The 72089-nt window shown below is 43.4% G+C and overlaps 3 protein-coding genes across 5 annotated transcripts; 2 read left to right on the forward strand and 1 right to left on the reverse strand.

The window, feature by feature from the left end:
* Nucleotides 1–6988: 6988 nt before the first annotated feature.
* On the forward strand, nt 6989–26384 carry LOC306932678 (angiotensin-converting enzyme-like; the record flags this gene model as incomplete). Its single annotated transcript, XM_079514569.1, has 11 exons — nt 6989–7136; nt 8448–8629; nt 10738–10908; nt 11931–12072; nt 12267–12458; nt 12561–12658; nt 17732–17904; nt 18523–18746; nt 22695–22839; nt 24390–24512; nt 26180–26384. 11 exons carry the CDS (start codon nt 6989–6991, stop codon nt 26382–26384), a joined length of 1803 nt encoding a protein of 600 aa, XP_079370695.1.
* Nucleotides 26385–27971: 1587 nt separating this feature from the next.
* LOC306941191 (uncharacterized protein) lies at nt 27972–39553 on the reverse strand. 3 transcript variants are annotated; one of them, XM_079526507.1, is made up of 7 exons: nt 39421–39553; nt 38417–38592; nt 35208–35349; nt 34087–34440; nt 30820–31164; nt 28813–28889; nt 27972–28468 (listed from the first exon to the last, which is right to left on the reverse strand). In XM_079526507.1, exons 2-7 carry the CDS (start codon nt 38534–38536, stop codon nt 28310–28312), a joined length of 1197 nt encoding a protein of 398 aa, XP_079382633.1. In that variant the 5' UTR covers nt 38537–38592; nt 39421–39553; the 3' UTR covers nt 27972–28309. The 3 variants fall into 3 exon arrangements, with proteins under 3 accessions (XP_079382633.1, XP_079382632.1, XP_079382634.1); XM_079526506.1 differs by having other exon boundaries at nt 35142–35349; XM_079526508.1 differs by lacking the exon at nt 38417–38592 and having other exon boundaries at nt 35142–35349; nt 39421–39538.
* Nucleotides 39554–67263: 27710 nt separating this feature from the next.
* LOC306942933 (angiotensin-converting enzyme-like) lies at nt 67264–70566 on the forward strand (the record flags this gene model as incomplete). Its single annotated transcript, XM_079529121.1, has 4 exons — nt 67264–67382; nt 67531–67629; nt 68219–68341; nt 69956–70566. The coding sequence occupies 4 exons, from the start codon at nt 67264–67266 to the stop codon at nt 70158–70160; spliced, it is 546 nt and encodes a 181-aa protein (XP_079385247.1). The 3' UTR covers nt 70161–70566.
* Nucleotides 70567–72089: the final 1523 nt, after the last annotated feature.

Below are 72089 nucleotides of genomic sequence, written 5' to 3' on the forward strand. Positions count from 1 at the left end.
ACCGGGGTGAGTTGTCTGGACTTTCGGGGTGAGCTGTCCGTACTTTCTCGCCCAACTCGCCCCAGCGGAAAGTACAGACAACTCACCCCGACATGTCAGAAAGTGAAGTCAACTCACCGGGGTGAGTTGTCCAGTATTCGAACTAACAATACAGGGGATAATGATCAGTGTCATTTGTTATTGAGAGTGCTAAGCGATACAAGTGTGTGATGGCCTTATTGTTCATATAAGGAAGTGTGGGTGTGGGAAGTCTGATAATTTTGGAAGCAATACAGGTAATAGTGAAAAGTTTCTTTCCGTTGTAGTAGGTTATAGTGTAAAAACATGCAGAACAGTAGGCTACAACAGAACAGGTTGAATAATGCTTTTGCAACAGAAGATGCACCACTGTGTATGAGAGATGACATAGTGTTCCGGTACAGTGTTAATTTTGTTGACTAAGACAAAGACTAAGATTTAGATATTTAGTCGACTAAGACTAGACTAAGATTAAACTAAAACTAATGGTGTGTTATTCTTTTTGATTGGGGGCCAGTTTCGAATTGCAGCCGTCCGTAGGTGCCCTTTGAGAGCGGTTTTGAAGGAGTCAAGGGATTCGCATGTCTTAATGACTGTTGGTAGGGCGTTCCACATTTTGGTGGCATAGGAACGAAAATAATTTAGTCCCTTGTTTGTGCCGAATCTGGGTTGTACATGGTTCGTTGCACTCCCTCTGGTGTTGTGGGGTTAAGGAAGTATCTAGACAGGTACATGGGTATTAAGGACTAAATATTACATTAACCCATTTAGGACTGAGGCTGATTCTAAAAAAATCCTTCTAAATACTGAACTTTTTCAGTATTCTGAATTTTTTCAAACCCCAAAAGGGGTTCCCGTCCTGAAGGGGTAAAACACCAAAAGGGGTTCCCGTCCTGAATGAGACTAAGACTAAAAGTATGTTATTCAAAAGACTAAGATTTGGTGTCAAAATTGTAACACTGTTCTGGTAGTCCATAATAGAGTTGTTGTCATGAAGCATAGTATTTAAATGGCCTGTGATGCTTGTGGGTGAAGGGCTAATAGAGGGTATGCACATGACATCATCATCATACACAGAAGATATGCGGGAACGCCTACTGAGTGGCAAAAATACTACTTTGACAGCCCATACATCCAAACAGAAAGGTCCTATCTGCAGATTGCATTAAACAACGTTAAAGTCACTTTGCCACTCGATTTGCCACTCACTTTATGCATGCGCATACACTCTATACAATCATTTGTGTATAGTGTGTAGAGGAAGGGACGGAGGACACAACCCTATAGCCTAATACAGTGATGGAAGAAGTACTTGCTTACTTGTAGCAATACTGCAATGAAGAACAAGTAGAAGTCCGTATTCAAAATGTACATGTACATTTTTTTTTTTAAATAGGCCCCTCCCACTAACTTTGGCAGACAGACAGACAGACAGTCACTTGTGATGCACACTGCTCCCCCCTCACCCCCCCACCCCCCGTGCCCACTTGTCTTTTCATTGAGTCACAACTCGCTCAAATCTCGCCCATTTTAAAAAATTCAAAGTTCTATGTAAACTACGAAATGCGTCTCTACGGAACAGTATGAAGCGAAAAGGAAAGTTCGCCGCACAATGCCTGGCACAAATAACTTCTTTGACTATAATTATATAAATTCAATTCGATTCAATAGGAGAATAAGGAGAGATGTACCAAACAAATTTGGCACGGCTTACGGGTGCTTTTAAACTCCACTATCGCCTTCCCAAATGTATGTGACCAAAATAGCAATTTTTGGGGAAAGCGTGCCAACACGCCCATGACCATACCTCTAGGCGCAAATACCGGTGTCAGCTAAATAGATAGCGGGTGATGCTGGACCAAAATATCATTAAGGGACAGAGCAAGCTCCTATACTTGTAATTTTCGGGCAGCGGCTGCATTGCGGGCCGCGTCGCGGGAAACGGCGGCGACAAAAATTGAGCCCTTAAAACTCTTATTATCTAGATCTTGTGACAATGTACAATACATGTCTATGTCTGTTCTTGTTTATGCATGTTTACTGTGTTTTTAGAGTTTTTATTATCTACTGTAAAATGAATTTCCCAGTTTGGGACATACTAATAAACTTAACCTAAACTTGAGTTATTGTAGCAATACCACAATGTAGAAATATTGTTAAAGCCCTATAGTTTTACTTGTGTAACGTACAGTACAAAGGTATTGGCATTAAAATACAGTATTCTCACAATACCAAAAAAGTACTTCCTCGAAAATAGCGGGACTATAAGCTCTCAAAAACTTTGCATCACATTGTGTTGTGAGGTTGTACATTGTATATCGTCTATTTTACAATACAGTAGCTGCAAATTTTTTTTTGCAAGTTCCTGACAGTGTTCATGTGCTTTTCTTTGATGCCATTCATAGATCCCCCTTTGAAGTATAAAATGCTCTATGCTTCTATCAAAGGGAGGAGGGTCAAGACTTTCAGCAACACATCCAGAACTTCTCAAGTAACTGTTTCATACATGATGTGGTAAACTACCGTTTCTATGAGATAACCTTTAGTCTTTGCTGAGGAGAAAGTTTGGGTCCAGGCAATTGTCAATCATCCACAAGTCAATGTATTGGAGAGACAGCCAGGTGTTACGTCAAGACATGACATTCATTCATGTGACATGCAGGCTGTCTTTTAGTAATGCTTTATATAGAATCTAGTAATGCTTTATATGCACTTGGCCTATGTACATCTCCGTATTTCTTGGTCTCCTTATTTGGACCTATTCGATTGTGTGTTTGCATCATGTATGTATCATATTCAATTCAATTCAATTCTTGGTCCATGGGGCGGAACACATAAAACATAAAAACACAAAAGTAAACAAACTATAAATAAACAAAGCATAAACAAACAAACAGGGGGGACTTATCTCTGTACATACAGGCTAGAACGCCAGTGGCTCAACAGCTTAGATGACAGCCTGACAGAGCTCTTAGCAGGGTTAGAAAGTGATGCAATGATTCTGTTCTCAGAGTCTGTTAACCTGCACATATCTATATGTATGGTGTGCATGTGTGTTATGCTGTGCATGTGTATTATGTAAGTAGGCAAATGTATATCAAATGTGGTGTCGTATCGTGTCGTGTCGTGTCTGTGTCTGTGTGTGTGTGTCAGTGTGTGTGTGTGTGTGTGTGTGTGTGTGTGTGCGCGTGCATGTGTAGCTCCTGCTCAGACTTCTTGACTCCGTCAGAACAGTAACGCTGGGTGAATTTAACCCAAACATTAATGCAATTATGTGATATTCATAATGTTGCTGATGTCTGAGGAGGGCGGATCCTTCAGGATCCAATGTAGGTTTGTTTCCCTGACCCCATCGACCTTTTGTGTTTTCTTTCTTATCTACAGGAAGGTCCTTGGGTGATTTTCAATAGAGAGGGTAAAAAAAATCCCATACTCTCACAATGGGCAGCTGATGCAATTAATTAGACTGTGCCTTGCCCTTCACTGGACAAGGCCCACATGTCCCAGGAATGGGTGGACCAGTTTCCAGCTCCATTATTTCTTTTTAGGAATATATATATATTTTTTCACAGATTTTGTTGCTTTTTATAGGGTCTCCCCATTATGATATCCGTTTTCCTTTTATTCTTTTTCTTTTTTTTCTTCTTTTTCATGTTGAAATAGGCCTATACTGTAGTATATTAATACATTTGCCATGTAGTGTTGTAATTTAATATATTTTGATCAGAAATATATTTTATCGGGTAAAATATGCCCAGTGATGGTGTGACAATTTTCAACGTTAGTGTAGACAAATTGTAGGCCTAGTTCACAACCAGGCCTATAGAGGCCCAACATCTGTTGCCTCGTGTTCTTTCTCAATACCTCAAACTCTCAGAGTGACCACAGGATGACAGGGGATACATTTTAAACAAAGGGCAGAGATTAAAAATAGGCTGAAGACAAACCCCCTGAGAGCTGTGATAAGATCTGGGCCTGACAGCTGTTCACAGACATTAGGTTAGGAATGTCCATTTGGTTGGTTGGTCCACAATTCAGTTACAATTTAGAGAGATCATACATGTCACTATAGTTAATGTAAAAATGGTAATATCCAATAACAAAATACATTGCATGGATGCACCTGGGACGTATCCTCAGTGATGTATCCCAAGGTCATCGGGGTTTCGGGTCTCTCGAACATCATACCCCTCACTCAGGTGACCCAGCCGGGGTGATCAAGTCCCGACTTACGTCCCAGTAGCTACTCTCGATCAGTCCCATTAGGGAAAAACCAGGGCCACACAATCCGTTGCTCCGGAACTACTCTGCCAGGACTGGGAGAACCAGATTCTGGCACGTGGAAGGATTAGGCTCTGTGGGTTGACTCCTGTCCGGGCCCCTCCTACGTCTCATCAGGTCCACACCTGCTCTCACCAGGCCCAGGACCTGTGCGTTGCACCAGACTCCCAGCACCATGCCCTTCATTCAGGAGTGGTGGATTATAATGGGCCTCCTAAAGGCCAGAGGGTTTTTTGGGCTTCATCCTCACGGAGGACACAGGCTGGGGCGCTAACCCATACTGCTCACCCGGGTGCCGTCTACATTCCGGCTGTCACCCGTCTCTCCGGTGGTCACCAGACTATACCTGGTTGTCACATAGTCTATGTATATAAATAGAATAACTATAACTATAACTACAAAATAACAAAAAAAATATTGCATGGATGCACCTGGGACGTATCCTCAGTGATGTATATTGCACCGTAATAAAAGCATCGGTCACATTGGAGCCCTCGTGCGTTTTCTTCATTTTATTCTACTGTTTGTCGCTCAGCACCTGCCCAAATTTGGGTTGGGGATAAATGGTGCATTTATATAGCGCCTTTATCCAAGGCGCTTTACATAGATTGTGCATCAATTCACCCATTCACACACACATTCATACACTGATGGCGGGAGAAACCATGCAAGGCACTAGCCAGCACATCAGGAGCAATTAGGGGTTCAGTGTCTTGCTCAAGGCCACTTTGACACTAACTCTGGGGGAGCCCTAACCTGACTCCGCCAGATGGGGCAGCAGAGAGCAGCAGCTAGAGGCGGGATCAAGGCAGCACTGCATGTGTATGCCTTGATCCCGCCTCTAGCTGCCGCTGATTGGCCAGGCCGTTTTGTGGCCGGAGCATCAAGTCTGCCTGAGAGTTCCGAGATGGGAGCAGGAGGGGGGAACCCAGTGTACTCTCTGCTGCCCAATCTGGTGGAGTCAGGTTAGGGGAGCCCAGGTTCGAACTGCTTGCGGTTTCCATCCAGCCACTCTACCCCTGAGCCACCGCCGCCCCGGGATGTGCATGTAATTGCTCTCTTTTCCAATATCAAATGATATGACATATTGAGAAAGCCTGTTGAAAATATACCATGCACATGGTGGGATGGGATGTCCGATATTATCGGCCGATAATAGCATAACAATGTAAATCGGAAAATATTTGGTATCGGTTTTGGGAGAAATATATAAGGGCTAGTGAAAGTTACAGGAGTTCCTACTGTATGGTGTGTTATATGAAATGTGAGCTTACCATAATCACAGTAATGCTTAATCTTATTCCATCAAGGGCTTTTGGAGAAAAATGAGAGACAGACAGATCACAGACAGATCACATTCCAGTCACTTTCAGTAAATGTGTTGCACAACACACATTGCTACATTCTAACACAAATCACTACAATCTAAGACGCATGGTCCATGGATGGACACAGCCTGTGTCCAGAATATAAGCATAAAACCATTTAAAGGTGCTCTCTAAAGTGCTCTAAACAAGCATTCAAGACTTGGCTGGCTCTAAAGTGCTCTCTAAAGTGCTCTTAACAAACATTGTAATATCCTCAAAGTCCATAGACCTGTGCTCCAAGGAGCACAGGTCAGGTCTAGTTATTATTATTGAAAGTGTTTGCTGCCCATCAATTTGACCCAACATAAAACAGAAAATGTTTAATGCTATCATTTAAATCAAGTGTATTATTTTGGAGGCCCACTTCAAATTATCCTCTGCAGTCCACAGTATTGCTGGCATATTGGTAAATCAATATTGCTCAAGGACACTTCGACACTAATTCTGGGAGAGCCCGCGTTCGAACTGGCAATCTTGCAGTTTCCATCCAGCCACTCTACTCCCTGAGCCATTTCAATAGCATTTTACATAAAGCATTACTGGTACAATCAACAAAGTTTGTACAGGATATGCTCTAAATGGGCAGATGGCTCTGGTTTGTCGCTTGTGTAATTTAATCTTAACATTAGTAACTAGGTGGCAGTGTGAGACCGGAGACTGCATGGGCCAAAAGCACATGTTGCACTGTTGCTTTGAGTTTGTGTCAGTCTATAACAATAAGAACCATAGCAATTGTATAGCAATTGTATATGAGTTATATTAAATAACTACAAGAAATAAAGGTCCTGTACCTGCATATGTCACAGTGCGAGGCAGGAGAGATAGGACCCAAGTGCAAGACGGACAGGCGGAGGCAAAGGAGCTCAAATGCAAGAGAGTTTAATGACCAAAACTCACAAAAGTCCAGGACCAAACACGAAGAAAATACACTAGGAACAAGACTAAGCGCTTCAAAACTTGGAAATACACTAGGAACTGAACACTGGTGACTTACAACATATGATCTGACAAAGAACTGAAAAAAACAGGAGAGTATAAATACACAGGGAAAACAGGGCACAGGTGAACATAACTAATAATCAACACTGGGATAAAAAGGACAAGGTGGAAACACTAGGCTAATCATGGTGAGACAACACAGGCAACAAAAACAGAGGAAACCAAGAGACTAAACGTACTACAAAATAACAGTACACAAGTGCAAAGGAAACTCCAACTGGAACTAAGACACAAGGAAAACAAAATAACCTCAGGGGGGGCGGCCCGGACGATGGACCGATGCAGGGGTGACCTCAGGGGGACGGCCAGGAGGCCGAGACGAGATGGCGGTGTCGTCTGGCGGGCGACCTGGGGGCCGCGACGAGCCACAGGAGGTGTCTGGAGGTCGGCCTGGAGGCCGAGACGAGGCACAGGAGGTGTCTGGAGGTCGGCCTGGAGGCCGAGACGAGGCACAAGAGGTGTCGTCTGGTGGTCGGCCAGGAGGACCAGACGAGGCAGAGGTGTTGTGGTTGGCCAGGAGGACCAGACGAGGCAGAGGACACTGGAGGCGATGACAGGGAAGCCGTAGGCTCTGGAGGCCGGGTCGGTTCCGGCGTGCCGCCCCGTGTCCGAAACGGTTGAGAAATGACAGAGTTACCGTGTGCCTGTCCCTCTACTGTACCCTCTACTGTACTGTACTGTACTGTCACTGTACTGTACTGGCACACCTGAAATATATACAGTTATTATGTGCGTGTGTGTTTGTGTGTGTGTTAGGTTGCGCACAGGTGGTGAAAACAACCATGCTGTTTTCATGCTCATACCCAGCCATTTCCACCTGAAATGGAACGCCTGGCCGCCTCACTTCCTGTACTACACTACACTTCCTGGAACTATTGCTAACATGCTTTTTAACCACAGCTCCCCCTATGTATGTGGAAAGCTTGGTGACGCATGAATGCATGGCCATTCAGGGGCTCCGTACAAAAAAAAAATCTGTTAAATATTCATCCATATTTTAACCAATATATTCCCGTGTTATCACCCAGGTTATGTTTCATTTTCTTTCAATACTCATTCCAGAGCAGGACATATTCAAGTGTCAAGTGGCAGTGTCAAAGATACAAAACATTGTGTAAACTTTGTGCAGGCAACAAATTGATTCCAATCGCGGTCCCAAAAGTATTGAACACAAAACCATTGACTTAGGCCAAAAATTTCCTATATGACCTAAGTCACACTCTTATAAGGGGCAGGAAACATTATTGGTCAGAATGAATTATAGACATGGTATAGCCCCTTGAGATGCAGCATCTCATCCTATGCTGTTGTGAATTGAAGTTTGCCTGCTCAGAGCGGTGTGATGTGGTGTTTACTTAAGAGGAGCGCTAGACCGGTTCCTTCTGATTGCAAACACATGCATGCAGTCAGGAGTTTCTGCAGAGAGTTGGGCCTCTGCTTGACTTGGAGCTCACTGCTATTCATCCCCATCTACAATTACATGACCAGCTACGGAGCTACCTCACAAAAACAGACAGCAACTCATCAGGTTGAACCGTCTTTGATGAATGAATCACCATGCAGGGCTGGGAGGCTGGGAGGGGGACAGTGAAATAAGTCTGTGAGACAACAGCCCCGGGGGAAAGTGGTCTCTCACCTGATCTCTCACCTCACTGGAGAAAACTAAAACTACACTTTGTTTTAGCCTCTTATTCAACAGAGAGAGAGAGAGAGAGAGAGAGAGAGAGAGAGAGAGTATTATAATGGTCAGGTTTGTGTGGTCAGCTGTGCTCCTGTTGCCAGTCCTGGAACTGTGCCAGGCTCTGCCAGCCCACTGGCTTCCTGGGGATTACACCAACACCACGGTGGACGCTGCCAGGTTCCTAGATGACTACAACACCACTTATGAGCAGGTCCTCTACCACTCCACCTTGGCCTTATGGAATTATAAAACCAACTTGACGGACTTCAACTCTCAACTCCAGGTGGGTACAACAACAGAGATCCACCTCTGCAGATCTCTCTTCAGAGATAGCTTTAGGGTCACATATGTGCCTACAGACGTTCAGAGCAGTTAGCAGCGTGCTTGCCTGAACCGGTTCCTTATTTCCTTCTGATTGCAAACATGCACACGGTCGGGAGCTTCCCTGTTTGAATTGGGGCTCACCACTATTCAGCCCAATCCAGAAATATATGCCCAGCTTCCTCCCGAAAGCTGACTCAGCCTGAGTGTGTCTAGCAATATGTCATGTTCTGGTGAGGTGAGAACACAAAAGCAGGACAAAGTTTGTCGACAAACCCATGGTTGGGTGTTTTAATATAGGTGAACAATAAATAGGCAACAAAGTCTTATGCATACCTGATCCTTATCAACGAGGGTGATTGTGATTGGATGCTTTGGAGCTGCAGCTGTGTGGCTGTATACCTACTGTTCAGCAGATGCCTGAAGAAGGTCTTTGACTGAAACATTGCCTAACTAGAAAAAGTGCCCTTCTGGGCACAGGTCTCCACCAGGAGGATAGGAGTGTGTGTGATGTTTGTCAAAATGTTTAGGAGTAATTTAAGTGTGTGTGTGTGTGTGTGTGTGTGTGTGTGTGTGTGTGTGTGTGTGTGTGTGTGTGTGTGTGTGTGTGTGTGTGTGTGTGTGACACGGCTTGGCCTGTTGTAGCGCCACCATGAGGCTGATTTGAAAACTGTGGCATTTCTTCCTCAGCCTAGTGGGAATATGCATGCACAGTTTCACCACAATCGGACACTGTGTCGAGTAGTTGTGGCGATTTGTACAAAACGGGTACAAAGCGGGCTACTCCTGAAAAGTTTAGAAGCCAATCGTAGGCAATGAAGGTGGATTATGAGAAATCAAACAAACCCGTCTTGATCACATGACTATGGAGAGCATGTGTACCGATTTGCGTGAAATTTGGATAACATCTGAAGGAGTAATATTAGAAAATGTGTTTTACATATGTCGGCCTCCTGGTGGCGCTATAAAGAGCAGATGTGAAAAATTCCAGGCAAAGGTTTTTCCTTGGCCTCTAGGGAGTTGGCATACAAAGTTATCCACAAATCCGTGCAGTTGGAGGTAAAAACACTTTTCGGCCAGTTATAGCGCCACCATGAGGCTGAGTTGAAAATGTTCACGTGGCATTTCTTCCTCGGCCTAGTGGGAATGTGCGTGCGCAATGTCACGGAAATCCGACGATGTGTTCATGATTTGCAGCATTTTGTTTGAAACTGAGCACTCCTGCAAACTTTGGAAGCCAATCTTAGCCAATCAGGATGGAGTCTGAGAAATCTGAAAGACCCGTTTCGTTGAATGGCTCTAGAGAGACTGTGTACCAATTTGCGTGATGTTTGGACAAAATCTGTAGGTGTACTGTCCAAAAACTTGTTTTGCACAAAGCAGCCTCCTGGTGGCGCTATAATAGGCCGTTCTGGAATTTTTGGGGCAGAGGTTCATCGTTGGCATCCAGGGAGTGTGTGTGCAAAATTTGGCATCGACCGGGTTAACGGTGCCGGAGATTAGCTGTTCACAGACGGACGGACACACGGACGGACGGACACACGGACACACACACGGACGGACGGACGGAGTGCAAAACATACTCTCTCCCCATGCCTTCGGCCTGGTGGAGACAATAAAAGTGTTCATATTGCAAGTGCAGACGGTACGGTTCTTTGTGCACTTTATGTGCAATTTCTTTGAATAATAGGTGGACAGATAATACATACTCAAACAAACATGAACTGACACCAAACAGTGACTCGACAAGGACTGACTGGGGAACAAGACTAATATACACATGAGGACTGATTACACATTAGATACAGACACAGCTGGTAAAGACAACATAGAACCATGAAAACTAGAACAAGTAACAATACATAGAAATACTAGACCTAATTGATTATACAGACAAGCTCAAGCTTGTAGATCAGCTGTATTATCGCTATTCTGAAAGTGGTCATGTGTGTCTGTGGGTTGTGTAAACATTTAACCAATGAAGACTAAATAACTACAGTGGATGGAAGCCAGGATATTAGTTCAATTTCCTGAAAAGTAAAGGTTTTGGACATTATTGTCTTTGTGCAGGTGAAGGCCTCCATGGAGGAACAGGCCTGCGACGAGGCCTGGGGAAAGAAGGCCAAGACTGTGTTTCCTCAAGCCTTCCTTCAAACCCTGACTGACCTCCAAGCCAAGAAGCTGATACGCAAGATCAGCCTGTTGGGTGCTGCAAACCTGCCAGAGAAAGAGAGACAGCAGGTACCTTATCGATGCTGTCGGGCAGAAACCTCTCATGTTTTAACTTTGTGTGTGTTTTAATTAATTCATGGCCTATTTGATCAACTACAGTGTCACACAAAAACATTAAAAGTAGCGGATCTGCAAGTTGAGCTTGTAGATCTGCTAATTTTTTTTATTTGAATCCTGAAAAGTAACAGTTTTGGACATAATGAGGTTTCCACCCAACATATATACATGACTGGATATACTGGATATACAATTTTGTTTTGTTATGTGTGTATGATACAGTACATGTAGCCAGATTTCCAGAATGCCAGATTTCCATAAAATTACATTTATTATTAGACATTAGATGTACTGTATAGACTGCAATTAAACAATGATTGCTCCTCTTTTCTGTCTTGCTTTACAGTATGACACAATTCATAGCACCATGACCAAACTGTATTCAACAGCCAAGGTTTGTCCAAATCCACATGAGTGCTGGAATATGGAGCCTGGTAGGTTTGTCAAACTATAATGTTCAGATTTAGATTCCAATTTAGATAGAATTCAATTAGTCTTTTATTGAATATATGTAGTCACAGGTGTCCAATGTCAAGTGATAGTAATCTCTATATCAACTCTGATCTACTTCGCTGTACATGGTGCTGAAGATGGTGATGCAAAGCATAGACTTATGGAAGTTACAAAGTCACACAGACATGTTACAATTTTAGTTGAATTTTGCACAATTAAAATAACTTATAACTTAATGTGTCTGTTTAGCGTCTGCGTAGTTCTGAGCATTGTGTTCCTCATTGTTAAAGGGACATCTCTTTAATAGAATAAACACCCAGTTGATGAGTAGAGACTTGAATATTGTATGTCTTCACTATTCTGCACTGTAGTGTACTGAATCAGTTTTGTCAAGCTTGTGGTCCGAATGCAGCACTGTACTGTACTGTATGTTATAAAATATGAATTATATTACTGTACTGTGTATAGGCTACTGTAGTTTGTGTGTTTGATGGATGGGTTTGTTGTCCCTCTCTCCAGAGATGACAGACATCATGGCCTCCTCCAGGAGTTACAACAAACTGCTGTATGTGTGGGAGGGTTGGCACAACGCAGCAGGAGTTCCTCTACGGAAGCTTTACCCCACATTTGTGAAACTCTTCAACAAGGCCGAGGTGGCCGATGGTAAGAACCATTACTATCATCTCTGTTCCTGAAAGTACATCTTTCTATATGAAAGGTTTTATTCATGCATTTTCCGATATCTTTACGATAGGAAAAATCTGACAGAAAAATTATTCCTTCCATTTTAATTGTTTCTGCAGCGGGAATCAATACAAAGAGAAAGTCATAAATGTTACCATTGTATCTTGTCAAAGGTTTTGAAGATGCGGGTGATTACTGGAGATCTAAGTATGAGACGAACACCTTTAAGGAGGACTTGGAGAAGATCTACAAGACCATAGAGCCCCTCTACCAGAACCTGCATGCATATGTCCGCCGCAAACTCTACAATCACTATGGACCCAAATACATCAACCTTAAAGGACCCATCCCTGCCCATCTGTTGGGTATGCACAGTATAGAGCTGATCGATATGACTTCAAATTAGGCATGTAACGAAAACTGGTGACAATTTAACGCAAACATGTCTCTCCTCACTCTTCCTTTAGGGAACATGTGGGCGCAGGAGTGGAGCAATATTTATGGCCTGATGATCCCCTATCCTGGCAAAGCCCATATAGATGTGACTGAGGCCATGGTCAAAAAGGTAAGAGACCATGAATTGTATTTGTGCCGATGCAACAGACTGGAAAATTACTCCCATTTGCAATGAATCTGTTGACTGCAGACTGCTTATTTAAATTAACAAAAATCCATCAGACTTCAGACCGTGTGTAGGACTATTAGTCTAGTCACTGCAGGGGGGTATCATGCACCCCCCGGAATTATACTTCTAATCAGGTTTTTCTTATTGAAAAAAATGTGCTGAAAATGTTGAGCTGACAAAAAGTTGTCAAAATGTCCCACCTACCTCAAAACCCCCTTTTTGGTATATGGCTCTGGCGAAATTGTGTAAAGGCAAATATGAATTCACTAAAATTACATAATAGACATGGTAGTCTGAAATTGGTGATGGAGTATCTTGACACATAGGGGTAAGTAGCAGAACAGGATTTGGGAGGTTGCTACCATTATATTCTTAAATATGACCCACATCATCCTCAGAAACACAAAAGTTCTGAACACATTTCTCTTACTTACTTTTATTCTTAATAAAGTTGGTTCCTTCCTTTTCTGAGCTATTATTATTATTATTATTATTATTATTATTATTATTATTATTCAGTCAGACAACTCACAAATAGATTTACCAACATTTATTGTAGAATGAGAATACAAGTGTGCATATGATATTAATCTTGGCGTTCGGCTCTGCTGCATTTTCTCCCTGCTCGGCATGATTAAACACCATCATAAAACATTAAGAGCAGGGAGATAGATACACAATAAAACCCCCATGGGGGACATAAATAACAGAGCCCACCGGTGGTGCTGGGGTGGTGGTTGGAGCAAACATCACATAACAACCTAGGACAAATAAAGAGGATAGAGCACGGAGGTGCGACCCGGTCTCCTGCGGGAGGTTTGCACATGCTCAGTGTAAACAGGAACTGCGATGATGGAGTGTTCCAGCAGAGGTGCTAGATTATGATGTATATTTTGTGCACCAAGTGACCCATGTGTCTGGTAGCAGCGATGGTCGAGTGGAATAAATCGGAGGCTGGCAACAGGTTCTAGTCGATGAACTCATGATCAGTTTTATTGAACAGAAGGCCCCGTGAGAATCAGGAGTCACATCGTAAGCCGATCTCAATGTGAACACACAGCAGTTCACAACATCACAGGTTTTTACTAACTTCAAAGTCCCTCCTCCGTGGACACAAACAGGCTACCTCCGCTTTATGGGAGCCAGAATGTTCACTTCACAGGATGTTCCTGTGAGGAGGAGGGTTCACATGGCACTAGCTCATGTGACATGTTTTATACCAATAGGACTCATTAAATATCTATACTATATATGAAGTATGCTGAACATTGTTTAACACATGTAATGAAATCGTTAGAATGTATTCTTAACAGGTCTAAATGATTAGGCACAACTACACTGTAGAATCATGTCATGTCGAATCTAGAGCAGAGAGCAGAAAGCCCCCTGAAGACACACAGCTGTTGGTTTGCCGTTTGAGATTATAGGAACAGCACCCCGACCCCTGGGGTGCGCCTGGCAGCATTCTAACAAAGACTTCGTTTTTACAGGCCTAATGTAAATAACTCTAAGCAGTTTACTCTTCTATGTAAGTCACCACAGTATCGCCTGTCTCAACTTCCTCCTGAGTGTCAGGGAACCAACTGTCTATAAAGTAACAGCTGACTGATATATACATGTGTCCATGTTCATATCAGATTCATCAATAGAAAGCTCATAACTTGTGATGTAAATAATGAGATCCAGAACAGTTGAGAATTAAACAGCAGTCACCCTTCCCTTTTCAAATTTGTTATATCATCCACAGCACTTGAATGAACAGTATCCATGTTCCTTTGTCATTTCACAAAAATAAAAGTTTGACACATGTACTAAAGAACATGGAATATCCACAAAAGAAAATATACAAAAACATTAACATTTAGTAAATGTACTTGTCCTTTATCTTTCAGTCTGTTATACACAACATTTTTTCCACAGTTATGAAATTGATATACTTTTTAAAATAAAAACAAAATCAACTTTGTACTATTCTCTTTTTTTGATATCCTTTTTAATATTTCAGTTCAGGGTCAGCAACTCTCATGCACCTCTAGCACCTCTGCTGGAACACTCCATCATCGCAGTTCCTGTTTACACTGCAATGTGCAAACCTCCCGCAGGAGACCGGGCCGCACCTCCGTGCTCTTTCCTCTTTATTTGTCCTAGCTAACAACCAGGAACCATATGCAGAGGAAGGCTAGGACAAATAAAGAGGATGGTGCACGGAGGTGCGGCCCACTCTCCTGCGGGAGGTTTGCACATGCTCAGTGTAAACAGGAACTGCGATGATGGAGTGTTCCAGCAGAGGTGCTAGAGGTGCATGAGAGTTGCTGACCCTGAACTGAAATAATAAAAAGGATATCACAAAAAGAGAATAGTACAAAGTTGATTTTGTTTTTATTTTAAAAAGTATATCAATTTCATAACTGTGGAATTTTTTTTGTGTATAACAGACTGAAAGATAAAGGACAAGTACATTTACTAAATGTTAATGTTTTTGTATATTTTCTTTTGTGGATTTTCCATGTTCTTGTGTCAAACTTTTATTTTTGTGAAATGACAAAGAAACATGGATACTGTTCATTCAAGTGCTGTGGATGATATAAAACATTTGAAAAGGGAAGGGTGACTGCTGTTTAATTCTCAACTGTTCTGGATCTCATTATTTACATGAAAGTTATGAGCTTTCTATCTAGCACCTCTGCTGGAACACTCCATCATCGCAGTTCCTGTTTACACTGAGCATGTGCAAACCTCCCGCAGGAGAGTGGGCCGCACCTCCGTGCACCATCCTCTTTATTTGTCCTAGGAGGAAGGCAGGAAGAGCATGCAGTCTAGTGAGCTTAAGTAGCCCGCCCAATTGATCAGCTGACTGCCACATCAGCGAATGATGTGTGGGACTTGCACACACTTATAAGGTGCTGCCAGACTTACTAAAGAGCCGCGCACGTTCTCGGCTGTGCGCAGCTTCTTTTTCCGGGTTTTTAGACAGCTGGTGGATGGAAATTAAGCTCCACCTCCGCGGACGACTTGCGCGACGGCCAGATTCCCGGAAACGCTCTCCTCCGCGCAAGTCATCCGCGGAGGTGGAGCTTAATTTCCATCCACCAGCTGTCTAAAAACTCGGAAAATAAGCTGCGGACAGCGTAAGACGTGCGCGGCTGTCGTCCGTTTTGCGCTTAGGTGTGGAAACACTGATACACCCACATAGTAATGCAGCATGTTAACCCCTGGCTTGAGTATAGTATGCACCTTTGAGCACGGCATGAACCCCCTCGAGTATGTCTGACTGAACTAACTCCGCAAGCTACGCATCATTTATTATTATTATTATTATTATTGTTATTACCTATCAAAGAGCTATATGGTGCACATCCAGTGGTGCAACACAAAATAATTAACAGTAATAGAGAAAAGAGCCTACCTGATAATTGTACAGTAAGCATTTTTTGGAGCTATACAACACCCTACTTACTAGCCAGATGAAATTAACAACAAGGCGCGTTGGGAGCTTATAGATCTGCTATTTTCGCTATAAAAGAACGATTGGGAAAGCATTTAAGTTTGTGGATTTTATAAATATTCAACCAATGAAAACAAGAGCTTGTGTTGCCAAATAACTAATTGGAACCTTTAGAACACATTTCATTTTTCTATTTCCTGAAAAGGAACAGGTTTGGATCAGTAACTGATTGATTGATTGATTGATTGATTGATTGATTGATTGATTGATTGATTGATCTCAAATTCCCAATATGATGCATCAGCACATTTCAACACCCATCCATACTGCTCCTCCACACACATGTTCTGTGTTGCTCCATCAGAACTATAATGCCACACACATGTTCTGTGTTGCTCCATCAGAACTATAATGGCACACACATGTTCTGTGTTGCTCCATCAGAACTATAATACCACACACATGTTCTGTGTTGCTCCATCAGAACTATAATGCCACACACATGTCCTCCATCTATCTCCATCAGAACTATAATGCCACACACATGTCCTCCATCTATCTCCATCAGAACTATAATGCCACACACATGTTCTGTGTTGCTCCATCAGAACTATAATGCCACACACATGTTCTGTGTTGCTCCATCAGAACTATAATGCCACACACATGTTCTGTGTTGCTCCATCAGAACTATAATGGCACACACATGTTCTGTATTGCTCCATCAGAACTATAATGCCACACACATGTTCTGTATTGCTCCATCAGAACTATAATGCCACACACATGTTCTGTGTTGCTCCATCAGAACTATAATGCCACACACATGTTCTGTATTGCTCCATCAGAACTATAATACCACACACATGTTCTGTGTTGCTCCATCAGAACTATAATACCACACACATGTTCTGTGTTGCTCCATCAGAACTATAATGCCACACACATGTTCTGTGTTGCTCCATCAGAACTATAATACCACACACATGTTCTGTGTTGCTCCATCAGAACTATAATGCCACACACATGTTCTGTATTGCTCCATCAGAACTATAATGCCACACACATGTTCTGTGTTGCTCCATCAGAACTATAATACCACACACATGTTCTGTGTTGCTCCATCAGAACTATAATGCCACACACATGTTCTGTATTGCTCCATCAGAACTATAATGCCACACACATGTTCTGTATTGCTCCATCAGAACTATAATGGCACACACATGTTCTGTATTGCTCCATCAGAACTATAATACCACACACATGTTCTGTGTTGCTCCATCAGAACTATAATACCACACACATGTTCTGTGTTGCTCCATCAGAACTATAATGCCACACACATGTTCTGTATTGCTCCATCAGAACTATAATGGCACACACATGTTCTGTATTGCTCCATCAGAACTATAATACCACACACATGTTCTGTGTCGCTCCATCAGAACTATAATGGCACACACATGTTCTGTATTGCTCCATCAGAACTATAATGCCACACACATGTTCTGTGTCGCTCCATCAGAACTATAATGGCACACACATGTTCTGTATTGCTCCATCAGAACTATAATGCCACACACATGTTCCGTGTTGCGGAGGAGTTCTACACCTCGTTGGGTCTCATGGAGATGCCTCCAGAGTTCTGGAAGGAGTCCATGCTGGAGAAACCCACCGACGGACGACAGGTGGAGTGTCACGCCTCCGCCTGGGACTTCTACAACCGCAAAGACTTCAGGTTAGCACGGCTGGACGTCCTTTAAACCACTTTCAACCTGGCGGCCCTATTCTTTACGCATTTTGAGCTTGTAGAAAATGTTTGAGATGTGCGATTTTCAATTTTCTGTTTTAAATAGAGCCTTTAAAGCAGCACTAGTATGTAACTTTCCTCTTCTACCTTAGATTTTAATCTGGTTTCGTGCTGAAGTGCTGATTTTCTTTTTTTTAAACCAAGAGCTAATAGAGCCGGTCCGCTTGCTCAGGGGATAAATTCAATCTGACCATCAGGTTAAAAGTCATGTCACATATACTGTAGGTGCACATGACCTTTGACACAATCGTCAAAAGTTATATTGTACATACCTAAAGATCACAAGCAGATCTACAGTACAAGCAAAGCTTGTAGATATCTGCTATAAATTTAAAATAAATGTATACATTGTAATTTGTACTTTTGAATACTTGAGTAGGCTATATTTTAAAAGCCAAGTGGTGGAGTACATTAACTACATTAAGTTCAACGTTGATCTGAGCACACTTTCACTTGTAGTTTAGTCACATTTGACTTCTATACGACTATCTATACGTTTGTATAGATTATATATACACAAAGGTTATTGCTTGTTTTTGTGTGTAGGATCAAGATGTGTACCAAGGTGACCAAGGATCATCTGTACGTTGTGCATCATGAGATGGGACATGTTGAATACTACCTGCACTACAAGGACCTGCCTGTAGGCTTCCGTGGCGGCGCCAACCCTGGCTTCCATGAGGCTATAGGGGACTTAATAGCTCTGTCCAGCTGCACACCTAAACATCTGCAAACCATTGGCCTGCTGGATTCTATCACCACTGATACTGGTATCATTACTACATTAATACAGTTATTGTCTCCACCAGGCCGAAGGCATGGGGAGAGAGTATGTTTTGCACTCCGTCCGTGTGTGTGTCCGTCCTTCCGTCCGTCCGTTACCAGCTAATCTCCGGCACCGTTAACCCGGTCGATGCCAAACTTTGCACACACACTCCCTGGGTGCCAACGATGAACCTCTGCCCCACATTTTCCAGAATGGCCTGTTATAGCGCCACCATGAGGCAGCTTTTCACATTTTTTACCTAAAACTGCACCGATCTGCGTGAAACGTTGCATGCACACTCCCTAGAGGCCAAGGACAAACCTTTGACCTGCATTTTCCACATCTGCCTTTTATAGCGCCACCAGGAGGCCGACTTTTGTAAAACACATTTTTTTATATTACTCCTTCAGATTCTGTCCAAAAATCCACAAATCGTTACACAGAATCTCTATGGTCATGTGCTCAAGTCGGATCTGTCCGATATTTCATATTCCATCCTAATTGGCTATAATTGGCTTTCACAGTTTGCAAGATTGCCCCGTTTTGAACAAAAGCCTCAAATCATGAACGCAGCGTGCAATTTACGTGAAATCTTTCACACATTTTCTTACTAGGCTGAGGAATATATCCCACCCTTTTCACATTGGTCTGTTATAGCGCCACCAACAGGTTGATTTTTGCACAACACATTTTTGGAACAAAATGCCTCAAATCATCCAATTGCCATCAAAGGCGTATGAAGAAATGGCACCCTTTTCACATTGGCCTATTATAGTGCCACCAGGAGGCCACAACCTGACCTCGCTTGGTGGAGACCTGTGCCCCGAGGGGCACTTTTTCTAGTTTATGTTAATTCCTGCTTCATCCATTTCATGACGCGTCAGTGCTATTATTAGGGGCATGCGAAGAACGCATGCCCCTCTGCATGCGCAATACCTGTTGTAGTCGTTACTTAATGCAGGACTTAGTGTCTGTGTATCTCATTTGGAGTCGGTAGAGCAGTGAAGAGCACTTTCCTTTGGACCACAAGGTTCTGGGTTTGAGTGGGCACCGCCAACTCAGTGTGTGAGTGACGGGTGAGTAACCACTAGTAAGTAAGTACTGGGAGCGGTGTGTGCTCCACCTCAGCAAGCCATCTCCCAGGGGTCTAGCGCAAAGGGGGACATCCTTGGCCGATGCCGACAATAATCCACTCCGAACTAGTTACTACAAGTAAGACGCGTAAACGCGGGAAGTGAACAAAGCTGTTGTGGCAGTTTGACACACACACACACACACACACACACACACACACACACACACACACACACACACACACACACACACACACACACACAGAGAGACCTCTGTATCGTTCCAATTTCAGTTGCCCTCTGGTGGCGGGCGGGTGGTGTTACAGCGTGACACACACACAGACAGACAGACAGACAGGCAGGCAGGCAGGCAGGCAGGCAGGCAGGCAGGCAGACAGGCAGGCAGGCAGGCAGGCAGGCAGGCAGGCAGACAGACAGACAGACAGGCAGACAGACAGACAGACAGACAGACAGACAGACAGACAGACAGACAGACAGACAGACAGACAGACAGACAGTTTTGGCCAGGTTCTATAGTTAGTGCTCACTTCGTTCGCAATCGCAACTAATGCAGTAGGCTACCCGTTATTTTTTTTTGCGGTTCCCCTTAGCCCAGTCTATGACGTTAGTAGCCTACTATAACGTCATATTTTTCTTTGTTCATGAGCATGACATTAAAGGGACACAGACTGACAGATACAGAGATGTTTATATGTAGGGTTCAGGACAATCACACTCGGATCCTCTGTGATACGCGCCTGAAGTCGATCAGTCAAGAGACATTCTCAAGAAATGATAGAGACATAATAAAGATTCTGTGTATTTATCTGATGAGTATAGACACATTTATAAGATATATAAAAATATTACATTAATATAAAGTTGAAAAGATTATTGTATATTGAAGATATTAGATAATGTATGTACTATACTAGAATTTCGCCGCCCTTCGGGCGGCTCATCCTAGTTCCGTTGCAGCGCAATGGGAAGAAGGAAATTGCGAGATTTGACAGACTCCACTTCATGTTTCAGCTGTGTTTTTAAACCCAGTATTGTGCCCTTCACATGTAGTAACGGATGGGTATTATTATTATTTGTTAAATTAAATTAAATTAAAAGAAGCACACATGAAACTGCTTTTTACTGTTTTTGTTTACTTACAATAAGTTACTGTTTGTGGAAACCAAAAGATGTTGAGAATGGAGCAGAACATACTGTAGTATATTTTTGTGGGGACCTTGACTGCATTATAGTAGGCCTACAATCTTTTGGATTGCAGTGACCCCACATTGTTTCTTCGGGAACAATATTTGTAGTTACAATGAGGGCTACATGAGCCGAAGGGACAGAAACACGTCGCCTCTCTCCAGTCCGTGCGTATGGTGCTGCTGGTGGCTGAATAACAACGGATCGCATCGCTGACTGACATAAACGCACAGTTACAATTCAGAGGCACTTCAATAAGAAAACTCAACTAATAACGCTTGTGTGTGTTAATCTGCCCGATGCTGACGTTAGTATATAATGTTTAGATTGTTTTCCTCTTGTACATGCGTTTGTGGGCACAGTGGCAGGGGGTGAAAAGCCGATTTGTCCCATGGTGTGCACTGCGCAACTGTGCAGTGTAAAACATGCTGAAATCAAACTACACACACACACACACACACACACACACACACACACACACACACACACACACACACACACACACACAGTCACTCAGTCACAAATCCTCCACAGTGTGATTACGTGTCTGCAGTGACACTGATGCGAGGTTACAATGAGTCCGTGGTGTGGTGAGACTGGGAAAGGAATAATGCTTGGAAGAGCTTGGCATCCGACTGCGCGCGTTGTGGCGATGAGATGGGCGCGTTCGGAAATACCGCACCGAAGCACACTCGCCTATTAGTTTGCATTGCATTTGCACAGTGCGCTCAGTGCGATATTTCCGAACGTGGCCGTTGTGTGTGTGTGGGTGTGTGTGTGTGGCTGGCTGGCCTGTGTTTTGCTGCGTGGGGATCGCCATGTGAGGGGGCTAGCCAATAAGGGCCCTGTGTTGCATGTGGAGAATTGTGTAGGTTAGTGTGTGTGGTGTAGGCGAACGGGGTGGTGAGAACATGAGGGGGATGTAGCACAGCAATCGGTGACCCCTACATTAAGCTGTGTTGCTCCCAACATGCAGTGCAAATGCGTGTTGTAGCAACCGTAGCCAATGGGAAAACAGGATGCAGTGTTGCCAGGTCCGCGAATTGTAAGCGAGTTGTAAGTAGCGTGTTGAATGGCATTTTTTCTGGGCTTGTTTTCATAGACCTGGCAACAAATTAGGCGGGGGTGTCGGTGCTTGTGGCGTGTTTGTGTTTATTATTGATATTGATATTGTTTGTGAGTCTGGACGGGAGGCGGCTTTAGTGGCAGTGCAATGACAATTTTTACGCGTGTGGTGTTGAGTGTGGGCGTGCTGCGCGACATGAGGAGATAGCCATGGATCGACACGGAGGGTAAGTCTGTGACGTGTTAGTGTGTTTAGTGGGTTGTTGCAGTGTGTGTTGCAGTGTGTCAGTGACGTAGTAGCTGGTGCCTTTTGTTCCTGGGTTGCGCACAGCTTTTTGGGCACACCTTTTCAATTGTATAATAGATATAAGGAATATTATTCCTTAGGTCATGAGCTAGAGAATGAAGGAGTTGGTTGGATTTGGAAGGATTACTTTGGATTTGATGTGTACATGTGGTCTAAACAACTACAGTAGGCCTACATAAAGACAGCAATAAATAAATATGATAATAAATCAAATAAATTGAAAACCAAGCTAAGAAATGCACTCAACATTAACCATTGATGCATATAGGAAGGTTAAACACCGCATTGCTTTTCTGCACAGAGAGTGACATCAACAACCTGTTGAAGATGGCTCTGGACAAAATATCTTTCCTTCCTTTTGGCTACCTCATCGACCAATGGAGATGGAGCGTGTTCAGCGGACACACTCCCCCAGAGCGCTACAATTCTGAATGGTGGCACCTCAGGTAGGATTTCAAATAAATGTATTGTGTGTGTGTGTGTGTGTGTGTGTGTGTGTGTGTGTGTGTGTGTGGATCCTTGGCACAAAACATTTTCAGATAGGGGTAAATTAAACCACGATGTCATTCTCTTATTCCTTTTAAAGGACAAAGTACCAAGGAATCTGCCCACCCATCAAGCGCACAGAGGAGCACTTTGATCCTGGAGCAAAATACCACATTCCTTTAAACTCGCCGTACATCAGGTAACAAATAGCATATAACATTATTTCAAACAAGCCATTCATCAGGTAACAAATTACAACAAAAAAAGCCATACATACTGTAGCATCCGCCTCTGTCCGCCACCACCGCAGAATAGTTTACAAGACAAATTGAATTTGAATTTGTATTTGGGACAAGCGGTACAAAACAAAATCAGGGAAAAGCTGTTCTTCTGCCATGCACATATTTGTTAATTAATTAATGTCATCCCTATTTTAAAAGTGCTATAACCAATCTTGTGCTATTAATAAAGCTTCATAGAAAACCATTAGTTGAGAATAATACAATACAACAACAACTGAAATCGATTGTCAATGTGTCAAAGCAGACAGTGAGTGAACCCAAATGCAGAGCACAGACCAAGGGCGCATATATAAAGTAAACTACAGTCTTTCAAATAAATAACTTGGGTTCAGGCTGTAAAAGGCAAAGTCATAACTTAGGTAGGTTATTATTTCACCCCACCCAAAAGGGGTTTAAGCAAGGGTCCAAGGTTACAAGGAAGACAGTCCTTGTAGATCTCTGCTTTCTGGTGGCCAGGTTGGAGCTGCGTGGGAGGATGTGGAAGAGATCAGGCTCTGCATTTGGAGCTGCGTGGGAGGATGTGGAAGAGATCAGGCGTTACTGACGGTCAAAAAGTATTCTGACCTTAAAGCTAACAGAACAGCTGAACTGACCTAGTACTAGCTGGAAATATCACTTAGCACTAAGACAGTGCTAAGTTAAGACAGCCAGATTGCCAGGACACACCTCCCCACAGGCACAATGCAGCTCCAACCTAAATTACAAACAAGCAGAGAGCATAGATAGACAAGACTGCTGCTATGACATATTGTGCCCATATTCTCCCCAAAGTTCAAAGTGGAAACGATTCCATTAAAGGGATATTTCACTTTCAAAAAAACTTTTGGTCATTTGATCGTCTAGGCTTATGTGAACACCCCACACAGTTTTTAAGTTGCTTGATTCAGTATTTAGATATTTGATATTCATTTTAGCTGCCCCGCCCCCTTCCTATACAAACCCATTGTAACTTCAACCTCCATTTTAATTCATCGAAAACACCCAACCTTTTTTCTGGTGACTGGTACTGCCCTCCTAATACGCGAGGGGGCCGTGGTTTTTCATTTAATGTTTTCATTTATTTTTAATACTTTGTTTTGATTCTTTAGTCTCCTTCAGAGTCGTCCTCCTCATTCTTCTCCAAAACAATTATTAAAAATAAATGAAAACAGTAAATATACAGTAAACATATTTCAGATGACTCGATCGGCTGTCTGTTTCCCCTGCAGTTATTTTGTCAGCCAAATCCTGCAGTTCCAAATCCATGAGAAACTGTGCCAGGCAGCCAATCACGTCGGTCCCCTGCACACATGTGACATCTACCGTTCCAGAGAGGCAGGAGCCATCTTACAGTAAGTTATAGAGTTATAGAGTTTGATTATTTCACAAACATCATAGAACAGTCATTTCCTACCTGGGGCGGGCCATGACTATTTTTCAAGAGGGCCCCTAAAGATTATTGTCAAAATGTTATGATTATAATTATATTTTAACATTAATATAGAAAAGTGTGTTCCCAACCTTGGAGAACAAGTCAGGTTAGGCTGCGTGAATTCCGTTTGTGTCCGAGCATAGGCATGGTAACGCCCCGCCTGCCTGTGATTGGCCTACCGACACTGCCCGTCTTGACTGTCCTCCGAGGTGGATATGCTGGATGCCTGGATAGTCTGATGCGAGGTTACTCCGTGGTGGGAAATAATACAAGTAGTATGGTATGATACAAGAGAACGCTAACTTGTACATATTTGTTTTTAGAAGAGGCAAACTAATATTGTTTATGCCGTTTGCTTATCATGGACGCCATAATATGATTTGATTTGGGTGTGTTCTAAAATAAAGTGTTTGTGTTGATTATTGTGTAATTTGTTTGTATGTGTAAACTTGAAACATTATTATACTATAAAAAGGTCTATTTTCCCTTCATCTTTATCCTTTTTAGTGTAATAGTATTAGTTTACTATAATTATATTAATACACGATAATCAAGACAGCACTTTATTTAAAACACACCCAAATCAAATCATAGTACAACATACGTGTTCAATCAATTATTCAATCAAAGCAAACGGCATAAACAATAAGTTTGCCTCTTCTACAAAAATAAAACTTACAAGTTAGTTACAAGGCTGCATTCTGTCACGCGGGGCTCCCATGCAGGGCCTGCAACTTAAGAAGGCAGTCATAGGCAATTGGAAAATCTGTAGGGGTAGTAGCAAAAAGTATGTTTTAAAGAAGATATTCTAGACCAGTTGTTGCATCATGATCCAAGAAATCCACTGAAAAAATGTTGATTGTACGTCCTGCAGTTCAAGAGTTAAAAGCCAAAACGTGAAGTGGGCTGTTGTAGCGCCACCATTTGAAACGTGTGGTGAAGCTGTAGGCTCTTCCATGGCCTATAGGGAATGTGTGTGCAAAGTAACACAGCAGGGACTGCGTTCATGATTTGTGCCATGTTGTGTGAAACCAGGCCACTCCTGCAAACTTTAGAAAGCTATATCTTAGCCAATCAGGATGGAATAAAAAAGATCTGACAGATACGTCTTGACTGACTATAATGTGTATAACGATTCGCGTGAGGTTTGGAGAAAACATATGTATGGAAAATGCACTTGGCTGCTGTGTTCAGTCGTCAGATGGGTGGGCCCCTGATCCAGACAAGGTTGGGAACCACTGGAATAGAATATCAAAATCACACCCGTGTGAAGTGAGTGGTGCAACTCCGTGTGGGGGTTCCCGGGGGGCGAAAGCATCATATATACAGTTAATACGTGCGTGTGTGTGTTTGTGTGTGCGTTAGGTTGCGCACAGGTGGAGAAAAACAACCATGCTGTTTTCATGCTCAGACCCAGACACCCAGCCACCCAGCCACCCACACACATAGCTCCGTAAGGGAGTGGTTGCACCACTCAAAAACAGAGGGACGCAGCACGGTCCACCAACCGAACTGGAATATCGATTTATTTGTATTTATATGCGATTAACTCTATTAGTTTGAGAGAGATCATTTCAATATTTCCAGGACGTTGCTGAAGTCTGGTTCTTCCAAACCCTGGACTGAAGTTCTCCAGTCAGCTCTGGGAACCAACAAGATGGATGCCGGGGCCCTGATGAGATACTTTGATCCCATCATCAAATGGCTCCAACAGCAGAACGAGAATGAAACCTTGGGGTGGCCCGACATCAACTGGGTGCCACCCGTCCCTGAGGGCTATGTGAAAAGCTGATTTTAAAACATCTCTCTTCATTCATGTTTGTAATATGTTGTGCTCAAATGCATAAACTGACACACATAGTCAATCATACATGTTTAATAAAAGTTCATATGAATAATTATTCGTAAAGAAGTTTCTCTCCACCTTTTATTATTTGGGTAACTATTCTAACTTTGCAGGATATTAAAGGAATGAGGCATACATGAAACATCAATTTGAACATACTAGACAAGTAAAATGGCAATGAACAAGGGTACTGTAACAGGAATCTGTGATTATTGCAGTATAATGTGAAATGTTTATGTTGAACTCTTCCTCATATTTTTATTTTATAAATGTAATTTGCATGTACCCTATAGTTTTCAATGTGTCCCTATTTTGCGCCTTTGCCTTGTGAGATCTCTGCCTACTGAATGATATATGTGTGGTGAAAAAAACGTCTACGAATACTATGTTAAATCTTAATGGAAACAATTCAGAAATAAAACAAAAATAATAGCATCACAGAACCAATGCAAAGACACTTCACGCTGTGCTTGGAGCTTGGGGATCTGCTAAGTTTGATGCTATTGTGTGACTCTGTAGTATGGTCAAGTAGGGCACTATTTAACGAAAAAACACAACAAGTTAAAATATGGAGATAAGAGGTTTCTGTCCGACAGCGACTGTGTGGGATGCTATCAACTATCATCTTTGTAGATTTGGTAGATTATTTCTCTCCCCAGTACCAATTGGTATTGTATTTTATATTGTTGATATCGTTGATTAGTCACCTTTATAATGATGTATCCTATAACTTGTAAGGATGCAATCGTGGAATGAGCAACACAGCTAAACATGTGAGTAGCGTGGCGCCCTCCAAAGTTTTGCCAAAATTCTGCATGCATTATGCTTCTGTTGCTAAGATTTCACTCTCGTTTTAAGTGACTGCAGATTTCACTCTCGTTTTAAGTGACCTGGTGCGTGCCAGACACTGAGACACATGGTGTGAGACTGGCACCTGCATGGGTCCAATTGGTACCAATTGGTATTATTGAAGGGGAGAAATAATCAACCCAAGTTACGTTTCCCAACATTTATGAAATTGCCGCCAATACCGCGTAAAGCTGTATCCTTAAAGGACCACTTCAACCATTTTCAACCGATTTTCATATTGGTCCTCACTATTGCTCATTATGAGATGGCACCATTTCTGTCTCCTCCAGGGGAGGCATATTTTGGTTAGACATAGCATTGGTTAGACATATTTACTGTTTTTTCCTCTGAAGGCGAGGCAGGGACGTAGGAGACGGGGGGGTCACAGGGGTCGAGTCCCCCGTGGGCTGATGACCTTGTATGGGCCGTGGACCTTATGGGCCGCCGGCCGCGAGACTGAACAAAAAAAAAGCCTCAAATGAGGCGGCCCCAGTCCTCTGAGCGTAAAGACAGGCACTCCCCAGTCCTCCACAGTGGAGCCGGCTTGCTGAAGTTCTGCAACCGGCTTAAACTCTATGAGAATGGTCGGCCCCCCACACCTGCACCACCCACGCCACTCCACCCCACCCTCGCTTACTCTAGAACCGCGAAAAATCGAACCACACGCACGGACTGGGCCGCTCGAGAATTGTCCCCTGTAGGTTGTGCCAGAGATACATCACGGGGCAAGGCAAAGGGCTGTGTAACAAATAGAGCACTTCATTATATGGCAGCGTACCGTTGCAGACTCCCGCGGACTCGAGCCAATTCCGTCCCCAGTGTAGCCCGGCTGTAAGACAGAAATGGTGCCATCTTATAATGAGCATCAGTGAGAAGTTGAACCATAGTTATTGTACTGCAGTCCCAGCTTTGGCCAGTAGGGTAGCGGCAGCTTCAACTTTGGCCAGCCGTTCTAGGTGCTTGGTGAGAACCAATTATACAAAGAAGAGGTTGAAAATGGATTACATGCTCCTATAAGTGGATTAAAGCTCCCTCTTTGTTAGAACAGGCTTCCTCTCCCGTTTCTTCTTCTCTCTCTTCTTTTTATCTTCCTTGTGGAAAATCCTTCCATCAGCCTGCTTCGCCCACCTCACTTTGATGTCTGCTGGCGCCCCCTGGTGGTCCTTCATGTTCTGTTTTAACTGAGACACACAAAGTAGAATGATTCTCATGGATGGCTGCAGCCGAATAGTCCCCACATAGTCAGACACGCCACACCTCTGCCTAAAGCAGAGTGTAGGCGGAGCTGAGACCTTGTAATAAACATAATCATGAATTAAAAGAGCTCTTCATCCATCTTCAAAATGATCTTCACATAATTGGTCTTCACTAATGTTCATTATACGGTGGAACCATTTCAGTCTACTCAGTGTGTTGTGAGAGTAAACAGAAATGGTTTGTTATGAACATTAGTGAGGACCGATTATTGAACATAAATTTAAATGTGTGAAGTGCTCCTTTAATTAATAATATTTTTGTATTATACCTGCTCCAAGATGGCGTCCGATACTGCAGGGTCGTTCACATCCAGGGAGGAGTTTATGGTCAGTTTCACTCTCAACACTACAGATTTGAAAAGAAACATCAGGAGTTTCAGTATAGATTTAGATATTTAGAGTTCAGATACTAATCAATATTCTTCACAGTATAATGAAGTGAAAGTGATTTGTATCTTTTCTCTTGGCCAAAACGGATGGATAAAAATGAATTCTAATCCACAGTTTAGTTTAGTTTAGTTTAGTTTAGTTCGATCATCATCAACAGTATAACAAATCGTTACAATTTCACATTGCATCAAACATTTCTGGTTGGTTGATCGAAAAGGCATAGGCTGAAGCTCAAAGCTCCTATCCTTAATATTACCCTATAACATTTACAAACGTTCATATTTTATGAACCCCCAGATTTATTTATTTTTACATTCAAGACTCATGGTACTTACATTGTTTGTTATAAAGGAACACTTAACAATACATCCAGTTAACATTCATATAGCTTTGCCCTCACTCGCATGGCTGAGGGAAGTAGGGGTGCTGGGGGGGCTGGAGCACCCCCTCCCCCCAGGCACAGCCCCCCCGCGGACAATAATTATAATCAAAACAAATTTCTGTTACTAGGCCTAATACATATGCTGTATCACAGTATCTGTGCCTTATCCTGGTTAATTGCCTGTGTCAGTTTGCTCATGCATGTGGAGAGGGAAAGTAAAAGCCACTTTTCCGTGTGAAAATGCACAGAAATGCACATGCACGCGCCTCGTGCACGCGCATTTTGCGCGCACCTGAGACTGAGAACTGAGACTGATTCGGAACATTACAAATGAGTAAGATAACACATAATGTTTATTCACAAGAAGGGGCTCAGTGCTGATCCTGTAGACCCACTTCCACCTTGAACTACTCTGTCACACCCATAGCACACCTCACCACTGTCTTACAACTTCCATACATGTCCTGCACCACTCTAACATACTTCTCTGTGACTCCAGACTTGATCTCTGTTTAGCTACGACGCACGCACGCACACACAATCAAATCAGTGATCATTCACGTTTCATGTGTGAAACTTAAAACCAGGCAGACAAGCCATTGTGGAGCCCTTTATGAGCGCCCTCGCGAGATGGCAACCAGAGATTCCAGTGAACATACTGTAACAAACCTTGGGTATCGATGTAGATTCGCCATACTGATATTTGGAAGTCTGGGCCATGTACATAAACTGACCACCAGTGGCCTAACAATAGCTGGCATGACGAAGAGCAAAGCCAAACAACTTGCCAAATACTGCTCTGTTTTGGCTGTTAAAGGCAGCTTGTCTGTGTGGAGAAGAAGGTGCCATGTGTATCCTTAGGTGTCCATGAACTGTCAACCCCCGTTATATTTGTTTCCCTGTAAAATGTAATGTAATTTGCGGATTTAAATAAAGAACTAAAATGTGTGTGTGTGTGTGTGTGAGAGAGAGAGAGAGAGAGAGAGAGAGAGAGGAGGGAGAGAGAGAGACGGATCTACCCTGGGAACGTGCCTAAAGTGCCCATCACTTTGGGCATGTTCCCAGGGGCCCTTGAGCATCAGGGTGCCGTGATGAGATTGGCCGTGTGAGGTCAGGTGGAAAGGTGATTCTGGTGTGTCTGCCATCCACCAGTCATTGCTTTGTTTACATTCTGCACGCATATAGCGTGTCAGGTGGCTCGACGGAAATAAGACACAAAACACTGAAATATACTGGCACTGGCGGATTCTCTCACCCATTTGCTTACTATATGGGTCAAATAAAAATAATGCGTTTGTTACTGCCTGGCTGTTTCTCCGGGCTGGGGTAGGCGGCCGGGAATAGGCCAAAATAACTGCATTAAAAACACCAAAACATTTACAAAACCGCCAAAGTTTCACTTGCGCGCTTGTGCTTCTTGCTATGGGGCCCTCAGAGGTGGTGGTAATCCAGCACTGGAGAGAGAGAGAGAGATGGTTCAAGATACTTTATGTATTAATTTTACCTTCAATACAGTCACAGACAACACCAACATCTTCACTGTGAGCACAATTGTGGTTTGCCAACCCACTGTGTGTGCACCGTGCAAGCTCTGATTCGATGCCTGTGCAGCCGACATCGTCCAACCAGATCTTCCCACTGCCTGGTCCAAAACGTGCTCTGGATGACACCGCCTTACATCCGATTCCTAACTGTCTACACACCACCCGGGCATCATTCATGTCCCAGCCATCATTACACACTGTCCCCCACTGTCCATGGAAGTAGATCTCCACTCTGCCAGAGCAGGTGTTCTCTCCATTTACCAGTCGAATGTCTCCCTCTGGGGTTGGCTTGGCAGCAGTCAGCCCTTCAACAAAACAAACGTTGTATAATATTATAGGATGGAAGTGATTAAGTGAACAAGGCACATGTCTGACGTGTCTGAGGCACATGTGTGACAGACCAATATTGTGCCAGCGTGGGTGATTAGATTTAATTCTTGATCGCCTCTGGTCTTGATTGTTACTTTAAACATGATGTCATGGGTCGCTATATGCTCTCATCAGAAATATGAAAAACTGTCACACCTTAAAAACTTGACAGTAAAAAGGGTGAAATTAATTTGTCAGGGCTCCTCAGATTTGAAGTTCATTAATAAAAAAAACCTGTAAACTTCTATAAGAAAAACATCATCTCAAAATAAAAAGCAAAATATTTCAAATAAAAGATACTTTAATTTAAATGGTAAAAATATTATCTTCATATTATTCACTGGCAAAGCAAAGTTTATGCCAGAACATTATTTATTCAAAAGTATTATCGTTTGGTAAAAATAAGTTCTTTGTGATCTGATCAGTCTTAGCTTATTGATATTGTGTCTCAATAGATTGTTATAGAGTATCGAGCTCCATCCCTAATCAATACCACGTTACCGATTCTGAACATTAACATTTAATAAAGACACAATATTGCCAACCTACCTAAGATTTCCAGTGTTTTATTAACAACTATTCTATGTATTACTTTGTCAATTCACCAAAATATTTTGATATCAGGGAATTGACACAATATAATTCTAAATGATTTTTGTATATAAATCAATTGGTTTGATTAACTGTTGCACCCCTATTGTCTGCACATCTGAAAATGTCCTTTTGAATTCAGTGAGGTCACGCAGACAAGGGTAACAACACCAACACTAACACCAGGACAGCAGAGATATGGTTTGGTTCGTATGATAGAACAGAACAATTTGCAGTTTGAAACCACCAATTCAAGTATCTCAGTCACATTAACAGTCATATTAACAGTCATAAATAAGACAATACAAGCAGAACTTACCTGTTATGGTCACAATACACAACAGAGCTTGTGTCTTCATTCTACAGTACCCCTCTGCACTGTAGACAGGACTATAGCATTACACTTTAGTGTCCTGAATTAATTTGGGTAACACTTTTCATACTTAGTTATTTGTTTGACAGCCTGCACTTTCATACAAAACATTCAAAGTGCTGCAGGCTCACGAGTCAAAAGACTTTACGAGACTTTAGTCAAAGTCAAAGTCTCTGTACTCTTAGTTAGGACGTCCAATATAGATACCACATAGATTTACAAAAAAGTTTAGGAGTGCTGCCCACAGAGGAGTGCAGAGGGGGGATCAGTTAGGGGTTAACAACACTTGCGTGTCTAAGCGGTCAGCCTGACACATTTTTAAGTCAATTATCTTTGCTCATGAAGCTCTCAGAAGGTTCTCCTTCCATGACTTTTACTGAATATTCAAGCCAAATGATCCCCTTTTTTCATCTGAAACATTTTCTAAATATGAAATTAGGCAACATTATACCATTCCTGAAATAATTTCACCCTTATCACCCCAGGCAGGAGGTTTTCAGTTCACACCTCCAGAACAGATGGAGATTCATTCAAGATACCGAAAGGGTTGCGTAAATACCCGCTCACACCTGCCTCTGATTGGCCTATACTTCTGTGACGCATGGGGAACTGCTTCGCCTCTAGTCATGTCACATCTGCGAGCATGGAAATGGTGTTACTGTATCAGTAAATGGTAACGGCCCCTGGCGACTTTCCCTATACTTGCGGGACTCTGGGGGACGAGGATCTATAGAGGGGATGCGCATGCATAAAGTGAGTGGCAGATCAAGTGGCAAATCGAGTGGCAAAGTGAGTTTAACATCATTTAACGTAATTTAATGCAATTAGATAGGACTTTCTGTTTGATGTATGGGCTGTCAAGGCCAGAAAGTATTTTTTTGCCACTCAGAAAGTGTTCCCGCATAACTTCCGGGTATGATGATAATGTCACGCGCATACCCTCTATTCTGTCCATATCGGGGTGCAACTCGAACGTGGCTGAGTCGGCTCTAACAAACTTCGCTAGAGACTGTGCCCCTCCGTCGTGGTCTGAAACTATACTTTATCGGCCAAAAAAAGTAGTCCACATCCACAACAATGCATGTCTCATTAAAAATAGAAAGAGATTAATACCACAATACAACAAAACACATAACTCATTAAGAATAGAAAGAGATTAATACCCCAATACATAAAACAAAACAATACATAACTCATTAAAAATAAGATAATAATTGGAAATGAAATTAAAGGACAAACAACAACAGAAAACAAAAACACCCCAAAACAAAAAAACTACACCCTGAGATCCAGAATGGGGCAGCGACTACAGAGTATATTGGTCATCGTTTAGCAGCAGTTGTAGTTGGCGATTTATCCCAGATGTTGGATGAAGGGTTGCCATATCAAATCAAACGTATCCGTTTGGTCTAGTTTCAAGTATAGTATCCTCTCCACCTCTAAAGTATTCACCAGGTCAGCTAGCCACATTTTGACACTGGGAGGGACCTTCTTTCCCTTTCCATAGCAGTAACATACACTTTTTAGCAGACATTTAGAAAACATCTGTGAGCCATGGGGAGGCCACTCATGGCCGCAGAATTATGAAAGATGATAGTTGGCTTGACAAGCCCAAAGCTTATTGATATGCCTACAGGGTCTCAATACATTTGTTATCGAGTTTGTAATCCATCCCTACACAGAACCAATCTACCTTCAGATTTAATTAATACATTATTATATAAATCTAATTTTATTTCTAATGGTGCCAAATCTTGCTGACTGGGTATTGGGGGTAGTTTTTGACTGAACCAGATCGCTCCTCCATTATCCATATACAGTCCAGTAGGATTTTCATTCAGATTTAAACTGCATAGCCAAAATATCTGTGAGTTATCAGTTACATATCACTTACCAGTACCACTAGCACCGGAGCAGATGAAGGAAGCTTCATGGTTACAATCCAGGTCTACCCATTTGGACCCTCTGGAAGTCACCAGGGCAGCACATGTCTCTTTTAGACCACCATTTGGTTCCCCTTCCACCCAGTGCCTGAATGAGGAGCTGCTCCCATCGGACCACTTCCAGGCGTGTCGTTCTCGGTACAGGCCGATCCAATAGACACCACCATGGATCATTAATTTCATGATCTCCTGGTGCTCAGTCTGGTTCCTCACACTGGCCAGGTCTGTGTGTTTCTCCCTGCACTGCCTCTGAGCCTCGGCCCATGGCATTGAGGTTTCAATGAGGATATATTTCCTTATCGCTTCTGAAAATAAATAAATACATAAAGAATGAACACAAAATGGTCTGCACCCGGGATTCGAACCCATGTAGGTCTCCTGTATGGAAACTGGAAATCCAACATCTTAACCACTAATTAAGCCAAAGGGAATTCCTTATTTCTCAGGGGAGATATTAGACAACTGAAATGGCATAAACTTGATCACATGACAACAGGGATAATGGGTTTTGGACTAAATCAGTAGTAGTAGCAGACAGCAGTACAAAAAGTGTTTTGATGAAAACAAAAAATGGCAGACAATTGAGTCAGGCAAAAATGGGCGTGCTCTATATAGACGAATCCACGCAGGCACAATCATAACTGCGGTGTCACATTAAGCACAGATTGACACCGCAACATTGATTGCCTACACCTGGCCTACTGGAACCGTGGATTTGTGTATAGGGAGGTATAGGTATATCCAAGGAATCCAGGGACAAAACATTTGGACGACCTATGGCTCAAGAGAAAGAAACCTAGTGGAGGTTCTTCCTGGGCCTGAGTGTGCTCACAGACAGACAGACAGACAGACAGACAGACAGACAGACAGACAGACAGACAGACAGACACGAAGGAACGGACAGACACGAAGGAACGGACAGACACGAAGGAACGGACAAGGGCGAAAACATAAACGCCACCCTATAGTCAGTTCCGGCCTGGTGCAGATAATAAACACATCTCACCTTTGGCGTTGAAGCAGACTGGCCAGAGCTGAGACGCACAGCTGATATCATCCCATTCACCATTACCTTTCATGAGGGCGCAATTTTCACCGCTTGGTTCACCAGGAGCCCATTTCCTGAACTTGTGTTCCTCTGAATCTTTGTAGGAGCGTTCGTCTGCCAGTGACCATCTCCAACTGTTGACATTGTTATACAGGCCTATCCAGACCTTAAAATAAATGACACCAAAGCATTAGCTAAATGACTAGTACACTTCATCTTGAGAGAATAAGGTATTTACTGAGAAACAGGGAGAGACAATTTGATAAGGTTTGGCTGCCCCTTGTCCATTACTTGAGTAGAAACAATGAATAGACAGGACACCACTGATATGGTTGACTGTACGCCATTTTCTTTTCAGATGTTTTCCATGAGCATTTCATCATCTTACTATTGTATTCTATAGTATGCGGTGTCACTGAGCAGTATGGGTGGGAGGGTTGAGGGTTTTCTTTCTCTTTTTGTCTTTGTATTTTTTCTTTCCTTTTTTTTGTTTTCTAGAAAAGAAAAATGTATTTCATATCATAATGTTTGTGTAACAATTTATAATCTGTTCTCAATAAAAACCTATTTGACAAAAAAAAAATACACCAAAGATCATTTAAAGGGAAACTTTGCAAAAAAATATATGTTAATGACGTTCAGAAGATTTAGAACACTTTCCTGGGGGTCTTTATGTGCGTAATATATGGTTTTAGATATTTTAGATTTTAGCAGTGAGCCCAGTGTCTCTGATGGCATCGACACTGGGCTCACTTACTTAGGAGCAGTGCACCAAAGCATTATGGGAATTGTAGTCCAGGAAGGAAGTGATCCCAGTGTCGATGACATCAGAGACACTTGGCTCACTGCTAAAAATCTAAAATATCTAAAACCATATATTACACACATAAAGACCCATAGGAAAGTGTTCTACATCTTCCAAACGTCATTAACATATTCTTTATGAAAAGGGTGAAGTGTCCCTTTAAGGTACCAATTCAAAGTGCTTTCCACATCACACAGCAAATACATTTGCCTAGCATGTGATGTGGTCATTTCTTCTTTGAAATCACCCATATAGCCATCCTTGGAACTTTGGATTCATTGTGATGTTGTAAATGGGCTGTTTTTATTTAATATATATGAATGAATTGTTAAAATATGTGTTAAGCTCTTTTATCCTGCCACACTAATAGCCAGCGCAACACCCCATCCTTTGTCCGCCTTCTCCTACCAAACCACACCGTTTGCACACATCTCACCATGCACAACACCAACAACATGCCTGTCCAGACATCAACCACTACTTTGCATCCATGCAAAGTCCATGTACAGTACAATACCCAGTTATATGAAAAAACACATTCTTGCGCAAGACCACCAGCCTACGTCAAAATCGTCACCACTTTGCCGAGTTACGCCAACTCCGTTCACTTCATGGGGCCAGTCCAATGGCGCATTGTAGTCTACGGCCTTCACAGTGACACACGCGTTACATGAACCACGCGACCGGGATGATTTTCTACCCCTCAATGTCCATTGTCCAACCTTGCTGCCTCTGCTCCACATCAGCTCATCCTAACTCAGCCCCCTCCCCCTCTGGCTGCTGTGCCGGACACAGGCGAACAATCCACCTCACCATCGACACCACGTCGTGTTGACTACACTACACTAGGACCCATGACGGCCACCGCCAGCAACAACCCGAAAAACACATCTCTCGCCTATCGCACGGCAAACGCCACACAACTGCGCTTGGTGAACACAGCTAAAGCAGCTGTCACAACTTCTAGTTCCTATAATAAGCGTTGCTATTGAAGTCTGTTCAGTAAGTAACAAGGCCAGTAAGTAACAAGTAAGTAACAAGGCCAAGGGCCTACCTCTCTCTCTCTGTCTTTAGTACCCTAAAACATTTTCAAGTTGGGAGGGATACCAATTTCATCCAATTAGGAGAGACCTATACTCCTTCAGGATACAGGATAAGCAATTGAAATTATAAGTGAGGAAACTGCATGGCAACCCATCTTAAAATGTATTGTATGTTTATTAAAGAACTGCAGAGACAGCGGGACCCCTGTTAGTGAACAAACACTCTATAGCAAAAGTCATCAGAATATAGAGCTTTATAAGGATATTCACTTTTGGCCACGGTGCATTATTATTAGCACTGTCATTGTACACAGTCTTTCTTTGTATATTTCATAATTATGCTTTATATTATTTGCCAATCAACTGCCAGGGAAATGTTTGTTTACAAAGCCTAAAAAGCAAACAAAGTTCATTTTATTCAAGTACTTGATTTGAATATTTCAAGGGGGAGGTATGCCTAGCCTATATATAATAAAAAAATCACACCCGTGTGAACTGAGTGGTGCAGTGACGTCACACACTAACCATAGCAACCATGCTCACATGTACGTGGGGCCACGTACAGGTACACAGGTACACAGGTACATACAGACAAAGCTGGTTGTTGGAGTGGTTTGCACCACTCAAAAATAGAAGCTCATCATAATTAAATGTTAACAGATAGTTTTAGTTGATCTCTCCTTTATTGAAATGGAGTTTGAAGTTACAATTACAATTGGGTATAGGAAGAAGGTGTCGGAAAAAGTTACTACAAACTACACCCCAGTTAGACGTTAAGGTTAAAATGACCCCAAAGGCCAATCCTGTTGGAAAGAAACAACCCAGCAAGCCAAATTACGTCATGACGACATTATGATGACGTCCTCCGGTGACGTTCAAGACGTTTAAGACTAGGCCCGATAACAGCCCATATGATCTTTACGTCATTTCCAGGAGGTCTTCACCAGTCGAAATAATATTAGCTTATTCTGGGCCAGATCTGACTAGTTATGATATGATAGGATCTGGCCTCGATCGGACTCTCTCTGATTCATCCAGGGACGTCTGCCTTAGTGGGCAGAATTTATGTTCAAATCAGGTGATATTCTGGGCCAGATCTGACTAGTCTTGGTTTGACTTGATCGGGCCACAATAGAGACGCGACTAATTCGTCCTGGTCCTGACCGTGCTTGCTGGGAAAACATTAAAAATAGCTTTTTTGAGTAGTGCCTAACCACTCAAACTACGACTGTATGTGTCTGTCTGTCCCTATATATGTCCATCCGTTTGAGTATACGGAAAGCTTTAGTAGCGCTGAGTGACCTGGACTGCCGTGGCACGCACGCACGCACGCACACGCACACACACACACGCACACGCACACGCACACACACACAAGTATTTACTTTATTATTCGGGGGTTCCACCACCATACGCTTAAGTGTGTTGACATCCTCCAGGGTGTGTATAGTAGCCAGGTCTGTGAACTTGTCCCTGCAGTACTGCTGAGCATCTGCCCAGGTCATTTGGTCATTTACAAAATGGTACTGATGAGTGAGACATGAGGACAGGGTCCACAGCCCTGCAGGACAGAACACATACAATACAATATACATGTTATTGTCCTATGCCCAGCTTTGTCTGTTTGTGTGTACCCTATAGGGATGATTTGATTGGCTGAGCAAAGTATGTATTGAGTATAAGAATGAGGACAGAAAAGTGAAGATGGAAAAGTGAGGACGCATATATATATATATATATATATATATATATATATATATATATATATGCTGTCGGGAGGAAACCTCTTAACTCAAAAATCTTTTTTCAGGAAATGGAAAAACAAATGTTACATTTTTCAGAAATTGAAGAAACCTTATATTTTTCAAACAAAGAAATACTGCCTCATCAACGTTGGTATAGTGACTTTGTATATTATCAGATACATGCATGTGTCATTATATTATCACCACTTTACCCGAATACAGCTCAAGTGGAGTTAGGTGGTTTTCTCTGTCAAGATAGTTCTTATCAATGACAGAGAAACCTCTTAACTCCACTGACAATGGACCTCCAAGTTTGATTATCACACATACACGCACGCATGCATTACATGTATTAACTGTTGCATGCCTCTAGATCTTGACTGCACATGAGAGTATATTTCCAGAAAGCAGACACGAGTAAAGACAGGCTGCTGAACATAAGTACAACTTGTACTTTTCAAATACTTCTACTCCACTACAGATCTGAGTCAAATGCTTATTACTCTGTGTATCCGCAGAAATGTTTAAAAGGTGTATCCCATGGTGTACGCGTGGTGTTGTTGTTCCCAAAAAGAAAATAATCCACACTGAGATGTCCATAAAGCTCAACGAAAAACTTTACTTGTTCAAAAACAAAAACTTACTTTCAATTGGGCAAAAATAAAACAGAGTATGACAGAGCACGTCAGAAATCCTATAAAGCTTCAGAGCACGTCACCAAACCACAGAGAATGACATAAAACAGCAGAGTACGGTACAAAACCTTTTGACTCTACACCTACAAAACTGGAATGAGAAAATCCCCCTGCCAGCAAGCTAACAGGTGTTACTAACTGCCACTAATCACTACTGCAGAGTGTGTGATTGGTCAGACACAAATTGGAAGGTCAAATGAATTGAGCTAGGAATGACATGACATACTTCAAAGCACAAATAAAGCACAGGTAATTAAGACATCACATACTTCAAAGAAGTGCAAGATCAAAGGAATTGGGCTATCAATCAGACATCAATTACTTAAAAGCATACGGTACTTAAAGCACAGCAAATACAATAACTTAAGCTTTGCCTCCTACATACCCAGCCCCTAATTGTTCTCTTATCTTAGAAACAATTATCAATTAACAGAAACACAAAAAACAGTGGGTCTTAAAGTTTCAACCAAAGAAAACAACAAAAGAGTCTCTTATATTGTCATAGTTCAACGGTATTCATACTGCTTCTAGCAGAAGACAGACCTTAGTGATGGGTCTATTGTCTATTGTCTATTGTCTGCACATCTGAAAATGTCCTTTTGAATTCAGTGAGGTCACGCAGACAAGGGTAACAACACCAACACTAACACCAGGACAGCAGAGATATGGTTTGGTTCGTATAATAGAACAGAACAATTTGCAGTTTGAAACCACCAAGCAGACAGTCATATTCAAGTATCGAAATATCAGTCACATTAACAGTCATATTAACAGTCATAAATAAGACAATACAAGCAGAACTTACCTGTTATGGTCACAATACACAACAAAGCTTGTGTCTTCATTCTACAGTACCCCTCTGCACTGTAGACAGGACTATAGCATTACCCTTTATAGTGTCCTGAATTAATTTGGGTAACACTTTTCATACTTAGTTATTTGTTTGACAGCCTGCACTTTCATACAAAACATTCAAAGTGCTGCAGGCTCACGAGTCAAAAGACTTTACGAGACTTTACTCAAAGTCAAAGTCTCTGTGCTCAGTTAGGACGTCCAATATTTACCACATAGATTTACAAAAAAAAGTCTGTTCAGTTTAGGAGTGCTGCCCACAGAGGAGTGCAGAGGGGGGATCAGTTAGGGGTTAACAACACTTGCGTGTCTAAGCGGTCAGCCTGACACATTTTTAAGTCAATTATCTTTGCTCATGAAGCTCTCAGAATGTTCTCCTTCCATGACCTTTACTGAATATTCAAGCCAAATGATCCCCTTTTTGTCTCCACCAGGCCGAAGGCATGGTGAGAGAGTATGTTTTGCACTCCGTCCGTGTGTGTGTCCGTCCGTGTGTGTGTCCGTCCGTGTGTCCTTCCGTCCGTCCGTTACCAGCTAATCTCCGGCACCGTTAACCCGGTCGATGCCAAACTTTGCACACACACTCCCTAGATGCCAACGATGAACCTCTGCCCCGCATTTTCCAGAACGGCCTGTTATAGCGCCACCATGAGGCAGCTTTTCACATTTGTTACCTAAAACTGCACCGATCTGCGTGAAACGTTGCATGCACACTCCCTAGAGGCCAAGGACAAACCTTTGACCTGCATTTTCCGCATCTGCCTTTTATAGCGCCACCAGGAGGCCGACTTTTGTAAAACACATTTTTGGATATTACTCCTCCAGAATCTGTCCAAAAATCTCACAAATCGTTACACAGTATCTCTATGGTCATGTGCTCAAGTCGGATCTGTCCGATATTTCATATTCCACCCTAATTGGCTATAATTGCCTTTCACAGTTTGCAAGATTGCCCCGTTTTGAACAAAAGCCTCAAATCATGAACACAGCATGCAATTTACGTGAAATCTTTCACACATTTTCTTACTAGGCTGAGGAATATATCCCACCCTTTTCACATTGGCCTGTTATAGCGCCACCAACAGGTTGATTTTTGAAAAACAGGTTGATTGGAACAAAATGCCTCAAATCATCCAATTGCCATACAAGGCAAACATGTTTATATTACTACTAAACATTTTGCCAAACATCTCACACAGTCCTATCCTCCTGGTGGAGACCTGTGCCCAGAAGGGCACTTTTTCTAGTTTCATCTGAAACATTTTCTAAATATGAAATTAGGCAACATTATACCATTCCTGACATAATTTCACCCTTATCACCCCAGGCAGGAGGTTTTCAGTTCACACCTCCAGAACAGATGAGATTCATTCAAGATACCGAAAGGGTTGCGTAAATACCCGCTCACACCTGCCTCTGATTGGCCTATACTTCTGTGACGCATGCGGAACTGCTTCGCCTCTAGTCATGTCACATCTGCGAGCATGGAAATGGTGTTACAGTATCAGTAAATGGTAACGGTCCCTCGCGACTTTCCCTATACTTGCGGGACTCTGGGGGACGAGGATCTATAGAGGGGATGCGCATGCATAAAGTGAGTGGCAGATCAAGTGGCAAATCCAGTGGCAAAGTGAGTTTAACATCATTTAACATCATTTAATGCAATTAGATAGGACTTTCTGTTTGATGTATGGGCTGTCAAGGCCAGAAAGTATTTTTTTGCCACTCAGAAAGTGTTCCCAAATAACTTCCGGGTATGATGATAATGTCACGCGCATACCCTCTATTCTGTCCATATCGGGGTGCAACTCGAACGTGGCTGAGTCAGCTCTAACAAACTTCGCTAGAGACTGTGCCCCTCCGCCGTGGTCTGAAACTATACTTTATCGGCCAAAAAGAGTAGTCCACATCCACAACAATACATGTCTCATTAAAAATAGAAAGAGATTAATACCACAATACAACAAAACACATAACTCATTAAAATAGAAAGAGATTAATACCCCAATACATAAAACAAAACAATACATAACTCATTAAAAATAAGATAATAATTGGAAATGAAATTAAAGGACAAACAAAAACACCCCAAAACAAAAAAACTACACCCTGAGATCCAGAATGGGGCAGCGACTACAGAGTATATTGGTCATCGTTTAGCAGCAGTTGTAGTTGGCGATTTATCCCAGATGTTGGATGAACAGTTGCCATATCAAATCAATCGTATCCGTTTGGTCTAGTTTCAAGTATAGTATCCTCTCCACCTCTAAAGTATTCACCAGGTCAGCTAGCCACATTTTGACACTGGGAGGGACCTTCTTTCCCTTTCCATAGCAGTAACATACACTTTTTAGCAGACATGAGGCAAACATTTAGAAAACATCTGTGAGCCATGGGGAGGCCACTCATGGCCGCAGAATTATGAAAGATGATAGTTGGCTTGACAAGCCCAAAGCTTATTGATATGCCTACAGCCACAGGGTCTCAATACATTTGTTATCGAGTTTGTAATCCATCCCTACACAGAACCAATCTACCTTCAGATTTAATTATTACATTATTATATAAATCTAATTTTATTTCTAATGGTGCCAAATCTTGCTGACTGGGTATTGGGGGTAGTTTTTGACTGAACCAGATCGCTCCTCCATTATCCATATACAGTCCAGTAGGATTTTCATTCAGGGCCCCCTTGGTCCAGCTTTAAACTGCATCACCTTATAGACAAAATATCTGTGAGTTATCAGTTACATATCACTTACCACTAGCACTGTAGCAGATGAAGGAAGCTTTATGGTTACAATCCAGGTCAACCCATTTGGACCCTCTGGAAGTCGCCAGGGCACCACATTTCTCTTTTAGACCCCTTCCACCCAGTGCCTGAATGAGGAGCTGCTCCCATCGGACCACTTCCAGGCGTGTCGGTAGTGGTACAGGCCGATCCAATAGACACCACCATGGAGCATTATCTTCATGATCTCCTGGTGCTCAGTCTGGTTCCTCACACTGGCCAGGTCTGTGTGTTTCTCCCTGCACTGCCTCTGAGCCTCGGCCCATGGCATTGACGTTGCAATGATGATATATTTTCTTATCGCTTCTGAAAATAAATAAATAAATACATAAAGAATGAACACAAAATGGTCTGCACCCGGGATTCGAACCCATGTAGGTCTCCTGTGTGGAAACTGGAAATCCAACATCTTAACCACTAATTAAGCCAAAGGGAATTCCTTATTTCTCAGGGGAGATATTAGACAACTGAAATGGCATAAACAGATAATCTTGACAACAGGGATAATGGGTTTTGGACTAAATCAGTAGTAGTAGCAGACAGCAGTACAAAAAGTGTTAACAAAAAATGGCAGACAATTGAGTCAGCCAAAAATGGGCGTGCTCTATATAGACGAATCCACGCAGGCACAATCATAACTGCGGTGTCACATTAAGCACATATTGACACCGCAACATTGATTGCCTGTAGCTGGCCTACTGGAACCGTGGATTTGTGTATAGGGAGGTATAGGTATATCCAAGGAATCCAGGGACAAAACATTTGGACGACCTATGGCTCAAGAGAAAGAAACCTAGTGGAGGTTCTTCCTGGGCCTGAGTGTGTGTGCAATGTTTCACACCGTTCGGTCCAATTCAATTCAATTCAATTCAATTTTATTAAAGTGTCAAATCACAACAAGTTGTCTCAAGACACTTTACAACCAACAAAGATCCACCCAGAGCAAGCAATATTACGACAATGGTAACGAAAAACTCCCCTTTAGGAAGAAACGTCAGGCAGAACCCGACTCTAGGGTGGGCGGCCATCTGCCTCGACCGTGTCGGGGGAGAGGGGGGGAGGGTAGAGGGGAATAGGAAGAAAGAATAGAAGAGAGATAGACAGGGTGGGCTCCATGGAGGGGCCTGGTCCACATCTGGTCCAGGTCGTGCACTGTGAGGCCGGGTCCACGGTCACACTTCTGGTGGGCTCCATGAAGTGGCCTGGTCCACGGTCACACTCGGCAGTCAGTTAGGGGTTAATATTAGAGGTCCACGGAACTGCGAAGTGGAGGACAAAAAGAGACTCCGGGGAAGGATTCCCCGGATGTTGGGTTAGTGGCAGGCCTTACTGGAGCCTATACAGTGTATATTACAAGCACTGCTGGGAGACTGCTGGGCTCCATGAAGTGTCCTGGTCCACGGTCACACTCGGCAGTCAGTTGGGGGTTAATATTAGGTCCACGGAACTGCGAAGTGGAGGACAAAAAGAGACTCCGGGGAAGGAGTTGGATTAGTGGCAGGCCTTACTGGAGCCTATACGGTGTATATTACAAGCACTGCTGGGAGACAAACCCACACAAATAATGTACAATCATGGTATTTAGCAGACACACAGCACAGGTGCGGGGTTTGGTGGGAGGTTCCCCTTACTCAGTTCTCACCCTTATGACTTTATCGGGTGAGCGAGTACTGGAGACAAGTCTAGCTATAGGCTTTGTCATAGAGAAAGGTTTTCAACCTAGTCTTGAATGTGCAGAGCGTGTCAGCCCCACGGACCGAAGCCGGGAGAAGGTTCCACAGCTGAGGTGCCTGGGACCTAAACGCCCTGCCTCCTATTGTAACTTTTGATATTTTTGGGACAGTAAGCATATTTGCATACTGTAAACGCACTGTTGTTCTATTTGGTTTGTAGGGATCGATGAGTTCTTTGAGATATTGTGGTGCCTGACCATTGAGAGCTTTGTAGGTGAGGAGAAGAATTTTGAACTCTATTCTGTATTTAACCGGGAGCCAGTGTAGAGAGGCCAGTGAAGGAGTGATATGGTCTCTTCTTCTGGTACCTGTCAGCACACGCGCCGCAGCATTTTGAACTAGCTGTAGGCTTTTCAGAGACTTACTTGGGCAGCCTGACAATAGCGAGTTGCAGGTCCAGCGTTGGCCAAGATTAGCTGCTCACAGACAGACAGACAGACAGACAGACAGACAGACAGACAGACAGACAGACAGACAGACAGACAGACAGACAGACAGACAGACAGACAGACAGACACGAAGGAACGGACAAGGGCGAAAACATAAACGCCACCCTAGGCAGTTCCGGCCTGGTGGAGATAATAAACACATCTCACCTTTGGCGTTGAAGCAGACTGGCCAGCGCTGAGACGCACACCTGATATCATCCCATTTACCATTAGCTTTCATGATGGCGCAATTTTCACCGTTTGGTTCACCAGGAGCCCAAGCGTTCGTCTGCCAGTGACCATCTCCAACTGTTGACATTGTTATACAGGCCTATCCAGACCTTAAAATAAATGACACCAAAGCATTAGCTAAATGAAATGACTAGTACACTTCATCTTGAGAGAATAAGGTATTTCCTGAGAAACAGGGAGAGACAATTTGATAAGGTTTGGCTGCCCCATGTCCATTACTTGAGTAGAAACAATGAATAGACAGGACACCACTGATATGGTTGACTGTACGCCATTTTCTTTTCAGATGTTTTCCATGAGCATTTCATCATCTTACTATTGTATTCTATAGTATGCTGTGTCACTGAGCAGTATGGGTGGGAGGGTTGAGGGTTTTCTTTCTCTTTTTGTCTTTGTATTTTTTCTTTCCTTTTTTTTGTTTTCTATAAAAGAAAAATGTATTTCATATCATAATGTTTGTGTAACAATTTATAATCTGCAACCTTTTTGCAAAAAAATATATGTTAATGACGTTCAGAAGATTTAGAACACTTTCCTGGGGGTCTTTATGTGCGTAATATATGGCTTTAGATATTTTAGATTTTAGCAGTGAGCCCAGTGTCTCTGATATCATCGACACTGGGCTCACTTACTTAGAAGCAGTGCACCAAAGCATTATGGGAATTGTAGTCCAGGAAGGAAGTGATCCCAGTGTCGATGACATCAGACACTTGGCTCACTGCTAAAATCTAAAAGATCTAAAACCATATATTACACACATAAAGACCCATAGGAAAGTGTTCTACATCTTCCAAACGTCATTAACATATTCTTTTTTTTGCAAAAAGGGTGAAGTGTCCCTTTAAGGTACCAATTCAAAGTGCTTTCCACATCACACAGCAAATACATTTGCCTAGCATGTGATGTCGTCATTTCTTCTTTGAAATCACCCATATAGCCATCCTTGGAACTTTGGATTCATTGTGATGTTGTAAATGGGCTGTTTTTATTTAATATAGAACTGTTTAATATTGTTAAAATATGTGTTAAGCTCTTTTATTCCTATAATAATCGTTGCTATTGAAGTCTGTTCAGTAAGTAACAAGGCCAAGGGCCTACCTCTCTCTCTCTGTCTTTAGTACCCTAAAACATTTTCAAGTTGGGAGGGATACCAATTTCATCCAATTAGGAGAGACCTATACTCTTATAGGATACAGGATAAGCAATTGAAATTATAAGTGAGGAAACTGCATGGCAACCCATCTTAAAATGTATTGTATGTTTATTAAAGAACTGCAGAGACAGCGGGACCCCTGTTAGTGAACAAACACTCTATAGCAAAAGTCATCAGAATATAGAGCTTTATAAGGATATTCACTTTTGGCCACGGTGCATTATTATTAGCACTGTCATTGTACACAGTCTTTCTTTGTATATTTCATAATTATGCTTTATATTATTTGCCAATCAACTGCCAGGGAAATGTTTGTTTACAAAGCCTAAAAAGCAAACAAAGTTCATTTTATTCAAGTACTTGATTTGAATATTTCAAGGGGGAGGTATGCCTAGCCTATATATAATAAAAAATAGAAGCTCATCATAATTAAATGTTAACAGATAGTTTTAGTTGATCTCTCCTTTATTGAAATGGAGTTTGAAGTTACAATTACAATTGGGTATAGGAAGAAGGTGTGTCGGAAAAAGTTACTACAAACTACGCCCCAGTTAGAAGTTAAAATGACCCAAAATCCAATCCTGTTGGAAAGAAACAACCCAGCAAGCCAAATGACGTCATGATGACATTATGATGACGTCCTCCGGTGACGTTCAAGACGTTTAAGACTAGGCCCGATAACAGCCCATATGATCTTTACGTCATTTCCAGGAGGTCTTCACCAGTCGAAATAATATTAGCTTATTCTGGGCCAGATCTGACTAGTTATGATATGATAGGATCTGGCCTCGATGGGACTCTCTCTGATTCATCCAGGGACGTCTGCCTTAGTGGGCAGAATTTATGTTCAAATCAGGTGATATTCTGGGCCAGATCTGCACTAGTCTTGGTTTGACTTGATCTGGCCACAATAGAGACGCGACTAATTCGTCCTGGTCCTGACCGTGCTTGCTGGGAAAACATTAAAAATAGCTTTTTTGAGTAGTGCCTAACCACTCAAACTACGACTGTATGTGTCTGTCTGTCTGTCTGTCCGTCCGTCCGTCCCTATATATATATGTATGTCCATCCGTTTGAGTATACGGAAAGCTTTAGTAGCGCTGAGTGACCTGGGGTGGCACTGTTGACTGCCGTGGCCGTGTGAACCTCCTGATTGGGACGCGCGTCGCACGAAAGCACGCATGCACGCACACACACACACACACACACACACACACACACACACACACACACACACACACGCACGCACGATTCAAAAGCAGGACTGGTGCAAGAAAGCCATAAACGAGTAAAAAGTATTTACTTTATTATTCAGGGGTTCCACCACCATACGCTTAAGTGTGTTGACATCCTCCAGGGTGTGTATAGTAGCCAGGTCTGTGAACTTGTCCCTGCAGTACTGCTGAGCATCTGCCCAGGTCATTTGGTCATTTACAAAATGGTACTGATGAGTGAGACATGAGGACAGGGTCCACAGCCCTGCAGGACAGAACACATATACAATACAATATACATGTTATTGTCCTATGCCCAGCTTTGTCTGTTTGTGTGTACCCTATAGGGATGATTTGATTGGCTGAGCAAAGTATGTATTGAGTATAATAATGAGGACAGAAAAGTGAAGATGGAAAAGTGAGGACGCATATATATATATATATATATATATATATATATATATATATATGCTGTCGGGAGGAAACCTCTTAACTCAAAAATCTTCATTTTTCAGGAAATGGAAAAACAAATGTTACATTTTTCAGAAATTGAAGAAAACCTTATATTTTTTAAACAAAGAAATACTGCCTCATCAACGTTGGTATAGTGACTTTGTATATTATCAGATACATGCATGTATCATTATATTATCACCACTTTACCCGAATACAGCTCAAGTGGAGTTAGGTGGTTTTCTCTGTCAAGATAGTTCTTATCAATGACAGAGAAACCTCTTAACTCCACTGACAATGGATCTCCAAGTTTGATTATCACACATACACGCACGCATGCACGCACAGTCGCGCACACACACACACACACACACACACACATGCAAGTTTGATTATCACACATTCACGCACGTGCACACACACACACACACACACACACACACACACACACACACTGTGAGCTGCAGTCAGTGCCCCCACAGAGCAGTGGAGTCTCTACTGACAGTGTTTCTACTGACAGTTTCTTTCAGAAGCACTTTTTGGTACTTTAATTCCATTGGTTCAATATAGGCTGCTGAACATAAGTACAACTTGTACTTTTCAAATACTTCTGCTCCACTACAGATCTGAGTCAAATGCTTATTACTCTGTTACAATTACATGAAAATGTTTATGGTTACTATGCTGATTTAGATTATTACAAAATGCTCTTCTTAACCACTTACGATAAACCATATTTTATAGTTTGAAAATAGCAGATTTACATGTACAAGCTCTCAAAAGAGTGACTAATGCAAATCCACAACGTGGCACGTTGTGAGCTTGTAGATCTGCTATTTTCACTAGTTTGGGTCCCAGGCAAACATCTCATTTCTCTTTTTGGTCTGGAGCTAAAAAGTTAGCACTATAGACCAATTATTTGTTTACAAACATTGGGACTGGGCGCACGGGTGACTGTTTCATGTAATGATTGTAATCAATTCCCAACAGATCTCCAAACCTGTTGTTTTGGGGAGCAGTCCATTCAACCTCCTCTTGTGAGTTGGCTAGTGAGATGCACCCTAGGAGACATTTATACTTCAAAGCCCATCAGTGTTGCGCACAGAGAACAGCTGATATACAAGCTCACATCGCATCGCAGATGCGACTGTTGTGAGCGTAGAGGTCTGCGTCACCATCGCGGGACGAAGCATAAATTATAGGCTACTTGATGGGCTGCAGGTGCGCATGCAGCCGTGCACAAACAGGCTCTGCTGCTGTGATCATGAGCGCACCTCCCGTTCTTATGACAGCGACTGGAGGTGTGGTTTTGAGGACAACTGTTTTGAATTGCTATTATTGTTCAAACACAACAGAAACCAGGGATTATATATTTCAAGGGCGAGAGATCACAATAAAAATCCTAATCATTCTTCCTCCACACTGGGAGAAAAACAGCATCTGAAAGTTTGATGGGGCATTTTTGACACGAGTGCAGTTAGAACTTTTCCATTGCATCTTATGAGAGGTGGTGTTCTTCTGCTGCCTTTATGCGCGCATGCTGTTTCTTATCAGTGTGACAGCACTTACCTGTTATAGTCACAACACACAACAGAGCTTGTGTCTTCATTCTCCTCTCTATACTCTGTCTTTTCTTCATGCATGACTTGGCATGAAGCTGTATTTAGACCATTCATTGGAGTGCCATGCATAGTTAATACCCTACCTTTCATACAAAACATTCAAATTGCTGCAGGCCCGCGAGTCACGACTGAATGCAAAGTGGTTTTCATTAGATCCACTTGACCTCTAGCAGTGGTGGAAAAGTACAGTGATGTGTGCATGTGTGCGTGTGTGCTGGCATGTGTGCATGTGTGTGTGTGCGTGCATGCATGTGTGCGTGTGCAAGCATGTGTGTGTGTTTGTGTGTACTTTTCAGCATGCCAGAGGGAGAGGAAATGACTATATCCCCACCTCCTTATAACCCCATTCTTTGTTCCCCAACCTTTTATGATGATTTGAATTCTACTGCTCCGTCATCTGACCTCCAGCTTGGCGGTGTTACAGTATGGTGAAATTGGTGACCTGACGACATTATGTGGCTTGACGATAAACTTTCTTTTAAATTTCATATTGTTGATCTTGTCCACTTTCCTCTCGGTCCTGGACTACGGGACATTATTTATACTGTAGGTCTGCTGCTCCTTTTAAAGCGGCTAGACACTGTCTACCACTCCGCCTTGCGGTGGACTACTAGTGATAGTTATGGTACCCACCACTGTGCACTTTATGAGAACTCAGGTTTATCCTCTCTGACTGAGAGGCGAGATAAGCATTGGCACCTATTTTTATATAAAGCCATTGCTGGGATGCTCCCTGACTATTTGTTCCATGATGGAACTGAACAATAGCACCTATCAGACCCGCTCTAGTGATTTCTTAAGGCTCAAGGTTCCTCAGGCCCAGACAGAGTTGGGCAAGACAGCTTTTTCTGTCAATGGCCCAACTTCATGGAATGAACTCCAAAACTCTTAATCTGCCAGCATTTATTGAAAAATTAGGATCTAATTCACGCCAGCATATTTTCCATTTGAGCTCTTATTTTGAAAAGCCACATTTCCGGTCCACTAGCAGTAGACATAACCTAGGAAGCTGAACGGAGCTGGACAGGCCTTGTTTACAATGTGATTCCAACCGAAGCTCTGGAGAGCTCCACATCGCCGGCTCTGTGCCATCAAAGAAACGCTGTTTTGACCAGAAATGCCATCTGGGACAAGGAATAGGAGATACAGGCGATTGAAAGAAACGGATAGAATGGATTATTATGGCGACGACGATCTAAGATGGACGATCCAGTGCTGTGCTAACAACATAGCTAGCTAACCAGCTAACGTAAGTAGCACATGGCTCAATCGATCAAATGCACTATAAAAGCGCAATTGCCATTAATCAACGGCAATGGCGTTAAGCGTTAGTATCAAAATTCACCTTAACACCGACATGCTGGAGGACAGATGGTGGCGGAAGCGAGGAGGCAGAAATTTGAGTATTGGAATTCTGCTTTAAGTGTTTAAAGAGGAAGGGGAAAAAACAGGAACCTAGATAGACTAAAAGGAAGCAAATCAGAAAAAAATAAGATTTACATGCAGGTCCATGAAATAAAAATGTCTGGGAACCACTGGTGTAGTGGCTCGCATGATCATCGTCAAGGTCATTGTCAGCTCATATTTCAGCTTGGGGAAATGGATGAAAAGCAGAGGGGTGTAGCTTCGCTTGCCGGGCCATATACAGACACGTCACACGAACTTCATTTGGTTAGAATCCTGCCTGGAAGACACATCCAGCTGATGTTTGTTTATAACCAAATTTGTCTCATGTTCTCATTTGGCAGAGTCTGGATTAAGAGCTGGGCTGATTCCTCACCCAGGAATCAGCCCAGCTCCTAATCCAGACAACAGTCTTGTCAAAACTCGACTATTGTAACGCCCTCCTTACTGGCCTACCGGCATGTGCACTTAAGCCTCTCCAACTGATCCAAAATGCCGCAGCTCGCTTGGTCTTCAACCAGACAAAATTCTCACATGTCTCCCCCCTGCTCCGCTCCCTCCACTGGCTCCCGGTACAAAACCCTGATGCTGGTGTGGTATCGTAAAATATAGTCCATAGCCATATTTGCCATATTCTGTCAATAAGTAGACTACACTATACATGTGGTCTCTGTGCTAATTTGGGATGCAGGTTAAGTGTAGACACATTGACTGGTCAAAAGTGCTTAGTCTGGGAGCCTTCCTTCATTAGAAGTTCTCAGGGAAGTACCTGTGGCTAGGCTTTGTTCTAACTCTTTTGAGGCTTGCTGAGGTGTTGAAGACACTTAGCATTCTTTTGTCTCAAGAAACCTTTTGAGGGACAACTTGTTTACCATGTGTTTTTCAATCTCTGTGAAGTTTCAGACTCCACCTCTGTATTCAATTCTGTACTATATCTTGTCATGTTGTCAATGTAAGAATCATCAGTCTGGGCTGGCCGCTGCGGTGGTCAGTCATAGGGGCCCTGGGCTCCATGCTCAGGGTCTGAGGGGAAGCTCTGTTCTAGACTCTGTTGTATTTGTACTCCTGCAATAAATACTACTCCGATGGATCTTCAGTTCACCTTTCTGCCTGCGTTTCTCCGATTCGATCTGATGACTACAGTTTGCTGCTTGCTTTAGAGTTCATCTCTCTCTGCCAGTATAGTTTACTGAGTTTAGGGTCAGTTGTGTGTGAAAATACACGACACTGGCATTCAAAGCAACCAGAGGTATGGCTCCCCCATATCTTGCAAGTATGATTGAACCCTACAAACCCTCCCGCGCACTCAGATCAGCCAATGCAGGGAAGCTGGAAGTACCCTCACTAAAAACGCCGGGATAACGCTCCACACGTCCCAAACTCTTCTCCCTTCTGGCTCCAAAACTGTGGAATGCACTCCCCGTTGCAGTCAGAACTGCAGCATCACTCCCAATCTTCCGCCGTAGTCTGAAAACCCACCTTTTCATGGCCCATAGCACTTACCCTACCCCCTTAGACAGCACTTTTTAGACTTAGATAGCATTTGATACAGACTTATAGCATGTTATGTAGACAGCACAATAATTGCATTGTATGTAGTCATAGCACTTCATAGTATATATGTACAGCATAGTATAGTATATATGTATAGTTTATATGTACAGTGTCATTATATAGATATGTTCTAGCTACGTTCTTAGCTTACGCATGTTTCTTGATAAATCCTTTTTATATATGTGATGTATTCCCATGCCTTTTGTTCTTGCTTAATGTAAGTCGCTCTGGATTAAGAGCGTCTGCTAAATGCCTAAATTGTAAAATTGTAGTTAAATTTTAGTTTGAAGTGTGTTGAGGTCACAGTTCTTGTGATGACAAGAATCAGGTCTGAAGGATAAAGAATTTGTTGGCTACACTGTCAGAATGGTTGAGTGTGGCCTGTGTAAACAATGGCATGGACATTGCGCGCGTGACACACACACACACACACACACACACACACACACACACACACACACACACACACACACACACACACACACACACACACACACACACACACACACGATTCAAAAGCAGGACTGGTAGTAGTCCAAGAACCAAAGGGTGATTTTGGCTGAACGTAGTTTTGTCTGTTATTTTATTTTCATTGTCTCTACCATGGGTAGAGATGGGTATGTTTTTTATTTCTTTATGTTACTCGTACACATTTTATCCAGCCTGCAAATTCAGAGAAATGGTGCATGCACAGTCCGAGGAAGAAATGCCACCTACACATTTTCAAATCAGCCTCAAGGTAGCGCTATACAACTGCACCGATCTGTGTGCATTACAACCAAAGATTAATTTATAAAGATGGTCCAACTTCATTGGAGCCACTAGAGGCGCAATGGACTACAAATCCTACAAATGGTCTCCTAAGTAGGCATGGTTTGACCCCGACCTCCCCACCACCCTCCCCTTCCCCTCTCCCAGGCTGACAACACTAATGTGGATGAGCATTGAGAGCATTATATTGCAAATGTCATGATTTCCATTTCACAAATCAGCCTCCATCAACCAAGATTCTAAGACAGGAAAATTATATTATTAAGCATGGGAACACACATTTTATTTCACTTTTAATATGTCCATTAATTATTTCACGTTATAATATGCACATTCACATATTCTCATTTTAAATATGGGGCCAGAGCCCCCTATGTGTCGTCCTCAAATTGCAGATGGACAGAGAGACGCTTCCGGACTCCTCTCAAGGAGAGTTTGTTGCTGGGATAAAGAAAGGTCGATAACTAAGTAGATTTTCTCCTGATTTGTCTCGCTAAAAGAAGCCATTTTAGTATGAATATCTTATAAATATTGTGTGCCTTAGTTGTGATGATCACTTCCATTGATGGGAGCCAGGGACTTGATCAGTGTTTAATGATGATAGCAACAGTAGCAGGTCTAAAAGCTTGTGTTTGTGTCATGCTGTAGTATGATCAAGTTAATTTACAGACTCTAAAGAGTATATAGATTAGTGGTTGTCAAAGTGCGGTCAGGGGGGGACCACCAGGGTTCATTGAGAAGTTCTAAATCTTTTCCGTTAAAGGGTAAGACCACTTTTTTAGAGGTTTGGGTTGTTTTCTTACCTTATTATGGGCAAACTAGTCCATTACTCCATTCCATGAATTATTTCACTCCGTTGTGCAGTTTATTAGCCATTTAAAAAATAAAATTAGGGTCTCATTGACTTCCATTGTAACGGGGAAACAGCTCTCAAAGTCACTCTTTTAGCACATAAACGAACGCAACAAAAGCTGATTCTGACAGTTTATTGCATCAGGAAAACTCATACGGTTTTATTTTCGTCTTTTAAGATTTATAAAGGTACTATCTTGGTTGGATATATACTGAAGCGGTACTGCAGCCTTCCCAACTCTCTCGGGGAATTCGTTTGTAAACAATTCACCACGCTGTTTGAGATGCACCCCTGCAGCCTCGCATACGAGCAGTCACAGATACTTCTTCTAAAGTGTTTTCTAAAGTGTCTCCCTCAAACACGTCCATTGTGTATGTCTTTTGCGACAAGCGGACAACCTCAAATCCGTTTGTTTACATCCCTGTAGTGGTTCAATGGCGTTCCAATAATACGGAGTGGGTGTACAGATTTGGACCAATCAGATCGTATTTTACTCAACGCGAACAGAAGTGATTCGGTTGGCGTAGGCATGTTGTACATATTTTCTTTCTACACAAATTAGTCAAAACAAGACAAAGTTGACATTTTTTATTAAAAATAAAACCGTATGAGTTTTCCTGATGTCATAAACTGTCAGAATCAGCTTTTGTTGCGTTCGTTTATGTGCTAAAAGAGTGTTTCCCCGTTACAATGGAAGTCAATGAGATCATATATTTGTAATAATAAACTGCTAATAAACTGCTAATAAACTGCACAACGGAGCGAAATAATTCATGGAATGGACTAGTTTGCCCATAATAAGTTAAGAAAACAACCCAAACCTCTAAAAAAAAGTGGTCTTACCCTTTAAACCAGAACCTTCCATTAGATAAGTTAACCCAGAACCTTCCAAAATTGTCCATCATTACATGTTTTGAGAAACACGTGAAATAGGCCATTACTACCCATTAAATCCCTTCTTACCAACACCCTGTGCATAGCCCTCCGGGACGACGGGCACCCAGTTGATGTCAGGCCACCCCAAGGTTTCATTCTCGTTCTGCTGTTGGAGCCATTTGATGATGGGATCAAAGTATCTCATCAGGGCCCCGGCATCCATCTTGTTGGTTCCCAGAGCTGACTGGAGAACTTCAGTCCAGGGTTTGGAAGAACCAGACTTCAGCACCGTCCTGGAAATATTGAAATGATCTCACTTCTTCAAACTATTTGAGTTAATCATATATAAAAATTAAAATTAAAATTACCTTATTTCGGGACAGTTCGGGCGTTTGACCGTGCTGCAGCCATTGGGTGCCCTGACATTTAATCTAAATATTTTAATAATAGGTTCCTACTTCCTATTTCAGGCATTTCATTATCTGTGAAAAAAGTAAAGTTTGAAAGTAAAAGATTGGTCTCCCCCTAGTGATGTGTCTGGGGAAATGGAAATCAATGCTGTCAGACAGAATATTCAATTCAGTCTTTCTTTTCTTCCTCTTCTTTTTTTTTGGTCAGATGGGTGGGCCGCATACATTTTCAGAGCCTGTTTATTTTAAAATGTATTATTATACTCGAGTCAATCTGATTTGGTTCAATGGAACGCTATTCATGAAAAAATACTTTACTGTCCCAAGGCCAGAGACTAGGGGCTCCAATTTTGTCACAGCCTTACAAACATTACCCGAACATTACAAATATAGGAGCTTTCTCTGTCCCTTAATGGTATTTTCGTCCCGCGTCACCCGCTATCTTTTTTGCCGACAGCGGTATTTGCGCCTAGAGGTGTGGTCATGGGCGTGTTGGCACGCTTTCCCCTAAATTGCTATTTTGGTCACATACATTTGGGAAGTCGATAGCGGAGTTTAAAAGCACCCGTAAACCGTGCCAAATGAGTTCGGTAGGCACGCCGCACGCGCCTCAATGGAGATGCCTGCAGGCACAGACAGGCTGCCTCATCTCTCCTTATTCTCCTATCTCTTTGTAATTTTCCTATAACAAGTAAGACGCGTAAACGCGGGAAGCGAACAAAGCTGTTGTGGCAGTCTGACACACAAACACACACACACACACACACACACACACACACTCACTCACTCACTCACTCACTCACTGACACTGACACACACACGTCTGTATAGTTCCAATTCCAGTTGCCCTCTGGTGGCGGGCGGGTGGTGTTACAGCGTGACACACACACAGACACACAGACAGACAGACAGACAGTTTTGGCCAGCTTCTATAGTTAGTGCTCACTTCGTTCGCAATCAGCAGAAGTCGAGTGCCTGCCACTTCCTTGTGTCCATTGTGTTTATATAATTGTATAGTCAAATAAGTTATTTGTGCGCGATTCCATTTCCATTTGCTCTTTCAGTTCATGATCACCCCAGCAGCAAATGGGGTTTATTGACCGAACTTTCCTTTTCGCTTCATACCGTTCCGTAGAGACGGCCTACACGCACGATGTGAATGAAAGCCCTAATTTCGTAGTTTACATAGAACTTTGAATTTTTAAAAATTAGCAAGATTTGAGCGAGTTGTGACTCAATGAAAAGACGAGTGTTCTTGGCTCTGTGCGTGTGGAGAAAAAAGAAAGAACGGCACGAGAGGGGGGGTGGGGGGGGGGGCAGCGGCTATGAAGCAATATAGCACTAACGGGCGACGGGTAAGGGATCTCTTAAAGGGATCTCTTAAAGCCAAGACTGGTGATTGGTTCAATGTGGTTTAATTATTGCAACGCCCAAACCACACCTATGCATAATATAACGGGTAACGGAGGTGTTTAAGGGATTTAGACAGGTAACCAAAATACCAACTTTAGTGGGGGAACACCCTTTCCCCACTCCTAAAACCCCAAATAGTGGCTTTAGAAAGATGAGACAAAACTGGAGCCCTATGGGCTCTATCCTCGTCCATGCTAAACCCCTTTATATGGAGTTGGTACAACGTAGGTTCAGGAGGAAGGCCATGCCTACAAGCTAAGATCGGTGACCTCCCTTGCCACCATGCCATGCTAATTCTATTCCTAGCCTCAGGTATCTAGCTACCTCCTTCCCCACAGCTACAATCAACTCCACCACTTACCTGCCATGACTACCGATGCCAGCTCCACCCTCGCCACTCACCGAGGCCCTGCTGCCATGGCAACCGTCTGGCGCTCTGCCCTATCACCACCCTCGCTCCATTAAAGGGAAGAGTATATATGCCAGCCTGTTCCACTTGTCACTCGTGCACCGTACCTCGTACTACTCGTACCATACACAGCACAACCAACGACTCGCTGCAGCATTTGTTTCTTGCAATGGATCGTCTCGACCTCCATCCCCCCGACTCTGACGATGATTTTCAGGACCTTCCCGAGACGCCGGCGCCGCCCGTCCAGAGGTCCCTGCCTGCCGGCGTCCTGCTTCGGTCCGCCCCCAGCTTCCTCAGGGCATCGGAGGCAACCCGGCTGGAACCAAGCCCCCCCCGGTACTCGTCTTCTCGCCGCCGTGTCTTCCCCCCTCTCCCTCCGCCTCACCAACGCCGGTCTCGCATCGATCCCCCACCTCCACCCCCTCCTCGTCTCGAGTCCCTGACAGCGTCCGCCGCTCCGGCTCCACCTTCCTCCGCCAGGCCGACCATCCGCCCTTACAATGAGTGGACCATCGCCGGGCTCAGAAGGGCTCTCCTCGAGCGAAACGAGCCCCACTGTAGAAAGGCCAACAAAGGCCAGCTTTTTACTCTACTAATTCAGTGCTCCACTCCAGCACGACCGACAACAACAACAGCGGCGCGTCCCGATGACGTCATCCCGGGTCCTTCCACCAGACGACGCGTCACCAGGAGAGAGGTCCCTGCGCTGCCTGTCCATTACTCTCTAGGTGAGCAAACCATCCGAAATAATAATAACAATGATGATAATCACAATTCTGCCTATCACATCACCACCGGCCAACACCTCCCACCTGTACCTCCAGGCCGGTCTATTCAAAGCCGCCTCGGACCTCCAGCTACCCAGGTCAGACTACCTTTGCTTTCCCCCCAGCATACCTCTCACCCCCCCGTGCCTGCTCCCCCCTCTTTCCCCTCTTTCTACCCCCCCCCCCCCCCTCCCAAGCCTTCCTCGGAAGGCTTACATCCCCGTCTCCGCAGGCCGCACTGTCATCCAACCTCCCTGCACACTTCTCTCACCCCCCCCCCCCAGCTCTCTCCTTCCCCCCCTCAGTCCCCCAGGCCGCTAGCCAGCCCCACGCTCCCAGGGCAACCGACCCAAGCTGGCTAGCACCTCCCCCACCTCTGGGTGCCCAGCTGCCCCAGAGCACCCTTCCCCCCTCCCTCCCCCTCCCTCCCCCCCCCTCCCCCATGTCTCCCCCCCCCCCCTTTTCTCTCTCCTCCGCAGCCGCTGCCGTGATGCCTCCCAACGCACTCGCCCTCAACCCACCTCCCGTGTTAACCCACCTCCGTCAGCAGATCCTACTGGGTAACGATATTGACCTCTCCTCCATCCTCAAACCCTCCTCTCACTCCTTCCAGCCACGAGCCATCGATTGCGGAGGGTTTTCAATAACCCTCCGCGATCTCACATCCTCCTCATCAGCCCACTCCCCCCTCACCCACACAGAATTCACCCTAGCATTTTCCATATTCACTGATGTCATATGTTCCCAGCACCCACACAGGAGGCAAGAGTTAAATCACTATCTATACCTCATCACGGACCTTGCAGCGCGCTTCAGCGGATCACTATTTTATGAATACCACCGACAGTTTGCGGCGAGAGCAGCAGCCCGCCTCCAGCAATGGAACGTCTCCACATACTGGGGCGCCCTCGACGTAGAGCTCTACTGCCGGCTCTTCGCCGGCAGTAGAGCTCTCGCCTGCACCATCTGCGGTTGCCCCTCCCACCCCACCACCGAGTGCGTCCTCTCAGCCACCAAACCACCACCCAAACCCGCCTCATCCGCCCCAGCTCACACGTACACGCCGCACTCCCAACACTCCCCCGCAAAAAAGCAAAAAACCAACCACCCCACCGGCCCGACCACCTTCCCCTCCTCCTCCCAAGCACTGGACAAACGGGGCCGAAAAATAATGTTCGTCGGCTCCCGCATGCTCTGCAACAATTTTAATGCGCTGGGTTGCAGCATGACCTCTTGCAAAATGCTACACGTTTGCTCCTATTGCGGAGGAGCACATAACCGGCCCAGCTGCCCCCACAACCCCCCCAAAATAGCCTTTGCTGGTTCCTCCCCATCACCAACCACATCCCCCACCTAGTCAACCTCCCGGATGATTCCTCGCCATCAGCCCCCCCCCCCCCCCCCCCCCCCCCCCCCGCTCGCAGCCTAACACGCCTCAAGGCTACCTCCTCAGCGCCCGGCATCCCCCTCGCCAATTTAAAAAACCATGGGGCCTCTGACAAAAATAGAATTCCTGGGCACCAATCTAGACTCAGCCACCTTCCAAGCCTCACTACCCCAGAGAAACTAGACCGCACTTCACTCCTCACCTCCAACTTCCTCGAAATCCCGTCTTGAATTGTACCCCGTTATAGTCGCGGCCTCTTTTTGGGGTCACGATTGGACCAGCCTGCCATTCATCACGGGTCATGCTTCCATCCACCATCCGAGTCTACATAGCAGGCGCTCTTCCCGCGCCTCTCCTCTCGATCCTCCGTTTACTACAGATACCGGAACCTCAGCCACCAGACGCAGGTTCCTCTACCATCTCCGCCAGATCCCGACCAAGGCCGGATACTCAGCATCCGACTTCCCCGGCCACTCATTCCGGATCGGCGCCGCCTCCACGGCCTCCAGACAAGGTCTCACTGACCACACCGCCCAACTCCTAGGGCGCTGGTCATCACAAGCATACCATGCGTATATCCGAACAAGCATCCAGGACCTCAGAGCCGCTCACGGATCTCTGGTCCTGTAAATGCTCCATGATCGCTTCTCGATCAACATCCATCTTTTGGGGTCTCGGATTGGGGGCGTGTCCTCGCACAGTTCAGGACGCCCGCTACTCAGACCCCATGCCAAACACCCAGGGTATCCTACCCCCCCTGGAACCCGGCCTTCGTCCACCACCTCCCCCCCCCACAGAGCTTCGCGTACGAGCTGGCTCTTCCTTCACCTCCCCCAGGGGCTTAGTCTTCACTATCGTCCCTCCCCCTCACCCCCTCCCCCTTCCCGTAACGCCAAATCATCCATGTCTTCCTCACCCCTCGAACCTCCCCCCCCCCCCCTTTCACCTGTCACCCAGCCCCTCGGAAACTACCCTTCGTCCTCACTCCCCCCTTCCTCCCCTATTCCCAACCCCTCGTCCTCCTCCCTTCCCCCCTCGTCCCCACGGACAGTCCAAGGCCATCCTACGCATATCAATATGCACGCATGTCATCATGCACCTCATTTCTATCATTCCTTTTCATGTTCCTCCTCTCTTCTAAATAAACGCTAAACTATGTCAAACGATGTTCGATTGTATGTGTGGTCTGTACTAGTGAAATGGAGTTGGTACAACGTAGGTTCAGGAGGAAGGCCATGCCTACAAGCTAAGATCGGTGACCTCCCTTGCCACCATGCCATGCTAATTCTATTCCTAGCCTCAGGTATCTAGCTACCTCCTTCCCCACAGCTACAATCAACTCCACCACTTACCTGCCATGACTACCGATGCCAGCTCCACCCTCGCCACTCACCGAGGCCCTGCTGCCATGGCAACCGTCTGGCGCTCTGCCCTATCACCACCCTCGCTCCATTAAAGGGAAGAGTATATATGCCAGCCTGTTCCACTTGTCACTCGTGCACCGTACCTCGTACCCCTCCCTCCCTCCCTCTTCTTTACTAACTCTCGTTCTCCAGTTTCAGGTTCCAGACGGGGGTCTCGGATTGGGGGCGTGTCCTCGCACAGTTCAGGACGCCCGCTACTCAGACCCCATGCCAAACACCCAGGGTATCCTACCCCCCCTGGAACCCGGCCTTCGTCCACCACCTCCCCCCCCCCACAGAGCTTCGCGTACGAGCTGGCTCTTCCTTCACCTCCCCCAGGGGCTTAGTCTTCACTATCGTCCCTCCCCCTCACCCCCTCCCCCTTCCCGTAACGCCAAATCATCCATGTCTTCCTCACCCCTCGAACCTCCCCCCCCCCCCTTTCACCTGTCACCCAGCCCCTCGGAAACTACCCTTCGTCCTCACTCCCCCCTTCCTCCCCTATTCCCAACCCCTCGTCCTCCTCCCTTCCCCCCTCGTCCCCACGGACAGTCCAAGGCCATCCTACGCATATCAATATGCACGCATGTCATCATGCACCTCATTTCTATCATTCCTTTTCATGTTCCTCCTCTCTTCTAAATAAACGCTAAACTATGTCAAACGATGTTCGATTGTATGTGTGGTCTGTACTAGTGAACCCTAAACTACTTTGCCTTTTTTTTTTTTTTTTTACTATTTTGATTTTGAAATAGTTAAAATAGCCAATCTACATCGACACGTTGTGAGCTTATAGATTAGGTATTGGAACTATTTTAAAAGGTTATTCAAAATATAAAAAATGGCAATTAAGTTTAGGGATAAGGGGTGGCACAAGACTGTGGCTCAGGGGGTAGAGCAGGTCGTCCAATGATCCGTGGGTCGGCGGTTCGAATCCCGGCTCCTCCTGTCTACATGTCGAAGTGTCCTTGGGCAAGACACTGAACCCCAAATTGCTCCCGATGTGCTGGCTGGTACCTTGCATGGCTTCCGTCGCCATCGGTGTATGAATGTGTGTGTGAATGGGTGAATGTAATGCACAATCTATGTAAAGCGCCTTGGATAAAGGCGCTATATAAATGCACCATTTACCATTTACCATATAGCCCTATTTCCGCCCCAGTCTGTGTGTGTGTGTGTGTGTGTGTGTGTGTGTGTGTGTGTGTGTGCTTTATGCCTGCGAGTGTGTGAACATGTAGGCATCTATGTGCGTAAGCTGTTACTGTAAATTAGTCTATGTGTATTCCTCCCTGTCCTAAGGCCAGAACTCTGCACACCTCTGCTATTTTATTGGTTCCTTCAACTGCCAGGTAACAGTCTGTGTCAATCTTCCAGGTAGCAAACACACGACAAGCATGCACATGGTGCTACTGTACATGCTTATCATGGCTCATGGAAGTTACATTATTTTCGTTGATTGCAGCAAGAAGAGGCACTCTACTTGTTTCAAGCATCTCTAGGCTGGGCCAACAAAGGAAGAGGGCCATCAGGATGTAACATTTCACATTAATAGAATGTCTCAATCTGTAGGAAAGGCATTATCATTCCTATTATTTACCCATTTGTTGCTCGTTTAAAAATGTCAAATAAAAAAATCAAAAGGAAAAAAAAGAATTTCATAAATTATATATGCTGTAAGAAGTAGTAAAATATCTTATCTACAAGCTCACAATGTGTTGTTGCGTTGTGAGCTTGGCTTGCAGAGTCATGGGAGAGATAGATACAATTTCTCTTTTGGTGAGCTAAAATGTTTCTTTTTTTATTATTAATATTTTTAACTGTATACCCACTTGGAGTTGAAATCTGTCAAGTTGGTTTTATAGTTCCAGTTGGCCATTTCCAGCTGGTAGCGGACCTGCTCATAAGTGCTGTTGTAGTCATCTAGGAACCTGGCAGCGTCCACCGTGGTGTTGGTGTAATCCCCAGGAAGCCAGTGGGCTTGCCAGGGTTTGCCAGTCCTGGCACTGTGCCAGGCTCTGGCACAGTGCCAGGACTGGCAACAGGAGCACAGCTGCTGACCACACAAACCTGACCATTCTAATACTCCTCTCTCAGACTCTCTCTCTCTCCAACCTGAGAAAGGGCAAACAACCTGCAAAGTGAAAGAAGCGTTGGAGTATTATATAGCCTAGGCTAAAACTTACATTTCACTGCATAATCCTGTGAGCACACGACCGACAAATCAAACTTTCCCTGGGGCTGTTGTCTCATACACCACTTCCACTGTTCTCCTCCCTGCCTGCCGGCCTGCTAGTCATCTTCACAGACAGCAGCTCCTTTTAAACAATGGGTCTTCATAATGGGTCTGGGATAGGATTTTTCTAATTTTAATTAATTTATTACATCAACTATTTGAACCCGCATCCCGGGGAACATTCACCAAAAATGGCAGATCTACAATGCTTCGTCAATGCGTCAAGACTCAATCACCAGTGTTGCCAAATGGGAAATTCTGAATTTTCATGGGAGTTTAATGTCATGAAAGCCAGAGTTTGAAACATCCTGCTGCCTTCTGCATTATGTGCAAATTCTAAAACAGGTGGTATGCAGGGCAGTTGAGTGATATATAACGAGCACTTCCAAACATGCAACACTTAAAAATAATCACCTGGAAAGAAAGTATATAACTCATAACATGTCTACAGTGTCTACAGTGAAACAAACACTTTGCAGATAGGATAATTCAAGCTTTTCGTACGGCTGCAATGTTGGTGAGTTTGACGGTTAATACAATCAGATCTTTGGATGTGTGGGCTGTCATTGGGAAAATTTCACCTAGTTACCACCTTGCCATTAACCTATATGGCAAGATGGTGGGCATATGGTCAATTGATTTCAGTACAAAAATATTAAAACAAATATAGCCCAACAGGAACAAACTGATCGCCTCTCTCATCAGCAACAGCAACACCTGCTGTGAGCAGAGCTTGATTAGCAATCGCATGATGAACCTGTGGCCATAGTGCCCTCTAGTGGTAGAGTAATATAAACCATACATCAAATGGACCTTACAGATAATATCATTGCCAGTGGATGAGGACATTTTTGCTTGTTTTTTGGGTGGAATGAGGACATTTAGCAGTCCAGTCCAGTAGCTTGTATTTAATTTGTGCTGTTCTGTGTCTCCTTCATGTATGTATTTGGCTGCATTTTGCATTGTTTCTGGATCCCACAACCATATTCTGGGTAGCAAGTATATCCCCTTTGTTATGCTTCCCACATACTGTAAAAAATGGCCCCTCCGGCTCCTACAGTCCTACACACTTTGGAAGGCAATTTTAATAACCTTTTAAGAAATACTGTACACTCACAACGTTACGTGACATACAGTATTGTGAGCTTCTAGATCGGCTTGTAGATTGGCTATATTTTAGCCAATCTGGAGATGCCAAATGTATCTTTTAGTGAGCTGAAACTTTTTGGAACCCCTGGGCTGGACTATTAGTGTGGACACTGACGCCGGTGTGAATTCAGAGGCAAACCATCGTCTGAGCCAAGACCTGTGCCAAATAGCTGCTGTTGGGGGTGTTACATGTTGCCATGGTTCCGTCCAAACAATGCATTACAAGGCTGGGTCTATTTTATTCTTTCAATGTTTTTGCTAGCATCGCCATCAGAGTGGTGAGGAACTCTCAACTCAGCACATGGCTTTCTTTGGAATAACAACTATGGGGCATCAGAACCCCATTGGGGATAAAATGGTATTACATTCAAGAGGAGTGTCTCTTTCACAAGGTCATTGATATGCAAGCCAATAGCTCTGGAGTAGGTCACCTCTTGTATTAGTAATACATTGACTTGTTAATATCTCTTTTTACTTTTTATTTGCCACACTGCCTTTTATTGAGATTTCTTTTAAACATTCTCCTGAACTTATTATTTTTCTGTTATATTTTCTTATTTATTTATTTAGTTAGATTTGTGTAAAGCACTTTGTATAGCCCATAGCAGTAGCATGAGGTAATTCAAAGAATAAGCTTTGCCATACAGATTACTATAGGGCAGTTTGTGTGTGGACTCGGAGTATACAATGAAATCACATCCGTGTGAAGTGAGGGGCGCTCTGATCATACATCATCTGATTCTGGCCAATCACAATTTGCATCATCACTTTTGTCTTCAATGTTTGTCTTTACACACAGTTGTCTTCTATGTTTGTGTTTACACCACTTTTGTTTTCAATGTTTGTGTTTACACAATGTTTGTGTTTACATACACAAACACTCAAAGCTGGACATAGGAGGGGCTGGTGCCCCTCAATAACCTCACAGAAAATCACAATGAAAGCTATAGGGAAAGTAGAGAGAGCTCTTGTAGATATCTACAAAAGAGATCCAAGATAAGAGATCCAAAATAAAACAATTAAACTAATGCTCAACCTATAAAGCTACAGTATAACATTACGTCTCCATGCAGACAGTGGAATGAATTCTAGATGCTGGTCCTCCCAGCCTCTTCCAGAGACCCTGCGCTGCACAGATGCATGCAGTGTCTACCTGCAGCCTCTACCCCACAGCACGGACATCCATCATGGAAGCCAGGAGCGATACAAGGACATGGTCAAGAGGGTTCAGACACCAAGATGTGAGTCTGGTGGAAGCGGATGGAATCTAACTGAATACTTTTGTTCTTACACTTGTTGATACACTTGTACGCATTCAGTATAGTTAACCCTCATTAGCATAGAAACATAACCACTTCAACCATATAGCCCCTATTCTGGGCTGAACATTTGCCAGACATTACATATGCATACTATACAATGCATCGCAATTATTAAATTCTTTATTTACCCAGGGAAGTAGCTGAGCACAGGTACTCATTTTCAGCAACGCCCTGCACATAATTGTGAGCAAATGTGACAAATTGTGAGCTATTTCTGCAATAAAAGGACACTTTTTGATAATGTGTTATGATCTGGCCAAAATAGGGACACCAGGTTGAAAGTGGTTGCTCATTATCTTTATCTCATGTCAACCAACTGTACTTATTGTTATGTCTTCCCTAGCTCCTAACCAACTGTACACAGTATCTAGCTCCTAACCAACTGTACACAGTATCTAGCCCCTAACCAACTGTACACAGTATCTAGCCCCTAACCAACTGTATTATGTCTTCCCTAGCTCCTAACCAACTGTATGCAGTAAACACACACACACACAGAGACCTCTGTATCATTCCTATTTCAGTTGCCCTCTGGTGGCGGGTGGGTGGTGTTACAGCGTGACACACAGACAGACAGACAGACAGACAGACAGACAGACAGACAGACAGACAGACAGACAGACAGACAGACAGACAGACAGACAGACAGACAGACAGTTTTGGCCAGGTTCTATAGTTAGTGCTCACTTCGTTCGCAACTAATGCAGTAGGCTACCCCTTATTTTTTATTTATATTTTTTTGCGGTTCCCCTTAGGCCAGTCCATGACGTTAGTAGCCTACTATAACGTCATATTTGTCTTTGTTCATGAGCATGACATTAAAGGGACACAGACTGACAGATACAGAGATGTTTATATGTAGGGTTCAGGACGATCACACTCGGATCCTCTGTGATACGCGCCTGAAGTCGATCAGTCAAGAGACATTCTCAAGAAATGATAGAAACATAATAAAGATTCTGTGTATTTATCTGATGAGTATAGACACATTTATAAGATATATAAAAATATGACATTAATATAAAGTTGAAAAGATTATTGTATATTGAAGATATTAGATAATGTATGTACTATAAGGAATATTATTCCTTAGTTCATGAGCTAGAGAATGAAGGAGTTGGTTGGATTTGGAAGGATTACTTTGGATTTGATGTGTACATGTGGTCTAAACAACTACAGTAGGCCTACATAAAGACAGCAATAAATAAATATGATAATAAATCAAATAAATTGAAAACCAAGCTAAGAAATGCACTCAACATTAACCATTGATGCATATAGGAAGGTTAAACACAGCATTGCTTTTCTGTACAGAGAGTGACATCAACTACCTGTTGAAGATGGCTCTGGACAAAATATCTTTCCTTCCTTTTGGCTACCTCATCGACCAATGGAGATGGAGTGTGTTCAGCGGACACACTCCCCCAGAGCGCTACAATTCTGAATGGTGGCACCTCAGGTAGGATTTCAAATAAATGTATTGTTTGTGTGTGTGTGGGGGTGTGTGTGTGTGTGTGTGTGTGTGTGTGTGTGTGGATCCTTGGCACAAAACATTTTCAGATAGGGGTAAATTAAACCACGATGTCATTCTCTTATTCCTTTTAAAGGACAAAGTACCAAGGAATCTGCCCACCCATCAAGCGCACAGAGGAGCACTTTGATCCTGGAGCAAAATTCCACATTCCTTCAAACAAGCCATACATCAGGTAACAAATTACAACATAACATTCTTTCAAAAAAGCCATACATACTGTAGCATCCGCCTCTGTCCGCCACCACCGCAGAATAGTTTACAAGACAAATATTTTTTTTTATTTGGGACAACCATTAGTTGAGAATAATACAATACAACAACAACTGAAATCGATTGTCAATGTGTCAAAGCAGACAGTGAGTGAATTACCTGCAGGCCACCAGAAAGCAGAGACTGTCTTCCTTGTAACCTAACCTTGGACCCTTGCTTAAACCCCTTTTGGGTGGGGTGAAATAATAACCTACCTAAGTTATGACTTTGCCTTTTAAAGCCTGAACCCAAGTTATTATTTATTTGAATAAAGACTGTAATTCATCGAAAACACCCAACCTTTTTTCTGGTGACTGGTACTGCCCTCCTAATACGCGAGGGGGCAGTGGTTTTTCATTTAATGTTTTCATTTATTTTTAATAATAAATTAGTCTCCTTCAGAGTCGTCCTCCTCATTCTTCTCCAAAACAATTATTAAAAATAAATGAAAACAGTAAATATACAGTAAACATATTTGAGATGACTCGATCGGCTGTCTGTTTCCCCTGCAGTTATTTTGTCAGCCAAATCCTGCAGTTCCAAATCCATGAGAAACTGTGCCAGGCAGCCAATCACGTCGGTCCCCTGCACACATGTGACATCTACCGTTCCAGAGAGGCAGGAGCCATTTTACAGTAAGTTATAGAGTTATAGAGTTTGATTATTTCATCATAGAACAGTCATTTCCTACCTGGGGCGGGCCATGACTATTTTTCAAAAGGGCCCCTAAAGATTATTGTCAAAATGTTATGATTATAATTATATTTTAACATTAATATAGAAAAGTGTGTTCCCAACCTTGGAGAACAAGTCAGGTTAGGCTGCGTGAATTCCGTTTGTGTCCGAGCATAGGCATGGTAACGCCCCGCCTGCCTGTGATTGGCCTACCGACGCTGCCCGTCTTGAGTGTCCTCCGAGGTGGATATGCTGGATGCCTGGATAGTCTGATGCGAGGTTACTCCGTGGTGGGAAATAATACAAGTAGTATGATATGATACAAGAGAACGCTAACTTGTACATTTTATTTTTTTAGAAGAGGCAAACTAATATTGTTTATGCCGTTTGCTTTGATGGAATAATTGATTGAACATGCACGCCATAATATGATTTGATTTGGGTGTGTTCTAAAATAAGTTTGTGTTGATTATTGTGTAATTTGTTTGTATGTGTAAACTTGAAACATTATTATACTATAAAAAGGTCTATTTCCCCTTTTTAGTGTAATAGTATTAGTTTACTATAATTAGATTAATACACGATAATCATATCAATAGCCTACAACATACGTGTTCAATCAACTATTCAATCAAAGCAAACGGCATAAACAATAACTTCTACAAAAATAAAACTTACAAGTTAGTTACAAGGCTGCATTCTGTCGCTTGGGGCTCCCAGGGCCTGCAACTTAAGAAGGCAGTCATAGGCAATTGGAAAATCTGTAGGGGTAGTAGCAAAAAGTATGTTTTAAAGAAAATGTATTCTAGACCAGTTGTTGCATCATGATCCAAGAAATCCACTGAAAAAATGTTGATTGTACGTCCTGCAGTTCAAGAGTTAAAAGCCAAAACGTGAAGTGGGCTGTTGTAGCGCCACCATTTGAAATGTGTGGTGTAGCTGTAGGCTCTTCCATGGCCTATAGGGAATGTGTGTGCAAAGTAACACAGCAGGGACTGCGTTCATGATTTGTGCCATGTTGTGTGAAACCAGGCCACTCCTGCAAACTTTAGAAAGCTATATCTTAGCCAATCAGGATGGAATAAAAAAGATCTGACAGATACGTCTTGACTGACAATAATGTGTATAACGATTCGCGTGAGGTTTGGAGAAAACATATGTATGGAAAATGCACTTGGCTGCTGTGTTCAGTCGTCAGATGGGTGGGCCCCTGATCCAGACAAGGTTGGGAACCACTGGAATAGAATATCAAAATCACACCCGTGTGAAGTGAGTGGTGCAACTCCGTGTGGGGGTTCCCGGGGGGCGAAAGCATCATATATACAGTTAATACGTGCGTGTGTGTTTGTGTGTGCGTTAGGTTGCGCACAGGTGGTGAAAAACAACCATGCTGTTTTCATGTTCAGACCCAGCCACCCAGCCACCCACACACATAGCTCCGTAAGGGAGTGGTTGCACCACTCAAAAACAGAGGGACGCAACACGGTCCACCAACCGAACTGGAATATCGATTTATTTGTATTTATATGCGATTAACTCTATTAGTTTGAGAGAGATCATTTCAATATTTCCAGGACGTTGCTGAAGTCTGGTTCTTCCAAACCCTGGACTGAAGTTCTCCAGTCAGCTCTGGGAACCAACAAGATGGATGCCGGGGCCCTGATGAGATACTTTGATCCCATCATCAAATGGCTCCAACAGCAGAACGAGAATGAAACCTTGGGGTGGCCCGACATCAACTGGGTGCCACCCGTCCCTGAGGGCTATGTGAAAAGCTGATTTTAAAACATCTCTCTTCATTCATGTTTGTAATATGTTGTGCTCAAATGCATAAACTGCCACACATAGTCAATCATACATGTTTAATAAAAGTTCATATGAATAATTATTCGTAAAGAAGTTTCTCTCCACCTTTTATTATTTGGGTAACTATTCTAACTTTGCAGGATATTAAAGGAATGAGGCATACATGAAACATCAATTTGAACATACTAGACAAGTAAAATGGCAATGAACAAGGGTACTGTAACAGGAATCTGTGATTATTGCAGTATAATGTGAAATGTTTATGTGGAACTCTTCCTTATATTTTTATTTTATAAATGTAATTTGCATGTACCCTATAGTTTTCAATGTGTCCCTATTTTGCGCCTTTGCCTTGTGAGATCTCTGCATACTGAATGATATATGTGTGGTGAAAAAAACGTCTACGAATACTATGTTAAATCTTAATGGAAACAATTCAGAAATAAAACAAAAATAATAGCATCACAGAACCAATGCAAAGACACTTCACGCTGTGCTTGGAGCTTGGGGATCTGCTAAGTTTGATGCTATTGTGTGACTCTGTAGTATGGTCAAGTAGGGCACTATTTAACGAAAAAACACAACAAGTTAAAATATGGAGATAAGAGGTTTCTGTCCGACAGCGACTGTGTGGGATGCTATCAACTATCATCTTTGTAGATTTGGTAGATTATTTCTCTCCCCAGTACCAATTGGTATTGTATTTTATATTGTTGATATCGTTGATTAGTCACCTTTATAATGATGTATCCTATAACTTGTAAGGATGCAATCGTGGAATGAGCAACACAGCTAAACATGTGAGTAGCGTGGCGCCCTCCAAAGTTTTGCCAAAATCCTGCATGCATTATGCTTCTGTTGCTAAGATTTCACTCTCGTTTTAAGTGACTGCAGATTTCACTCTCGTTTTAAGTGACCTGGTGTGTGTGCCAGACACTGAGACACATGGTGTGAGACTGGCACCTGCATGGGTCCAATTGGTACCAATTGGTATTATTGAAGGGGAGAAATAATCAATCCAAGTTACGTTTCCCAACATTTATGAAATTGCCGCCAATACCGCGTAAAGCTGTATCCTTAAAGGACCACTTCAACCATTTTCAACCGATTTTCATATTGGTCCTCACTATTGCTCATTATGAGATGGCACCATTTCTGTCTCCTCCAGGGGAGGCATACTTTGGTTAGACATAGCATTGGTTAGACATATTTACTGTTTTTTCCTCTGAAGGCGAGGCAGGGACGTAGGAGACGGGGGGGGTCACAGGGGTCGAGTCCCCCGTGGGCTGATGACCTTATATGGGCCGTGGACCTTATGGGCCGCCGGCTGCGAGACTGAACCAAAAAAAAAGCCTCAAACGAGGCAGCCCCAGTCCTCTGAGCGTAAAAAAGACAGGCACTCCCCAGTCCTCCACAGTGGAGCCGGCTTGCTGAAGTTCTGCAACCGGCTTAAACTCTATGAGAATGGTCGGCCCCCCACACCTGCCCCACCCTCGCTGTGTGTTCTGTTTGTTGTGGTGGAAAAAAAGAGAGAGGAGAGCAATATGCCGGCGAAAATACAATTCTTGGGTTTCTACTGTTGTGCACACATTATGGTCGGACTATTATTTCTCCCTCGAAATAAAAACGTCTGGGTTTCCGAGGCTATGGTCGGACCGAATCAGGTAAGATGGCACCCACAGCTGAGCTATGTATTTTCCAGTAGGTTCTTATCAAGCCATGGATGGGCTAATTGCTGACGTTGTTTTCACCCATACTTTGAACCCAGACTATTCTCAGTTACAGTACTGGTGTTCCCACTAATTAAATGATTAAAAAAACGCTCTAAAACCGGACCAAATTACTCTAGAACCGCGAAAAATCGAACCACGCGCACGGACTGGCCCGCTCGAGAATTGTCCC

This window comes from Electrona antarctica (assembly GCF_951216825.1).
Source record: "Electrona antarctica genome assembly, chromosome: 2".
Classification (NCBI taxonomy): domain Eukaryota; kingdom Metazoa; phylum Chordata; class Actinopteri; order Myctophiformes; family Myctophidae; genus Electrona; species Electrona antarctica.

Excerpts from the sequence above, each read along its gene's own strand:
- LOC306941191 (XM_079526506.1), bottom strand. The coding sequence starts at position 38,536 with ATGACCTGGGCAGATGCTCAGCAGTACTGCAGGGACAAGTTCACAGAC. Across the intron at positions 35,350-38,416 it reads TGGAACCCCCGAATAATAAA|GTCTGGATAGGCCTGTATAA; the intron begins GTAAATACTTGT and ends ATTTATTTTAAG. Across the intron at positions 28,469-28,812 it reads CGGACGCCATCTTGGAGCAG|TTAAAACAGAACATGAAGGA; the intron begins GTATAATACAAA and ends TGTGTGTCTCAG.